The following is a 72,089-nucleotide window of genomic DNA, read 5'->3' as shown; positions in this document are numbered from 1 at the left end:
TGCCTACCTGAATAAATACACAATAATACACTAAAATGCAAAGTCCTACCTAATCAACAATAGAAAATAATGGATTGGATTTATTTAGCGCATTTCTACGTTTCATTTATACTGTAAATTATACTTTACATATTTGCACTTTATATATTTACATATCTGAGTGTTTGGGTCCTATTTTACTTCATTAAAGTGAACTCGTCCCCCACATTCAGCAGAACAGAATGAGATGACAGGAAAAGAGAAGTGGGGGTGGATCTGATAACCCCTCTTCAGCTCACAAGTACAACTCCCACTGTGTTTAATGTTTAATTATTCACCTGACATGTGTCATATACAGCGTTGGCGACATTATAAATACATGTCAGTCTGAAGTAATGAATTATAAACCCTTACACGAAAAAACATCTGTCATGAATTAAGACAAAATAAAGTTACAACTCAATGAGGTGTGGTATTTAGGGCATAACTGCAGTTACCCTAGTCCTGCAGTGTATCTTATTATGTAATAAAAACAATTATTTGATACAGTCCTGTATTGCCTTAAATTTAATAAATGACAGCCATTAGGCACAGGGTCTTCACATCTGTTGCATTCTAGAAGCAATTGTTAGGTTCTTAGACACTAGAGAAGCTTAAACAAGTTGAATTCTTCCCAAAGGGTCAACACAGCTGTAGTCAGACAAAGACATGTTGCCACCATCACAAGTATATATACTCCATCACAAGTATATATACTCCATCACAAGTATATGTACTCCATCACAAGTACATATACTCCACAAGTATATATACTCCATCACAAGTATGTATACACCATCACAAGTATATATACTCCACAAGTATATATACTCCATCACAAATATATGTACTCCATCACAAGTATATATACTCCTCCTTCTCTCCAATCCTTACATCTTATGGTTTGACAGGAAGAGGGTAATAGGATAATAAACCCTTATTTCTCCCTTCAGGGGATCTGATCTGACCTCCTGACCTCAACCCCTTCTTCGCCTTATCCACAGATGTCTAACCGCTTCCCCTATAGCAATCCTGTGACCTCCTCCTGTCCACCCAGCACATTCCAAAGCCATCTGTCCTTCTACAGAGACCCATTACCTTCTGGCATAAAACCCAGTCTCTTTCACTCCTTTATACACAATGTGTCTGATCTATCATGTCTTTAATATCTCAATTCTCAAAGTTTACCCCGTAACCAACACAATGCAACAGATGCTGACCCAACCACACCATTGGTACTCATTCAAAACTGCAGAATCACTTCATCATGATATGTTCTTCAGTTGGTAGAGCATGGTGTTTGCAACGCCAGGGTTGTGGGTTCGATTCCCACGGGGGAACAGTACGGGAAAACATTTTTTTATGAAATGTATGCATTCACTACTGTAAGTCGCTTTGGATAAGAGCGTCTGCTAAATGACTAAAAATGTAAATGTAAAATGTTCCTGAATATAGGTGTTATCACACAGTAATAAAGCAAAATATTCTAAATACCCAACCAATCACTGATGGCAAGGCATTCTACAGTCAACACACACCGTTGCAAAGACCAACAAGGAAGTTAGAGAAAGCTAATGGTTTCACGAACTTCATAATTCAAGAAAGCACATGCAATAGATATACAAAGCATAAACAGGATAAATATTATTTTTTTTTACAAAACTTACCATAGTGGAGGTTGGAGAATAGGAGAAGTAGTATTCCCTGTTTGGAGAAGCAGGAGAAGGGACCACCAGACATCTCTGTAAGGCTTTGACTGTTTCCTCTGGCTGATGTCCTTATCTAGCACTGTCACTGGTAGCTAGCTAGCAGTTGACTAGCCGATACACACCGAGAAGGAATAGTAGAGTAGAGAAAGAGCAGAGACTTCCTTTTGATGAGGGCTGCTGTTCTATAAAATAATTCCTGTATGTTAGTTGAAAAGGAAGTCACATTCTATAGTTGCTCTCTGAAATAACCCTTCACTCAGACTGAGCGTTAGACAATGAGGCGTGGGTGTGTTTGGGGTCTGTCACTGTGTTGATCAGTCTGATGGTGGAAGTTTCAGAGTGTGTGTTTCCTAGCTGCTGCTGGTTGTGTGGTTCATGGTCATGGTGTTTCACAGATTCCGGGTAACTTGTTACTTTATGAGCAAACCACTCAAAGTTGCAGAGAAAGATAGAGGGCTCGGGGGAAGAGAGAGAGAGTGAGACAGAGACAGAGAGAGAAAGAGAGAAAGTGATAGAGAAATAGATACAGAGAAAGAGAGAGAGAACAAAAGAGAACAAAAGAGAGAGAGAGTGGGGGGGTTAGAGAGAGTGAGTGAGTGAGAGAGAGCAAAAATATCAAAGCAGTTTGTGTGCATTTTCATCTAGGCTTCATATGCCTGCAGAAGTGTTTGCATGACTTCTTCTGCCTGCTCCTAGGTCAGTGTGACTGAGGGACATGAAACACCTGACAACTTTTTCTGGAAGGTAATGGGTCCCAGGTTACTGATAGAGGCCCCCTTTCTATGTTTCAGGCAACATCTTGTGGTGATGTCACTTCCTGTGACTTGTGGTCTCCATGGCGACCTGTTTTATAATATCAGGACCAGTGATAATGACCTGGCTGCCGGCTGTCTGTCTGACCACATAGACATAAACACATAGACACAGGAACCCTCTAACTGGAACAGTGACCTTCCAGACCATGCAGGGACACTGAAAATAGCGGTAAGAGTCATACACAACTAATGTCACTAATCGTTATGTCCTGTCTGTAGGATGAGGAGGCAATATGGGAGAACAGGTAGTCATTCATACGTAGGTTACTAGCTCCTCAGAACTCCTGCAGAGTATATGACATCATAAAACTGAGAAGAACTGTTCTCTTCAGGCACAATCTTCCCCAAAAAGTAATTCCGAAAATCTCAATGGTCTTCAGCTGATGGGGTACGACTTTTGAACTTTGCTCATGGGGCAGTTACGTTATTTTCTATAATGGTATTGTACCCCAAAATCAAACTATAGTTTTGTTCCATCATTGATCTCACTGTCTGCTATTTGACCTCATCCCTTCTGTCTTTCTCTTTCAATCCCATAAAAACAGACTTACCTAACACGGTCAATTGTATAGCATTACTTGTCTGGGAGTGTTTTAAGCCATTTATTTTCTGAAGACCTTCACAGGTATATAGACCATTCTTTGCAGGACTGATTCTGTACTCAGGCTCTGTTTTGGAGTAGACTGACTTCTCACTGTTAGAAAAATAATACTCAATCTCCCCCCCTGTATGTCACATCTGAGAGTGACAGTCTCTCCACTGAATATCTGGGGCCAGTTGGGTTGGAGGGTCAGAACAGCCACAGGTCTCTCTGCACAAACAAATATTATCACATTAGGTAACCTAGTGGTTAGAGTGTTGGGCCATAAACCGGGAGATTGCTGGATTGAATCCCTGAGCTGAAAAAGTAGAAATCTGTAATTCTGAGCAATGCAATTGTCACGCCCTGACCTAAGAGAGCTGTTTTTTCTCTGTTTAGTTAGGACAGGGGGTGATAGGGGGTGGGCATTCTATGTGTTTTGTTTCTATGTTTTGGCCGGGTATGGTTTCCAATCAGAGGCAGCTGTCTATCGTTGTCTCTGATTGGAAGCCATACTTAGGCAGCCTTTTCCCACTTGGTTTTTGTGGGTAGTTGTTTTCTGTTTCATTTGTGTAACCTGACTTGGCTGTCGTTTTGTTTATTTGTCTAAGTGTTCGATTTCATTCAAATACAACATGAGCACTCAATACGCTGCGCCTCGGTCCCCTCTATACGACGCCCATTACAGCAATTAATCCAATGTTCCCCCTGTGCCAAAGACCTGGATGTTGATTAAGGCAGCACCCACACCTTGCTGATTTGGAGGGGTTGGGTTAAATGTGGAAGACACATTTCAGTTGAATATATTCAGTTGGACAACCCTTTCCCCAACCTTAAAACCTCTCTGGGACAGAGATTATGAGATTATGTTAGGACAGCGCCTAAACAACGCTAGCGTCCCACCCGCGGTACACACTATCAACAGCCAGTGAAATAGCAGGGCGGCAAATTCTAAACAACAAAAATCTCATAATTCAAATTTCCCAAACATACAAGTATTATACACCATTGTAAAGATAGGATTCTCCTTAATCCAACCACAGTGTCCGATTTCAAAAAGGCTTTACGGCGAAAGCATAAAATTAGATTATGTTAGGACAGCGCCGAGACAAGAAAAACCACACAGCCATTTTCCAAGCAAGGAGAGGCGTCACAAAAACCAGAAATACAGCTACAATTAATCACTAACCTTTGATGATCTTCATCAGATGACACTCCCAGGACTCAATGTTACAAAATACATGTATGTTTTGCTTGATAAAGTTCATATTTATATCCATAAACCCCATTTTACATTGGCGCGTGATGTTCAGAAAATGTATTCCCACTAAAACCACTGGTGAATGAGCACATGAATTTACAAAAATACTCATCACAAACGTTGATAAAATTTACAACAGTTATTGAAAGAATTATAGATACACTTCTCCTTAATGCAACCGCTCTGTCAGATTTTAAAATAACTTTACGGAGAAAGCACATTTTTCAATATTCTGAGTACAGAGTTCAGCCATCAAAGCAAGCTATACAGTTACCCGCCAAGTTCTGGAGTCAACTAAACTCAGAATTAGTATTATAAATCTTCCCTTACCTTTGCTGATCTTCGCCGGAATGCATTCCCAGGACTCCCACTTCCAAAAGAAATGTTATTTTTGTTCGAAAAACTCCATATTTATGTCCAAATACCTCCGTTTTGTTCGCGCGTTCAGATCACTAATCCAAAGGCATAACGCGAGAGCGCAAAACCAGAGACAAAAAGTCTATTAGTTGCATTACCGTTCGTAGAAACATGTCAAACAATGTTTACAATCAATCCTTAGGGTCTTTTTAACATAAAACGTCGATAATATTCCAACCGGACCATAGCGTATTCATTGCAGAGGAAAAAGAAGGAGCGGCGCGCCAGAGTGCCGGCGCAGAAAACAACTCACTGCTCCCAGGCAGTCCACTGATTGACTGAGCTCCTATTCTCTGCCCAGTAACAGTAGACGCATGAAACAAGTTTCTAAAGGCTGTTGACAGCCAATGGAAGCATTACGAAGTGCAAAATGACCCCACAGATACTGTAGTTTGAATAGGGATTAGATATATAAACCACAAGTCACTTCCTGGTTGGATTTTTTCTCAGGTTTTTGCTTGCCATATGAGTTCTGTTATACTCACAGACATCATTCAAACAGTTTTAGAAACTTCAGAGTGTTTTCTATCCAAATCAACTAATAATATGCATATCCTACCTTCTGGGCCGGAGAAGCAGGCAGTTTAATTTGGGCACGCCTTTCATCCGGACGTCAAAATACTGCCCCCTATCCTAGAGAAGTTGTAAAATATTGTTGATCAGAATTCATCACAACATGACCATATCATAAGTTGTCATTTCTGAACATACAGTATGCATTCTGAACTGTCTGACTTACCAAGATCTATATGTATTCATCAGAATACATATACAGTGATGTGTACACACACACACAATTACTCACCTTTCACAGTGATAGTGACAGGATCACTGATGATTGATGATACGGATCTGGACTGGATCTCTCCCTGACACCAGCAGAGACCCTGGTCAGACTCAGCAGCTCTACTTATGGTGAAGGTGGCTCCTGTTGTAGTGTGTCTGCCAGACAAGGTCACTACTTTCTTAGTGTTGTCTTTGTACCATGTATAGCTCCAGCCACTGTCAGACCCCACTGAACACGTCAGAGTTACTGTCTCTCCAGTGTATGCAGGATTTGGATTCACGGTCAGTGTAGTTTCAGGAAGAGCTAAGAAAACAGAGAGCTAATATCAAAACATCTGGATACATGGTTGGTCATTTTAAATCATTTATCTGTTGCACTTAAATTTTGATTGAGGTTGATTTTACATAGGGGTATGTTGACTCCATTCAGTTAGAATTTACATTGTATACAGTATATCTGTAATTAGAATAACCCTCAAAGGCTCAGAATATAGAAAGTCCAGAAGTGATTGAAGATAAATATTGAGCTCACCAGTGATGTTGATGTGGAGAGATGAGCTGAGATATGAATTTTGGGTCCGTCTTGTCCTTGTCCCCTCACAATGGTACTGACCAGCCTGATCAGAGAGATAGATGGTGGTGGTTTTACTGGTCTGCCTGGAAGGCCCTTCTTTATTTATTAACCAGTGGTAAGTCCAGTCTGTGTAGTCTGAAAGTTCACACTGCAGCTTGACTGTGTCTCCAGAGTACAGTGTCTCCTGGGTAGTGACTATCTTCACTGAGGCTGTAGGCAGAGCTGTGGAAACAGTTCAATGAAGACAAATGCAGTTAGCGCACCAATCAGTTAAAAGTATGATCTTAGTACCATACACCATATTTCTTCAATTATTACATGAAATTACATTTAATTAATGGAGGAATCTGAACAGCAATGGTAGGCAGACCTTGAAATAGCGTTCTTAAAATGGGGCCCAATGTCAAGTTATTATGGGCATGGAGGCAGTGATGTGAGTGAGAGATAAGATGATATACCTGTCACCGTCAGTCTGACTGCATCACTCCACTTAGAATCTTTCTTCTGATCAATATGTGTACCCAGACAACTGTAGTCACCACTGTCTGAAATCTTAACCTCACTGATCTCATATTCATGCTTCCTACTGATTGATTCTACATCATCCTTGCGCCATGTGTATTTCCAGTCAGTGACTTCTCCCCTCTGTATGTTTCATCTGAGAGTGACAGATTCTCCACTCAATATGTGGAAGGATTTGGGTTGTATGGTCAGAAAACCCATTGCCTGTCCTGCACAAAATAAAACCAGCAATTGCTTTATTCGGGATCGGTGGCCCTTCCGCGGGACGGTTGAGCTAATGTAGGCTAATGTGATTAGCATGAGGTTGTAAGTTACAAGAACATTTCCAAGGACATAGACATATCTGATATTGGCAGAAAGCTTAAATTATTGTTAATCTAACTGCACTGTCCAATTTTCAGTAGCTATTACAGTGAAAGAATACCATGCTATTGTTTGAGGAGAGTGCACAATTTTGAACATGAAAGTGATTAATAAACAAATTAGACACATTTGGGAAGTCTTGATACATTTCGAACAGAAATGCAATGGTTAATTGGATCAGTCTATTTTGTACAAAAAAAATACAAAATAACTGTTGTATTTTTGTAATATTATCTTTTACCAGATCTATTGTGTTATATTCTCCTAAATTCCTTTCACATTTCCACAAACCTCAAAGTGCTTCCTTTCAAATGGTACCAAGGATATCCATATCCTTGCTTCAGGGCCTGAGCTACAGGCAGTTAGATTTGGGTCTGTCATTTTAGGCGAACATTTTTAAAGGGCTGGATCCTTTTGAGTCACTCAAAACACAAAATATATCTATCCAAAAGCAGCTTTAAAAATTACAAATAAAACATTTGATGAAGCATTAGGAGATCAAGGCTTAATCAAGTGCACAAATATCTACCATCATCGTCTTCAGAGTGTCCAGAGTAGATGTGTGTACTCAGCACTACAACAAAGAAAGTCACATTGCATCAATATAAACTTGAAATAAATAACAACACGCCATATTCATGTTACTGTTTACCAAATCCATCCTGTACTTTATTTTACTGGTGCAATCTGCAATTTCTGCATTGATTTCTTTACTTTTAAATGAATCAGAGCAATTCAAGTCTTATCCCTTCATAACCCAAAATATACGGTTTATTTTATGACAATTATTGTAAATAATGTAGATGAATGAATTTCCTTAGCTCCATCCGTCAGTCGTATATACCACAACAAGAGGAAGGGTGTCATTTTTGTGGTTGTTTGAATAGCGGACTGCAGCTTTAAATGGCCATTGACTTCCCATGTTCTGTACACAGAGAGTGTACAGAGACCAAAATCACTAAAACTCCACTCATTAATCTCTGTAACAGCTGTCGGGAGAGAGAGTTGACCAAGGTGCAGCGGAGTTAGTGTTCAATTTGAATTTTAATGACAGAAAGACCACTAAACAAAACAAGACAAGACAAGACAAGACAAGACAAGACAACTGACAGCCAAACAGTCCTGTCAGGTGCAAAACACTCAACAGAAAAGATTACCCCCAAAACCCAAAGGAAAAACATGCTCCTTATGTGTGACTCCCAATCAGAAACAACGAACCTCAGCTGTGCCTGATTGGGAGCCACACACGGCCCAAAACAAAGAAATACAAAAACATAGAAAAAGGAACATAGAACGCCCACCCAATGTAACACCCTGGCCTTACCAAAATAAAGAACAAAAAACCCCTCTCTATGGCCAGGGCGTTAGAATCTCTTAACACAGTTTACTATAACTGTAGCAAAGTAACCCTCAACCATTTACAATAATCACAACTTGATACTATAACACATCCAACAAATATTGCATTTTATATTCATTGTCATTGAGAGCACATTTTGCAACCATTGAGTTAGCACCACTCTTTAGTTCCTGAGTAATGACTTGGTTAAATGCACACCATCACACTAACCAGGTCGGCATGGCACAAGCTCAGGTTCTTACAGAGGGTGGTCACTTTCTTACTTCATATCTACACCATATTTGCTGCAATTTCTTTTGAATGCCATTTACTAAGCTTTTGCACTGTTTTCTCAATAAGGGATAAAACACCAAAAACAAAGCTAAAGCATGAAACTGTCTTCATTTCCATTTATGTCTTATTCGTTTTTCTCTTAAAGGCTTATTAGATTAGGTAATTAGTCTTCATACACAAACACATGTTGAAATCATGAATCCATTTTTATCAAAAATGTACCTAAAAAAATATCGAAGTGGTTTGTTGTAGAGTGTAGAGTGTGGGACACATGTACAACATGTGTTTAGAAACCAACATGGGGTGAGAAAGGTTACAGGGGAAATCAGTTAAAAACATATTATTATGTTCACTAAGGTAAACATCTGTGGTTTCTTATCGCTCCCTTCAGGACTGTAACTACTCCATATTCTTGTGGATCACAATATAGAAACTAATATGGTCACTGGTCACATAGCAACAACATAACCCCTCAGTCTACTGGGTCTGCATCGTTGGTCCAACAGATGATGACATCAAACCCCTCAACAAACATGGCTCCACATATAGCTGGAATTAGCTTAGCTCATCATATTCAGTACAACCTTCAAAAAAGTATTTTACACACATAATATGCGCCCATTACAATCTATGCAAGAATCGGAATGCATGATTTATCACCGGAACTTGAAAACATGCGAATAAAACAGTAAATATATAAATAATTACCACACAAAACTTTTTCTGATAGTGATTTATTGATACAAGTAGCACGTGCCGGCAGTCAATCACGTAACCTCTTACTCCCACTCTGGGCTATTCAGTGTTGTTGTTTATGTATGTAGCTAGTGTGCTAAGCTGTAGCATTAGCAATGTCTTTCAAAAGAAGACAACTCACAAATGCGGAAATTCTGGCGATTTTTTACAATTCTGACAATGAGTCTGAGTATGAAAGTCAGCAATCAGATTCTGACAGTGACAGTTAGGAGCTGCCCCGCAGCCATTGAGAACCCTGAATCTGAGGACCCCTTGTCCACTGACAAAGTCCCAGGTCCCTTTGAAGATGCTGGTGGTGATGGAGGCAGACCGACAGTGGATGAAGTACAGGAGTTCTGTGGTAGCTGGAAGGCTGCCAGCCATTTCATCCCTCCTGTCCCTGCTGTTTGCTTTGATGAGTCCCAGTCTGGAGTGTAACGTTCCTTGCCATTTCCATCTGAGGCAGAGTGCTTCAAGTTGTTTCTGACAGAGGAGCTGGTGGGAGACATATTAGAGACCAATCGCTATGCCTTTGAGCTACAGGAGAAGACAGAGCCAGGAGGGGGGGGGGACAACCACAATTGGTGAAATGTATACCTTCCTGGTGACAGTCCTTCTCATGGGGATAGTAAAGAAGAACTCCCTAAGAGAAAACTGGAGCACAGATCCTGTTTGCAACTCCCTTCTTTGCCACCCTCTTTTCCCAAGACCGCTTCCTAGTTCTGCTTCGATGCCTACATTTCATCAACAATGTTACTGCCATCCTAAATGACCCGTTATACAAAATAAGAAATGTTCTTACCAGCCTGACAATAGCATTTGGAGCTACCCTGGCCCTAAAGCTAATATGCGCTAATAAATTAGCATAACTTGGCTGTGTTTGGGTATTAGCATACTGCAATAGCATACTGAAAGGCCCTGCTTAATTAGCAACACAGTGATTAAAGGGGATGCTAAAACAGGAGTGAAAACGCTGAGGAGAACTAGCGTTTAGCACGCTAACACAATAGCATTGATGAGTATGAGGGGCTTGGGGTGTCCGGGTCCGTGGTGATGACCATGCTGGCTCCTCATCTCAGCTAGGGACACACTATGTATGTGGACAATTGTTACAGCAGTCCCACACTCTTACAGCATCTGCTCTTCAACCGTAGAGTGGCCTGTTGCACAGTCAGGTCAAACAGGAAGGGGATGCTGGCATTCGGATGCAGGAAGATGCAGAGAAGGGAGGTGGAGTTCAAGGAGAATTGTCAACAGCTGGCAGTATAGTGGCATGACAAACGAGACGTTCATGTCCTCTCCTCTGTCCATACAGCAACCATGTCGGCCACAGGGAAGGTGGACCACCTGACGGGAGAGAGAACAATCAATCCAGACTGCGTGCTTGACTATAACCTCAAAATGTGTGCAGTGGATAAGGCGGACATGATAAACAGCTTTGTGGAATGCACTCGGAAAACAACCAAGTGGTATAAGAAGATATTTTCCCATCTGATCAACACTGCCCTCAATGGCCACATAGTTCACTGCCAACTAACAGGTGAGATGATTACTGAACAAGGTCTTTTTTGTAGTTGGACATACAGTTCACATGCAAATTACATAGAAAATCTATTAACATAATAAGGCACTTACTTAGATAGAAACACAGCCTGGATTTGAACCAGCGTGTCTGTAGTGATGCCTCTAGCACTGAGATGCTCTGCATTAGACCGCTGTGCCACTTGAGAGTCATAAGACCAGTATAGCTTCAAAATACAGCACAAGCTAATACTTCTCTGGCGCAATTAGCATTGTTTTACAGAGCTAATAGAATAATGTTGCTAGCAACATAAGCACCATTGAATATAACACCATAAAGGTTATGAAATGAGTAATGTTACCTCGCGTGTCCACGGTTATAAGGAATATACACAAATATATTATGCTACAGTATAAATGACATAACACAACAAACAGAAACTATTATAATGTAATAAGGCACTTACTTTGATAGAAACGCACACATTTACAAAGTTTTTATTGGTAACGAAAACACCAATGACTGCGATGCAGGCAACAGACGGACATGTGGAACATGTGTGTGCAGGACGGGAGCTGCGCAAATGTCTGCAGACTTGAACTGCACAAACAATTGGGAAGTTCTTGGGGAATTTTGTCCGGATCAGAAATGTCCCAAAAAAATTGGGCCCACATAAGTATAAATGACTACTTTTATGTGAATGAACAAGGAGGCGGAACACACCTCAACTGTTCTTAGAAAATAAAAAACTTGTTAGAAAATCATTTGAAATTGACAAGTTGAAAACAGCCTATAAATAAGAACAGGCTGCGTGCTAGGTTTGAGGGCAGCGTGGATTAAATATACTGTTGTGTAACAATCACATTCTGGAATGGAGAGAATGTTCTAACATCACGTGCATAAACAAACTCACATTGGGGAGACCGTTAGAGATGTTTGGAACTCACACATGAAAAGGGTATCTATGTTTGTGTAGCATAAGATGAATCAACCAATCTAACTAATCCAATCTGTTAGTAGTTCGATTTATTTCACACATTACTGTTATGGCTGTTCCAGTTTATATGATTTAGGCAGTAATCAATAATCAGTAATCAATCTTCCCTACCCCAACAGTCATTCTGAATGCAGGTTGCGTGTGATTAAAAGTTAATTTTGTTAGATATCCTAACTCTGGCTGGATTCCAATAGGAATTAAACATCACTTTGCAAGCCAACATGATGTGACTTGTAGGCTTCATGTGGCCTGTATACCAGGAGTTTCAGACCATTGTGTTAGGGTATAACTAGGCCCTCAGGGGCTTTATGATATATGTAATGGGTTGTCATAATGAGTTCAATTTTGAAGATAACATATCCACTTAGACATTCACTTGGTGAAGGCTACAGTACTGAAAACCATTCAATACAACAATCGTGTCTCTTTCGCTAACAAATACAAGTCATGAGAGTTAATTACAATTCACTCTAAATGCAAGGCACTCAGCGTATTCAAAAAGGTATAAAAAAAAATTGTTCTGTGAACGGCATATTTTTGGGAATTAATTGAATTCCATCTGATCATAGGGACAGACATGAATGCCATTTTGGACATGCGGACAAAAAAAAATAAAAACAACTACAATCCACATGTTTGTAGTCGTATACTCTCTGATTTCAACCTCATCAATGCCTGGCGAGCACATAATCCTAATGCAACAGAGTACACTTTCTATTCACAGGCATAAATCCACCTCACTAATCAATGTCATGCTATTATCTACATATATTTTCTTTAATCTAGAAAATAGAAATTCGACATATGAGCTTGTCTGATCACAACACCTACTACTGCCTATAACAGATTTCAGAATCTTCTAATTGTAACTAGGCCTTCAAAAAAAAGGCCTAAGGCCTTATGACATACTGTATATATGAGAATCATCAAAGGGAGAAGGAAGTAAAAGTAAGCAAATAGACAGTTACATCTAGGCCTATCTTCAGAATAAACACGTGTAAGATGCAGAGCATGCAGAGGGTTCCATATCTATGGAAGGCCCAGCCTATGAACACATCCTGTTCAGCTCACAGTACTTTCTGGTAGGGAGAGGAGGGACCCTTCTGGGCGTCCAACTGCGATCTTGGCATACAGAGTCTGCGGCTACATGTGACAGATAATCAAGAAGAAACTGTTTCAGCATCAAGAAAGGTAGTGATTATTCTCAAAGTAGACTACATGGTCTTCCATTTTACCATTATGACCATTTATATCTTACCTTGTTCAATCTTGGGATAACCAAATCATTGACAGTTTCATAGATGGATATTGGGTTTACATGACTGTTTGATCTTGTCTGGAATCAAAATACAGCCCATTACAATACAGTACATACAGCTTCCACACATTCAGATACATAATAATGGCAATTCATACTTACATCTCTACTTCTTGTTTTGATCATAACATCAGCATATATTGTGTTGTCAGTTAGATCTGCTGTGTTTTATAAGAACAAAATATCAACCAATCAGAAACATTTCATACAGGGACCACCTGAAATGTCCCTTTTAGTATAGTTGAGGCCTCTAAGCTGTACATACCTGTGTTAATTCGGCCCCTGCAGTAGCACACTGCCACTGCTACAGTGAGGATCAGCACCACAGCGCCTCCTACTGATACTCCGATGTAGATGGTAAACCACACCAGTCCTGTCACATATTGTACAACACACATGATTAGACTATACAATATGATAAAGACTAAATGGCTCTATATCATATACATCCAATGTAATCACATGCATTACATATTATATTTGACAACATAAGTGTATAAGCACACTGAAAGTGTATGGAAGGGATTATTATGTTATCCAGGTACCTGGGGCGGTTGTGTCATTACTACACTTTACTGTCGTAGAGGCAGTTTTCCAACTGACTAGGTTGGAGGCGTTGCACTTTACACTGATGTCTCTCTCTGCTGGTGAGAGAGAGAAGTAAATCTGCTGGGCGTCCCCGTAGATCTCATTGTCTCTCTCCCAGGTGTAGGTAATGTTGGAGTAGCAGGACACGTTGCACACCAGCCGTACCGTACAGGAGTGGTTGGCCAATCGCTTGATGTCTGTCTGGATCGCCACCTTGGATATAGGCTCTGACCAACCAGGAGAGAGATAGAGACTCATAATGAGTCTTCTAAATGAATCCTACCATAGCCATACCACCAGGAGAAAGACAACAGAGGATAAAACTTGAAAATGTGATTGAAATGTAACAAAGCATGGTGAGTGAGGTCAGTATAAAACCACATATTGAGATTTATATTGTAAAGATCATCAGATGTGGTCATGTATATAAATAAGAACGATATCAAAATAGGATGCAAAATTATGATAACGCCTACCGTGGACCTTCAGAGTGATGGTCTTACTGTCAATCTGACCTTTGTCCCCTTCGCCTGTCAGTAGAAAATCCCCTGAGTCTTGCAGTGTCAGTTCTCTGACTGTTAAACTGAAGTTTTTGGTGTTCATCTTTAGTCTCCCCTCAAACTGGGATCCAGGTGAATATACAACTTCTGAGTTGAATTCTATAATATCCTTTCCCATATACTTCCACTCCAATGATTTGAAATGTCCTCTCTCTAAGCCTGCCAGCAGCTCCACGGAGTCCCCCACTCTCTTGTTGATGATCAGATGAACACCTAAACCTGAAACACACAAATACACACGTTATTCTGACATCAGTCAATGGTTGCACACTATATTACAATGATCTTATTACTGTGTAATTATTCATGCAGTACGATGTGTCAAGTGTTGTAATTACTCATTGTTACACTGTAATACTTGTTACAGTGTGCCTACCTGAATAAATACACAATAATACACTAAAATGCAAAGTCCTACCTAATCAACAATAGAAAATAATGGATTGGATTTATTTAGCGCATTTCTACGTTTCATTTATACTGTAAATTATACTTTACATATTTGCACTTTATATATTTACATATCTGAGTGTTTGGGTCCTATTTTACTTCATTAAAGTGAACTCGTCCCCCACATTCAGCAGAACAGAATGAGATGACAGGAAAAGAGAAGTGGGGGTGGATCTGATAACCCCTCTTCAGCTCACAAGTACAACTCCCACTGTGTTTAATGTTTAATTATTCACCTGACATGTGTCATATACAGCGTTGGCGACATTATAAATACATGTCAGTCTGAAGTAATGAATTATAAACCCTTACACGAAAAAACATCTGTCATGAATTAAGACAAAATAAAGTTACAACTCAATGAGGTGTGGTATTTAGGGCATAACTGCAGTTACCCTAGTCCTGCAGTGTATCTTATTATGTAATAAAAACAATTATTTGATACAGTCCTGTATTGCCTTAAATTTAATAAATGACAGCCATTAGGCACAGGGTCTTCACATCTGTTGCATTCTAGAAGCAATTGTTAGGTTCTTAGACACTAGAGAAGCTTAAACAAGTTGAATTCTTCCCAAAGGGTCAACACAGCTGTAGTCAGACAAAGACATGTTGCCACCATCACAAGTATATATACTCCATCACAAGTATATATACTCCATCACAAGTATATGTACTCCATCACAAGTACATATACTCCACAAGTATATATACTCCATCACAAGTATGTATACACCATCACAAGTATATATACTCCACAAGTATATATACTCCATCACAAATATATGTACTCCATCACAAGTATATATACTCCTCCTTCTCTCCAATCCTTACATCTTATGGTTTGACAGGAAGAGGGTAATAGGATAATAAACCCTTATTTCTCCCTTCAGGGGATCTGATCTGACCTCCTGACCTCAACCCCTTCTTTGCCTTATCCACAGATGTCTAACCGCTTCCCCTATAGCAATCCTGTGACCTCCTCCTGTCCACCCAGCACATTCCAAAGCCATCTGTCCTTCTACAGAGACCCATTACCTTCTGGCATAAAACCCAGTCTCTTTCACTCCTTTATACACAATGTGTCTGATCTATCATGTCTTTAATATCTCAATTCTCAAAGTTTACCCCGTAACCAACACAATGCAACAGATGCTGACCCAACCACACCATTGGTACTCATTCAAAACTGCAGAATCACTTCATCATGATATGTTCTTCAGTTGGTAGAGCATGGTGTTTGCAACGCCAGGGTTGTGGGTTCGATTCCCACGGGGGAACAGTACGGGAAAACATTTTTTTATGAAATGTATGCATTCACTACTGTAAGTCGCTTTGGATAAGAGCGTCTGCTAAATGACTAAAAATGTAAATGTAAAATGTTCCTGAATATAGGTGTTATCACACAGTAATAAAGCAAAATATTCTAAATACCCAACCAATCACTGATGGCAAGGCATTCTACAGTCAACACACACCGTTGCAAAGACCAACAAGGAAGTTAGAGAAAGCTAATGGTTTCACGAACTTCATAATTCAAGAAAGCACATGCAATAGATATACAAAGCATAAACAGGATAAATATTATTTTTTTTTACAAAACTTACCATAGTGGAGGTTGGAGAATAGGAGAAGTAGTATTCCCTGTTTGGAATTAGCAGGAGAAGGGACCACCAGACATCTCTGTAAGGCTTTGACTGTTTCCTCTGGCTGATGTCCTTATCTAGCACTGTCACTGGTAGCTAGCTAGCAGTTGACTAGCCGATACACACCGAGAAGGAATAGTAGAGTAGAGAAAGAGCAGAGACTTCCTTTTGATGAGGGCTGCTGTTCTATAAAATAATTCCTGTATGTTAGTTGAAAAGGAAGTCACATTCTATAGTTGCTCTCTGAAATAACCCTTCACTCAGACTGAGCGTTAGACAATGAGGCGTGGGTGTGTTTGGGGTCTGTCACTGTGTTGATCAGTCTGATGGTGGAAGTTTCAGAGTGTGTGTTTCCTAGCTGCTGCTGGTTGTGTGGTTCATGGTCATGGTCATGGTGTTTCACAGATTCCGGGTAACTTGTTACTTTATGAGCAAACCACTCAAAGTTGCAGAGAAAGATAGAGGGCTCGGGGGAAGAGAGAGAGAGTGAGACAGAGACAGAGAGAGAAAGAGAGAAAGTGATAGAGAAATAGATACAGAGAAAGAGAGAGAGAACAAAAGAGAACAAAAGAGAGAGAGAGTGGGGGGGTTAGAGAGAGTGAGTGAGTGAGAGAGAGCAAAAATATCAAAGCAGTTTGTGTGCATTTTCATCTAGGCTTCATATGCCTGCAGAAGTGTTTGCATGACTTCTTCTGCCTGCTCCTAGGTCAGTGTGACTGAGGGACATGAAACACCTGCCAACTTTTTCTGGAAGGTAATGGGTCCCAGGTTACTGATAGAGGCCCCCTTTCTATGTTTCAGGCAACATCTTGTGGTGATGTCACTTCCTGTGACTTGTGGTCTCCATGGCGACCTGTTTTATAATATCAGGACCAGTGATAATGACCTGGCTGCCGGCTGTCTGTCTGACCACATAGACATAAACACATAGACACAGGAACCCTCTAACTGGAACAGTGACCTTCCAGACCATGCAGGGACACTGAAAATAGCGGTAAGAGTCATACACAACTAATGTCACTAATCGTTATGTCCTGTCTGTAGGATGAGGAGGCAATATGGGAGAACAGGTAGTCATTCATACGTAGGTTACTAGCTCCTCAGAACTCCTGCAGAGTATATGACATCATAAAACTGAGAAGAACTGTTCTCTTCAGGCACAATCTTCCCCAAAAAGTAATTCCGAAAATCTCAATGGTCTTCAGCTGATGGGGTACGACTTTTGAACTTTGCTCATGGGGCAGTTACGTTATTTTCTATAATGGTATTGTACCCCAAAATCAAACTATAGTTTTGTTCCATCATTGATCTCACTGTCTGCTATTTGACCTCATCCCTTCTGTCTTTCTCTTTCAATCCCATAAAAACAGACTTACCTAACACGGTCAATTGTATAGCATTACTTGTCTGGGAGTGTTTTAAGCCATTTATTTTCTGAAGACCTTCACAGGTATATAGACCATTCTTTGCAGGACTGATTCTGTACTCAGGCTCTGTTTTGGAGTAGACTGACTTCTCACTGTTAGAAAAATAATACTCAATCTCCCCCCCTGTATGTCACATCTGAGAGTGACAGTCTCTCCACTGAATATCTGGGGCCAGTTGGGTTGGAGGGTCAGAACAGCCACAGGTCTCTCTGCACAAACAAATATTATCACATTAGGTAACCTAGTGGTTAGAGTGTTGGGCCATAAACCGGGAGATTGCTGGATTGAATCCCTGAGCTGAAAAAGTAGAAATCTGTAATTCTGAGCAATGCAATTGTCACGCCCTGACCTAAGAGAGCTGTTTTTTCTCTGTTTAGTTAGGACAGGGGGTGATAGGGGGTGGGCATTCTATGTGTTTTGTTTCTATGTTTTGGCCGGGTATGGTTTCCAATCAGAGGCAGCTGTCTATCGTTGTCTCTGATTGGAAGACATACTTAGGCAGCCTTTTCCCACTTGGTTTTTGTGGGTAGTTGTTTTCTGTTTCATTTGTGTAACCTGACAGAACTGTTGGCTGTCGTTTTGTTTATTTGTCTAAGTGTTCGATTTCATTCAAATACAACATGAGCACTCAATACGCTGCGCCTCGGTCCCCTCTATACGACGCCCATTACAGCAATTAATCCAATGTTCCCCCTGTGCCAAAGACCTGGATGTTGATTAAGGCAGCACCCACACCTTGCTGATTTGGAGGGGTTGGGTTAAATGTGGAAGACACATTTCAGTTGAATATATTCAGTTGGACAACCCTTTCCCCAACCTTAAAACCTCTCTGGGACAGAGATTATGAGATTATGTTAGGACAGCGCCTAAACAACGCTAGCGTCCCACCCGCGGTACACACTATCAACAGCCAGTGAAATAGCAGGGCTGCAAATTCTAAACAACAAAAATCTCATAATTCAAATTTCCCAAACATACAAGTATTATACACCATTGTAAAGATAGGATTCTCCTTAATCCAACCACAGTGTCCGATTTCAAAAAGGCTTTACGGCGAAAGCATAAAATTAGATTATGTTAGGACAGCGCCGAGACAAGAAAAACCACACAGCCATTTTCCAAGCAAGGAGAGGCGTCACAAAAACCAGAAATACAGCTACAATTAATCACTAACCTTTGATGATCTTCATCAGATGACACTCCCAGGACTCAATGTTACAAAATACATGTATGTTTTGCTTGATAAAGTTCATATTTATATCCATAAACCCCATTTTACATTGGCGCGTGATGTTCAGAAAATGTATTCCCACTAAAACCACTGGTGAATGAGCACATGAATTTACAAAAATACTCATCACAAACGTTGATAAAATTTACAACAGTTATTGAAAGAATTATAGATACACTTCTCCTTAATGCAACCGCTCTGTCAGATTTTAAAATAACTTTACGGAGAAAGCACATTTTTCAATATTCTGAGTACAGAGTTCAGCCATCAAAGCAAGCTATACAGTTACCCGCCAAGTTCTGGAGTCAACTAAACTCAGAATTAGTATTATAAATCTTCCCTTACCTTTGCTGATCTTCGCCGGAATGCATTCCCAGGACTCCCACTTCCAAAAGAAATGTTATTTTTGTTCGAAAAACTCCATATTTATGTCCAAATACCTCCGTTTTGTTCGCGCGTTCAGATCACTAATCCAAAGGCATAACGCGAGAGCGCAAAACCAGAGACAAAAAGTCTATTAGTTGCATTACCGTTCGTAGAAACATGTCAAACAATGTTTACAATCAATCCTTAGGGTCTTTTTAACATAAAACGTCGATAATATTCCAACCGGACCATAGCGTATTCATTGCAGAGGAAAAAGAAGGAGCGGCGCGCCAGAGTGCCGGCGCAGAAAACAACTCACTGCTCCCAGGCAGTCCACTGATTGACTGAGCTCCTATTCTCTGCCCAGTAACAGTAGACGCATGAAACAAGTTTCTAAAGGCTGTTGACAGCCAATGGAAGCATTACGAAGTGCAAAATGACCCCACAGATACTGTAGTTTGAATAGGGATTAGATATATAAACCACAAGTCACTTCCTGGTTGGATTTTTTCTCAGGTTTTTGCTTGCCATATGAGTTCTGTTATACTCACAGACATCATTCAAACAGTTTTAGAAACTTCAGAGTGTTTTCTATCCAAATCAACTAATAATATGCATATCCTACCTTCTGGGCCGGAGAAGCAGGCAGTTTAATTTGGGCACGCCTTTCATCCGGACGTCAAAATACTGCCCCCTATCCTAGAGAAGTTGTAAAATATTGTTGATCAGAATTCATCACAACATGACCATATCATAAGTTGTCATTTCTGAACATACAGTATGCATTCTGAACTGTCTGACTTACCAAGATCTAGTCATCAGAATACATATACAGTGATGTGTACACACACACAATTACTCACCTTTCACAGTGATAGTGACAGGATCACTGATGATTGATGATACGGATCTGGACTGGATCTCTCCCTGACACCAGCAGAGACCCTGGTCAGACTCAGCAGCTCTACTTATGGTGAAGGTGGCTCCTGTTGTAGTGTGTCTGCCAGACAAGGTCACTACTTTCTTAGTGTTGTCTTTGTACCATGTATAGCTCCAGCCACTGTCAGACCCCACTGAACACGTCAGAGTTACTGTCTCTCCAGTGTATGCAGGATTTGGATTCACGGTCAGTGTAGTTTCAGGAAGAGCTAAGAAAACAGAGAGCTAATATCAAAACATCTGGATACATGGTTGGTCATTTTAAATCATTTATCTGTTGCACTTAAATTTTGATTGAGGTTGATTTTACATAGGGGTATGTTGACTCCATTCAGTTAGAATTTACATTGTATACAGTATATCTGTAATTAGAATAACCCTCAAAGGCTCAGAATATAGAAAGTCCAGAAGTGATTGAAGATAAATATTGAGCTCACCAGTGATGTTGATGTGGAGAGATGAGCTGAGATATGAATTTTGGGTCCGTCTTGTCCTTGTCCCCTCACAATGGTACTGACCAGCCTGATCAGAGAGATAGATGGTGGTGGTTTTACTGGTCTGCCTGGAAGGCCCTTCTTTATTTATTAACCAGTGGTAAGTCCAGTCTGTGTAGTCTGAAAGTTCACACTGCAGCTTGACTGTGTCTCCAGAGTACAGTGTCTCCTGGGTAGTGACTATCTTCACTGAGGCTGTAGGCAGAGCTGTGGAAACAGTTCAATGAAGACAAATGCAGTTAGCGCACCAATCAGTTAAAAGTATGATCTTAGTACCATACACCATATTTCTTCAATTATTACATGAAATTACATTTAATTAATGGAGGAATCTAAACAGCAATGGTAGGCAGACCTTGAAATAGCGTTCTTAAAATGGGGCCCAATGTCAAGTTATTATGGGCATGGAGGCAGTGATGTGAGTGAGAGATAAGATGATATACCTGTCACCGTCAGTCTGACTGCATCACTCCACTTAGAATCTTTCTTCTGATCAATATGTGTACCCAGACAACTGTAGTCACCACTGTCTGAAATCTTAACCTCACTGATCTCATATTCATGCTTCCTACTGATTGATTCTACATCATCCTTGCGCCATGTGTATTTCCAGTCAGTGACTTCTCCCCTCTGTATGTTTCATCTGAGAGTGACAGATTCTCCACTCAATATGTGGAAGGATTTGGGTTGTATGGTCAGAAAACCCATTGCCTGTCCTGCACAAAATAAAACCAGCAATTGCTTAATTCGGGATCGGTGGACCTTCCGCGGGACGGTTGAGCTAATGTAGGCTAATGTGATTAGCATGAGGTTGTAAGTTACAAGAACATTTCCAAGGACATAGACATATCTGATATTGGCAGAAAGCTTAAATTCTTGTTAATCTAACTGCACTGTCCAATTTTCAGTAGCTATTACAGTGAAAGAATACCATGCTATTGTTTGAGGAGAGTGCACAATTTTGAACATGAAAGTGATTAATAAACAAATTTGACACATTTGGGAAGTCTTGATACATTTCGAACAGAAATGCAATGGTTAATTGGATCAGTCTATTTTGTACAAAAAAAATACAAAATAACTGTTGTATTTTTGTAATATTATCTTTTACCAGATCTATTGTGTTATATTCTCCTAAATTCCTTTCACATTTCCACAAACCTCAAAGTGCTTCCTTTCAAATGGTACCAAGGATATCCATATCCTTGCTTCAGGGCCTGAGCTACAGGCAGTTAGATTTGGGTCTGTCATTTTAGGCGAACATTTTTAAAGGGCTGGATCCTTTTGAGTCACTCAAAACACAAAATATATCTATCCAAAAGCAGCTTTAAAAATTACAAATAAAACATTTGATGAAGCATTAGGAGATCAAGGCTTAATCAAGTGCACAAATATCTACCATCATCGTCTTCAGAGTGTCCAGAGTAGATGTGTGTACTCAGCACTACAACAAAGAAAGTCACATTGCATCAATATAAACTTGAAATAAATAACAACACGCCATATTCATGTTACTGTTTACCAAATCCATCCTGTACTTTATTTTACTGGTGCAATCTGCAATTTCTGCATTGATTTCTTTACTTTTAAATGAATCAGAGCAATTCAAGTCTTATCCCTTCATAACCCAAAATATACGGTTTATTTTATGACAATTATTGTAAATAATGTAGATGAATGAATTTCCTTAGCTCCATCCGTCAGTCGTATATACCACAACAAGAGGAAGGGTGTCATTTTTGTGGTTGTTTGAATAGCGGACTGCAGCTTTAAATGGCCATTGACTTCCCATGTTCTGTACACAGAGAGTGTACAGAGACCAAAATCACTAAAACTCCACTCATTAATCTCTGTAACAGCTGTCGGGAGAGAGAGTTGACCAAGGTGCAGCGGAGTTAGTGTTCAATTTGAATTTTAATGACAGAAAGACCACTAAACAAAACAAGACAAGACAAGACAAGACAACTGACAGCCAAACAGTCCTGTCAGGTGCAAAACACTCAACAGAAAAGATTACCCACAAAACCCAAAGGAAAAACATGCTCCTTATGTGTGACTCCCAATCAGAAACAACGAACCTCAGCTGTGCCTGATTGGGAGCCACACACACACGGCCCAAAACAAAGAAATACAAAATCATAGAAAAAGGAACATAGAACGCCCACCCAATGTAACACCCTGGCCTAACCAAAATAAAGAACAAAAAACCCCTCTCTATGGCCAGGGCGTTACAATCTCTTAACACAGTTTACTATAACTGTAGCAAAGTAACCCTCAACCATTTACAATAATCACAACTTGATACTATAACACATCCAACAAATATTGGATTTTATATTCATTGTCATTGAGAGCACATTTTGCAACCAATGAGTTAGCACCACTCTTTAGTTCCTGAGTAATGACTTGGTTAAATGCACACCACCACACTAACCAGGTCTGCATGGCACAAGCTCTGGTTCTTACAGAGGGTGGTCACTTTCTTACTTCATATCTACACCATATTTGCTGCAATTTCCTTTGAGAGCCATTTACTAAGCTTTTGCACTGTTTTCTCAATAAGGGATAAAACACCAAAAACAAAGCTAAAGCATGAAACTGTCTTCAATTCCATTAATGTCTTATTCGTTTTTCTCTTAAAGGCTTATTAGATTAGGTAATTAGTCTTCATACACAAACACATGTTGAAATCATGAATCCATTTTTATCAAAAATGTACCTAAAAAAATATCGAAGTGGTTTGTTGTAGAGTGTAGAGTGTGGGACACATGTACAACATGTGTTTAGAAACCAACATGGGGTGAGAATGGTTACAGGGGAAATCAGTTAAAAACATATTATTATGTTCACTAAGGTAAACATCTGGGGTTTCTTATCGCTCCCTTCAGGACTGTAACTACTCCATATTCTTGTGGATCACAATATAGAAACTAATATGGTCACTGGTCACATAGCAACAACATAACCCCTCAGTCTACTGGGTCTGCATCGTTGGTCCAACAGATGATGACATCAAACCCCTCAACAAACATGGCTCCACATATAGCTGGAATTAGCTTAGCTCATCATATTCAGTACAACCTTCAAAAAAGTATTTTACACACATAATATGCGCCCATTACAATCTATGCAAGAATCGGAATGCATGATTTATCACCGGAACTTGAAAACATGCGAATAAAACAGTAAATATATAAATAATTACCACACAAAACTTTTTCTGATAGTGATTTATTGATACAAGTAGCACGTGCCGGCAGTCAATCACGTAACCTCTTACTCCCACTCTGGGCTATTCAGTGTTGTTGTTTATGTATGTAGCTAGTGTGCTAAGCTGTAGCATTAGCAATGTCTTTCAAAAGAAGACAACTCACAAATGCGGAAATTCTGGCGATTTTTTACAATTCTGACAATGAGTCTGAGTATGAAAGTCAGCAATCAGATTCTGACAGTGACAGTTAGGAGCTGCCCCGCAGCCATTGAGAACCCTGAATCTGAGGACCCCTTGTCCACTGACAAAGTCCCAGGTCCCTTTGAAGATGCTGGTGGTGATGGAGGCAGACCGACAGTGGATGAAGTACAGGAGTTCTGTGGTAGCTGGAAGGCTGCCAGCCATTTCATCCCTCCTGTCCCTGCTGTTTGCTTTGATGAGTCCCAGTCTGGAGTGTAACGTTCCTTGCCATTTCCATCTGAGGCAGAGTGCTTCAAGTTGTTTCTGACAGAGGAGCTGGTGGGAGACATATTAGAGACCAATCGCTATGCCTTTGAGCTACAGGAGAAGACAGAGCCAGGAGGGGGGGGGACAACCACAATTGGTGAAATGTATACCTTCCTGGTGACAGTCCTTCTCATGGGGATAGTAAAGAAGAACTCCCTAAGAGAAAACTGGAGCACAGATCCTGTTTGCAACTCCCTTCTTTGCCACCCTCTTTTCCCAAGACCGCTTCCTAGTTCTGCTTCGATGCCTACATTTCATCAACAATGTTACTGCCATCCTAAATGGCCCGTTATACAAAATAAGAAATGTTCTTACCAGCCTGACAATAGCATTTGGAGCTACCCTGGCCCTAAAGCTAATATGCGCTAATAAATTAGCATAACTTGGCTGTGTTTGGGTATTAGCATACTGCAATAGCATACTGAAAGGCCCTGCTTAATTAGCAACACAGTGATTAAAGGGGATGCTAAAACAGGAGTGAAAACGCTGAGGAGAACTAGCGTTTAGCACGCTAACACAATAGCATTGATGAGTATGAGGGGCTTGGGGTGTCCGGGTCCGTGGTGATGACCATGCTGGCTCCTCATCTCAGCTAGGGACACACTATGTATGTGGACAATTGTTACAGCAGTCCCACACTCTTCCAGCATCTGCTCTTCAACCGTAGAGTGGCCTGTTGCACAGTCAGGTCAAACAGGAAGGGGATGCTGGCATTCGGATGCAGGAAGATGCAGAGAAGGGAGGTGGAGTTCAAGGAGAATTGTCAACAGCTGGCAGTATAGTGGCATGACAAACGAGACGTTCATGTCCTCTCCTCTGTCCATACAGCAACCATGTCGGCCACAGGGAAGGTGGACCACCTGACGGGAGAGAGAACAATCAATCCAGACTGCGTGCTTGACTATAACCTCAAAATGTGTGCAGTGGATAAGGCGGACATGATAAACAGCTTTGTGGAATGCACTCGGAAAACAACCAAGTGGTATAAGAAGATATTTTCCCATCTGATCAACACTGCCCTCAATGGCCACATAGTTCACTGCCAACTAACAGGTGAGATGATTACTGAACAAGGTCTTTTTTGTAGTTGGACATACAGTTCACATGCAAATTACATAGAAAATCTATTAACATAATAAGGCACTTACTTAGATAGAAACACAGCCTGGATTTGAACCAGCGTGTCTGTAGTGATGCCTCTAGCACTGAGATGCTCTGCATTAGACCGCTGTGCCACTTGAGAGTCATAAGACCAGTATAGCTTCAAAATACAGCACAAGCTAATACTTCTCTGGCGCAATTAGCATTGTTTTACAGAGCTAATAGAATAATGTTGCTAGCAACATAAGCACCATTGAATATAACACCATAAAGGTTATGAAATGAGTAATGTTACCTCGCGTGTCCACGGTTATAAGGAATATACACAAATATATTATGCTACAGTATAAATGACATAACACAACAAACAGAAACTATTATAATGTAATAAGGCACTTACTTTGATAGAAACGCACACATTTACAAAGTTTTTATTGGTAACGAAAACACCAATGACTGCGATGCAGGCAACAGACGGGACATGTGGAACATGTGTGTGCAGGACGGGAGCTGCGCAAATGTCTGCAGACTTGAACTGCACAAACAATTGGGAAGTTCTTGGGGAATTTTGTCCGGATCAGAAATGTCCCAAAAAAATTGGGCCCACATAAGTATAAATGACTACTTTTATGTGAATGAACAAGGAGGCGGAACACACCTCAACTGTTCTTAGAAAATAAAAAACTTGTTAGAAAATCATTTGAAATTGACAAGTTGAAAACAGCCTATAAATAAGAACAGGCTGCGTGCTAGGTTTGAGGGCAGCGTGGATTAAATATACTGTTGTGTAACAATCACATTCTGGAATGGAGAGAATGTTCTAACATCACGTGCATAAACAAACTCACATTGGGGAGACCGTTAGAGATGTTTGGAACTCACACATGAAAAGGGTATCTATGTTTGTGTAGCATAAGATGAATCAACCAATCTAACTAATCCAATCTGTTAGTAGTTCGATTTATTTCACACATTACTGTTATGGCTGTTCCAGTTTATATGATTTAGGCAGTAATCAATAATCAGTAATCAATCTTCCCTACCCCAACAGTCATTCTGAATGCAGGTTGCGTGTGATTAAAAGTTAATTTTGTTAGATATCCTAACTCTGGCTGGATTCCAATAGGAATTAAACATCACTTTGCAAGCCAACATGATGTGACTTGTAGGCTTCATGTGGCCTGTATACCAGGAGTTTCAGACCATTGTGTTAGGGTATAACTAGGCCCTCAGGGGCTTTATGATATATGTAATGGGTTGTCATAATGAGTTCAATTTTGAAGATAACATATCCACTTAGACATTCACTTGGTGAAGGCTACAGTACTGAAAACCATTCAATACAACAATCGTGTCTCTTTCGCTAACAAATACAAGTCATGAGAGTTAATTACAATTCACTCTAAATGCAAGGCACTCAGCGTATTCAAAAAGGTATAAAAAAAAATTGTTCTGTGAACGGCATATTTTTGGGAATTAATTGAATTCCATCTGATCATAGGGACAGACATGAATGCCATTTTGGACATGCGGACAAAAAAAAATAAAAACAACTACAATCCACATGTTTGTAGTCGTATACTCTCTGATTTCAACCTCATCAATGCCTGGCGAGCACATAATCCTAATGCAACAGAGTACACTTTCTATTCACAGGCATAAATCCACCTCACTAATCAATGTCATGCTATTATCTACATATATTTTCTTTAATCTAGAAAATAGAAATTCGACATATGAGCTTGTCTGATCACAACACCTACTACTGCCTATAACAGATTTCAGAATCTTCTAATTGTAACTAGGCCTTCAAAGAAAGGCCTAAGGCCTTATGACATACTGTATATATGAGAATCATCAAAGGGAGAAGGAAGTAAAAGTAAGCAAATAGACAGTTACATCTAGGCCTATCTTCAGAATAAACACGTGTAAGATGCAGAGCATGCAGAGGGTTCCATATCTATGGAAGGCCCAGCCTATGAACACATCCTGTTCAGCTCACAGTACTTTCTGGTAGGGAGAGGAGGGACCCTTCTGGGCGTCCAACTGCGATCTTGGCATACAGAGTCTGCGGCTACATGTGACAGATAATCAAGAAGAAACTGTTTCAGCATCAAGAAAGGTAGTGATTATTCTCAAAGTAGACTACATGGTCTTCCATTTTACCATTATGACCATTTATATCTTACCTTGTTCAATCTTGGGATAACCAGATCATTGACAGTTTCATAGATGGATATTGGGTTTACATGACTGTTTGATCTTGTCTGGAATCAAAATACAGCCCATTACAATACAGTACATACAGCTTCCACACATTCAGATACATAATAATGGCAATTCATACTTACATCTCTACTTCTTGTTTTGATCATAACATCAGCATATATTGTGTTGTCAGTTAGATCTGCTGTGTTTTATAAGAACAAAATATCAACCAATCAGAAACATTTCATACAGGCACCACCTGAAATGTCCCTTTTAGTATAGTTGAGGCCTCTAAGCTGTACATACCTGTGTTAATTCGGCCCCTGCAGTAGCACACTGCCACTGCTACAGTGAGGATCAGCACCACAGCGCCTCCTACTGATACTCCGATGTAGATGGTAAACCACACCAGTCCTGTCACATATTGTACAACACACATGATTAGACTATACAATATGATAAAGACTAAATGGCTCTATATCATATACATCCAATGTAATCACATGCATTACATATTATATTTGACAACATAAGTGTATAAGCACACTGAAAGTGTATGGAAGGGATTATTATGTTATCCAGGTACCTGGGGCGGTTGTGTCATTACTACACTTTACTGTCGTAGAGGCAGTTTTCCAACTGACTAGGTTGGAGGCGTTGCACTTTACACTGATGTCTCTCTCTGCTGGTGAGAGAGAGAAGTAAATCTGCTGGGCGTCCCCGTAGATCTCATTGTCTCTCTCCCAGGTGTAGGTAATGTTGGAGTAGCAGGACACGTTGCACACCAGCCGTACCGTACAGGAGTGGTTGGCCAATCGCTTGATGTCTGTCTGGATCGCCACCTTGGATATAGGCTCTGACCAACCAGGAGAGAGATAGAGACTCATAATGAGTCTTCTAAATGAATCCTACCATAGCCATACCACCAGGAGAAAGACAACAGAGGATAAAACTTGAAAATGTGATTGAAATGTAACAAAGCATGGTGAGTGAGGTCAGTATAAAACCACAAATTCAGATTTATATTGTAAAGATCATCAGATGTGGTCATGTATATAAATAAAAACGATATCAAAATAGGATGCAAAATTATGATAACGCCTACCGTGGACCTTCAGAGTGATGGTCTTACTGCCAATCTGACCTTTGTCCCCTTCACCTGTAAGTATAAAATCCCCTGAGTCTTGCAGTGTCAGTTCTCTGACTGTTAAACTGATGTTTTTGGTGTTCATCTTTAGTCTCCCCTCAAACTGGGATCCAGGTGAATATACAACTTCTGAGTTGAATTCTATAATATCCTTTCCCATATACTTCCACTCCAATGATTTGAAATGTCCTCTCTCTAAGCCTGCCAGCAGCTCCACGGAGTCCCCCACTCTCTTGTTGATGATCAGATGAACACCTAAACCTGAAACACACAAATACACACGTTATTCTGACATCAGTCAATGGTTGCACACTATATTACAATGATCTTATTACTGTGTAATTATTCATGCAGTACGAGGTGTCAAGTGTTGTAATTACTCATTGTTACACTGTAATACTTGTTACAGTGTGCCTACCTGAATAAATACACAATAATACACTAAAATGCAAAGTCCTACCTAATCAACAATAGAAAATAATGGATTGGATTTATTTAGCGCATTTCTACGTTTCATTTATACTGTAAATTATACTTTACATATTTGCACTTTATATATTTACATATGTGAGTGTTTGGGTCCTATTTTACTTCATTAAAGTGAACTCATCCCCCACATTCAGCAGAACAGAATGAGATGACAGGAAAAGAGAAGTGGGGGTGGATCTGATAACCCCTCTTCAGCTCACAAGTACAACTCCCACTGTGTTTAATGTTTAATTATTCACCTGACATGTGTCATATACAGCGTTGGCGACATTATAAATACATGTCAGTCTGAAGTAACAAATTATAAACCCTTACACGAAAAAACATCTGTCTTCAATTAAGACTAAATAAAGTGACAGCTCAATGAAGTGTGATATTTAGGGCATAACTGCAGTTACCCTAGTCCTGCAGTGTATCTTATTATGTAATAAAAACAATTATTTGATACAGTCCTGTATTGCCTTAAATTTAATAAATGACAGCCATTAGGCACAGGGTCTTCACATCTGTTGCATTCTAGAAGCAATTGTTAGGTTCTTAGACACTAGAGAAGCTTAAACAAGTTGAATTCTTCCCAAAGGGTCAACACAGCTGTAGTCAGACAAAGACATGTTGCCACCATCACAAGTATATATACTCCATCACAAGTATATATACTCCATCACAAGTATATGTACTCCATCACAAGTACATATACTCCACAAGTATATATACTCCATCACAAGTATATATACACCATCACAAGTATATATACTCCATCACAAATATATGTACTCCATCACAAGTATATATACTCCTCCTTCTCTCCAATCCTTACATCTTATGGTTTGACAGGAAGAGGGTAATAGGATAATAAACCCTTATTTCTCCCTTCAGGGGATCTGATCTGACCTCCTGACCTCAACCCCTTCTTCGCCTTATCCACAGATGTCTATCCGCTTCCCCTATAGCAATCCTGTGACCTCCTCCTGTCCACCCAGCACATTCCAAAGCCATCTGTCCTTCTACAGAGACCCATTACCTTCTGGCATAAAACCCAGTCTCTTTCACTCCTTTATACACAATGTGTCTGATCTATCATGTCTTTAATATCTCAATTCTCAAAGTTTACCCCGTAACCAACACAATGCAACAGATGCTGACCCAACCACACCATTGGTACTCATTCAAAACTGCAGAATCACTTCATCATGATATGTTCTTCAGTTGGTAGAGCATGGTGTTTGCAACGCCAGGGTTGTGGGTTCGATTCCCACGGGGGAACAGTACGGGAAAACATTTTTTTATGAAATGTATGCATTCACTACTGTAAGTCGCTCTGGATAAGAGCGTCTGCTAAATGACTAAAAATGTAAATGTAAAATGTTCCTGAATATAGGTGTTATCACACAGTAATAAAGCAAAATATTCTAAATACCCAACCAATCACTGATGGCAAGGCATTCTACAGTCAACACACACCGTTGCAAAGACCAACAAGGAAGTTAGAGAAAGCTAATGGTTTCACGAACTTCATAATTCAAGAAAGCACATGCAATAGATATACAAAGCATAAACAGGATAAATATTTTTTTTTTTTACAAAACTTACCATAGTGGAGGTTGGAGAATAGGAGAAGTAGTATTCCCTGTTTGGAGAAGCAGGAGAAGGGACCACCAGACATCTCTGTAAGGCTTTGACTGTTTCCTCTGGCTGATGTCCTTATCTAGCACTGTCACTGGTAGCTAGCTAGCAGTTGACTAACCGATACACACCGAGAAGGAATAGTAGAGTAGAGAAAGAGCAGAGACTTCCTTTTGATGAGGGCTGCTGTTCTATAAAATAATTCCTGTATGTTAGTTGAAAAGGAAGTCACATTCTATAGTTGCTCTCTGAAATAACCCTTCACTCAGACTGAGCGTTAGACAATGAGGCGTGGGTGTGTTTGGGGTCTGTCACTGTGTTGATCAGTCTGATGGTGGAAGTTTCAGAGTGTGTGTTTCCTAGCTGCTGCTGGTTGTGTGGTTCATGGTCATGGTCATGGTGTTTCACAGATTCCGGGTAACTTGTTACTTTATGAGCAAACCACTCAAAGTTGCAGAGAAAGATAGAGGGCTCGGGGGAAGAGAGAGAGAGTGAGACAGAGACAGAGAGAGAAAGAGAGAAAGTGATAGAGAAATAGATACAGAGAAAGAGAGAGAGAACAAAAGAGAACAAAAGAGAGAGAGAGTGGGGGGGTTAGAGAGAGTGAGTGAGTGAGAGAGAGCAAAAATATCAAAGCAGTTTGTGTGCATTTTCATCTAGGCTTCATATGCCTGCAGAAGTGTTTGCATGACTTCTTCTGCCTGCTCCTAGGTCAGTGTGACTGAGGGACATGAAACACCTGCCAACTTTTTCTGGAAGGTAATGGGTCCCAGGTTACTGATAGAGGCCCCCTTTCTATGTTTCAGGCAACATCTTGTGGTGATGTCACTTCCTGTGACTTGTGGTCTCCATGGCGACCTGTTTTATAATATCAGGACCAGTGATAATGACCTGGCTGCCGGCTGTCTGTCTGACCACATAGACATAAACACATAGACACAGGAACCCTCTAACTGGAACAGTGACCTTCCAGACCATGCAGGGACACTGAAAATAGCGGTAAGAGTCATACACAACTAATGTCACTAATCGTTATGTCCTGTCTGTAGGATGAGGAGGCAATATGGGAGAACAGGTAGTCATTCATACGTAGGTTACTAGCTCCTCAGAACTCCTGCAGAGTATATGACATCATAAAACTGAGAAGAACTGTTCTCTTCAGGCACAATCTTCCCCAAAAAGTAATTCCGAAAATCTCAATGGTCTTCAGCTGATGGGGTACGACTTTTGAACTTTGCTCATGGGGCAGTTACGTTATTTTCTATAATGGTATTGTACCCCAAAATCAAACTATAGTTTTGTTCCATCATTGATCTCACTGTCTGCTATTTGACCTCATCCCTTCTGTCTTTCTCTTTCAATCCCATAAAAACAGACTTACCTAACACGGTCAATTGTATAGCATTACTTGTCTGGGAGTGTTTTAAGCCATTTATTTTCTGAAGACCTTCACAGGTATATAGACCATTCTTTGCAGGACTGATTCTGTACTCAGGCTCTGTTTTGGAGTAGACTGACTTCTCACTGTTAGAAAAATAATACTCAATCTCCCCCCCTGTATGTCACATCTGAGAGTGACAGTCTCTCCACTGAATATCTGGGGCCAGTTGGGTTGGAGGGTCAGAACAGCCACAGGTCTCTCTGCACAAACAAATATTATCACATTAGGTAACCTAGTGGTTAGAGTGTTGGGCCATAAACCGGGAGATTGCTGGATTGAATCCCTGAGCTGAAAAAGTAGAAATCTGTAATTCTGAGCAATGCAATTGTCACGCCCTGACCTAAGAGAGCTGTTTTTTCTCTGTTTAGTTAGGACAGGGGGTGATAGGGGGTGGGCATTCTATGTGTTTTGTTTCTATGTTTTGGCCGGGTATGGTTTCCAATCAGAGGCAGCTGTCTATCGTTGTCTCTGATTGGAAGACATACTTAGGCAGCCTTTTCCCACTTGGTTTTTGTGGGTAGTTGTTTTCTGTTTCATTTGTGTAACCTGACAGAACTGTTGGCTGTCGTTTTGTTTATTTGTCTAAGTGTTCGATTTCATTCAAATACAACATGAGCACTCAATACGCTGCGCCTCGGTCCCCTCTATACGACGCCCATTACAGCAATTAATCCAATGTTCCCCCTGTGCCAAAGACCTGGATGTTGATTAAGGCAGCACCCACACCTTGCTGATTTGGAGGGGTTGGGTTAAATGTGGAAGACACATTTCAGTTGAATATATTCAGTTGGACAACCCTTTCCCCAACCTTAAAACCTCTCTGGGACAGAGATTATGAGATTATGTTAGGACAGCGCCTAAACAACGCTAGCGTCCCACCCGCGGTACACACTATCAACAGCCAGTGAAATAGCAGGGCTGCAAATTCTAAACAACAAAAATCTCATAATTCAAATTTCCCAAACATACAAGTATTATACACCATTGTAAAGATAGGATTCTCCTTAATCCAACCACAGTGTCCGATTTCAAAAAGGCTTTACGGCGAAAGCATAAAATTTGATTATGTTAGGACAGCGCCGAGACAAGAAAAACCACACAGCCATTTTCCAAGCAAGGAGAGGCGTCACAAAAACCAGAAATACAGCTACAATTAATCACTAACCTTTGATGAACTTCATCAGATGACACTCCCAGGACTCAATGTTACAAAATACATGTATGTTTTGCTTGATAAAGTTCATATTTATATCCATAAACCCCATTTTACATTGGCGCGTGATGTTCAGAAAATGTATTCCCACTAAAACCACTGGTGAATGAGCACATGAATTTACAAAAATACTCATCACAAACGTTGATAAAATTTACAACAGTTATTGAAAGAATTATAGATACACTTCTCCTTAATGCAACCGCTCTGTCAGATTTTAAAATAACTTTACGGAGAAAGCACATTTTTCAATATTCTGAGTACAGAGTTCAGCCATCAAAGCAAGCTATACAGTTACCCGCCAAGTTCTGGAGTCAACTAAACTCAGAATTAGTATTATAAATCTTCCCTTACCTTTGCTGATCTTCGCCGGAATGCATTCCCAGGACTCCCACTTCCAAAAGAAATGTTATTTTTGTTAGAAAAACTCCATATTTATGTCCAAATACCTCCGTTTTGTTCGCGCGTTCAGATCACTAATCCAAAGGCATAACGCGAGAGCGCAAAACCAGAGACAAAAAGTCTATTAGTTGCATTACCGTTCGTAGAAACATGTCAAACAATGTTTACAATCAATCCTTAGGGTCTTTTTAACATAAAACGTCGATAATATTCCAACCGGACCATAGCGTATTCATTGCAGAGGAAAAAGAAGGAGCGGCGCGCCAGAGTGCCGGCGCAGAAAACAACTCACTGCTCCCAGGCAGTCCACTGATTGACTGAGCTCCTATTCTCTGCCCAGTAACAGTAGACGCATGAAACAAGTTTCTAAAGGCTGTTGACAGCCAATGGAAGCATTACGAAGTGCAAAATGACCCCACAGATACTGTAGTTTGAATAGGGATTAGATATATAAACCACAAGTCACTTCCTGGTTGGATTTTTTCTCAGGTTTTTGCTTGCCATATGAGTTCTGTTATACTCACAGACATCATTCAAACAGTTTTAGAAACTTCAGAGTGTTTTCTATCCAAATCAACTAATAATATGCATATCCTACCTTCTGGGCCGGAGAAGCAGGCAGTTTAATTTGGGCACGCCTTTCATCCGGACGTCAAAATACTGCCCCCTATCCTAGAGAAGTTGTAAAATATTGTTGATCAGAATTCATCACAACATGACCATATCATAAGTTGTCATTTCTGAACATACAGTATGCATTCTGAACTGTCTGACTTACCAAGATCTAGTCATCAGAATACATATACAGTGATGTGTACACACACACAATTACTCACCTTTCACAGTGATAGTGACAGGATCACTGATGATTGATGATACGGATCTGGACTGGATCTCTCCCTGACACCAGCAGAGACCCTGGTCAGACTCAGCAGCTCTACTTATGGTGAAGGTGGCTCCTGTTGTAGTGTGTCTGCCAGACAAGGTCACTACTTTCTTAGTGTTGTCTTTGTACCATGTATAGCTCCAGCCACTGTCAGACCCCACTGAACACGTCAGAGTTACTGTCTCTCCAGTGTATGCAGGATTTGGATTCACGGTCAGTGTAGTTTCAGGAAGAGCTAAGAAAACAGAGAGCTAATATCAAAACATCTGGATACATGGTTGGTCATTTTAAATCATTTATCTGTTGCACTTAAATTTTGATTGAGGTTGATTTTACATAGGGGTATGTTGACTCCATTCAGTTAGAATTTACATTGTATACAGTATATCTGTAATTAGAATAACCCTCAAAGGCTCAGAATATAGAAAGTCCAGAAGTGATTGAAGATAAATATTGAGCTCACCAGTGATGTTGATGTGGAGAGATGAGCTGAGATATGAATTTTGGGTCCGTCTTGTCCTTGTCCCCTCACAATGGTACTGACCAGCCTGATCAGAGAGATAGATGGTGGTGGTTTTACTGGTCTGCCTGGAAGGCCCTTCTTTATTTATTAACCAGTGGTAAGTCCAGTCTGTGTAGTCTGAAAGTTCACACTGCAGCTTGACTGTGTCTCCAGAGTACAGTGTCTCCTGGGTAGTGACTATCTTCACTGAGGCTGTAGGCAGAGCTGTGGAAACAGTTCAATGAAGACAAATGCAGTTAGCGCACCAATCAGTTAAAAGTATGATCTTAGTACCATACACCATATTTCTTCAATTATTACATGAAATTACATTTAATTAATGGAGGAATCTAAACAGCAATGGTAGGCAGACCTTGAAATAGCGTTCTTAAAATGGGGCCCAATGTCAAGTTATTATGGGCATGGAGGCAGTGATGTGAGTGAGAGATAAGATGATATACCTGTCACCGTCAGTCTGACTGCATCACTCCACTTAGAATCTTTCTTCTGATCAATATGTGTACCCAGACAACTGTAGTCACCACTGTCTGAAATCTTAACCTCACTGATCTCATATTCATGCTTCCTACTGATTGATTCTACATCATCCTTGCGCCATGTGTATTTCCAGTCAGTGACTTCTCCCCTCTGTATGTTTCATCTGAGAGTGACAGATTCTCCACTCAATATGTGGAAGGATTTGGGTTGTATGGTCAGAAAACCCATTGCCTGTCCTGCACAAAATAAAACCAGCAATTGCTTAATTCGGGATCGGTGGACCTTCCGCGGGACGGTTGAGCTAATGTAGGCTAATGTGATTAGCATGAGGTTGTAAGTTACAAGAACATTTCCAAGGACATAGACATATCTGATATTGGCAGAAAGCTTAAATTCTTGTTAATCTAACTGCACTGTCCAATTTTCAGTAGCTATTACAGTGAAAGAATACCATGCTATTGTTTGAGGAGAGTGCACAATTTTGAACATGAAAGTGATTAATAAACAAATTTGACACATTTGGGAAGTCTTGATACATTTCGAACAGAAATGCAATGGTTAATTGGATCAGTCTATTTTGTACAAAAAAAATACAAAATAACTGTTGTATTTTTGTAATATTATCTTTTACCAGATCTATTGTGTTATATTCTCCTAAATTCCTTTCACATTTCCACAAACCTCAAAGTGCTTCCTTTCAAATGGTACCAAGGATATCCATATCCTTGCTTCAGGGCCTGAGCTACAGGCAGTTAGATTTGGGTCTGTCATTTTAGGCGAACATTTTTAAAGGGCTGGATCCTTTTGAGTCACTCAAAACACAAAATATATCTATCCAAAAGCAGCTTTAAAAATTACAAATAAAACATTTGATGAAGCATTAGGAGATCAAGGCTTAATCAAGTGCACAAATATCTACCATCATCGTCTTCAGAGTGTCCAGAGTAGATGTGTGTACTCAGCACTACAACAAAGAAAGTCACATTGCATCAATATAAACTTGAAATAAATAACAACACGCCATATTCATGTTACTGTTTACCAAATCCATCCTGTACTTTATTTTACTGGTGCAATCTGCAATTTCTGCATTGATTTCTTTACTTTTAAATGAATCAGAGCAATTCAAGTCTTATCCCTTCATAACCCAAAATATACGGTTTATTTTATGACAATTATTGTAAATAATGTAGATGAATGAATTTCCTTAGCTCCATCCGTCAGTCGTATATACCACAACAAGAGGAAGGGTGTCATTTTTGTGGTTGTTTGAATAGCGGACTGCAGCTTTAAATGGCCATTGACTTCCCATGTTCTGTACACAGAGAGTGTACAGAGACCAAAATCACTAAAACTCCACTCATTAATCTCTGTAACAGCTGTCGGGAGAGAGAGTTGACCAAGGTGCAGCGGAGTTAGTGTTCAATTTGAATTTTAATGACAGAAAGACCACTAAACAAAACAAGACAAGACAAGACAAGACAAGACAAGACAACTGACAGCCAAACAGTCCTGTCAGGTGCAAAACACTCAACAGAAAAGATTACCCACAAAACCCAAAGGAAAAACATGCTCCTTATGTGTGACTCCCAATCAGAAACAACGAACCTCAGCTGTGCCTGATTGGGAGCCACACACACACGGCCCAAAACAAAGAAATACAAAATCATAGAAAAAGGAACATAGAACGCCCACCCAATGTAACACCCTGGCCTAACCAAAATAAAGAACAAAAAACCCCTCTCTATGGCCAGGGCGTTACAATCTCTTAACACAGTTTACTATAACTGTAGCAAAGTAACCCTCAACCATTTACAATAATCACAACTTGATACTATAACACATCCAACAAATATTGGATTTTATATTCATTGTCATTGAGAGCACATTTTGCAACCAATGAGTTAGCACCACTCTTTAGTTCCTGAGTAATGACTTGGTTAAATGCACACCACCACACTAACCAGGTCTGCATGGCACAAGCTCTGGTTCTTACAGAGGGTGGTCACTTTCTTACTTCATATCTACACCATATTTGCTGCAATTTCCTTTGAGAGCCATTTACTAAGCTTTTGCACTGTTTTCTCAATAAGGGATAAAACACCAAAAACAAAGCTAAAGCATGAAACTGTCTTCAATTCCATTAATGTCTTATTCGTTTTTCTCTTAAAGGCTTATTAGATTAGGTAATTAGTCTTCATACACAAACACATGTTGAAATCATGAATCCATTTTTATCAAAAATGTACCTAAAAAAATATCGAAGTGGTTTGTTGTAGAGTGTAGAGTGTGGGACACATGTACAACATGTGTTTAGAAACCAACATGGGGTGAGAATGGTTACAGGGGAAATCAGTTAAAAACATATTATTATGTTCACTAAGGTAAACATCTGGGGTTTCTTATCGCTCCCTTCAGGACTGTAACTACTCCATATTCTTGTGGATCACAATATAGAAACTAATATGGTCACTGGTCACATAGCAACAACATAACCCCTCAGTCTACTGGGTCTGCATCGTTGGTCCAACAGATGATGACATCAAACCCCTCAACAAACATGGCTCCACATATAGCTGGAATTAGCTTAGCTCATCATATTCAGTACAACCTTCAAAAAAGTATTTTACACACATAATATGCGCCCATTACAATCTATGCAAGAATCGGAATGCATGATTTATCACCGGAACTTGAAAACATGCGAATAAAACAGTAAATATATAAATAATTACCACACAAAACTTTTTCTGATAGTGATTTATTGATACAAGTAGCACGTGCCGGCAGTCAATCACGTAACCTCTTACTCCCACTCTGGGCTATTCAGTGTTGTTGTTTATGTATGTAGCTAGTGTGCTAAGCTGTAGCATTAGCAATGTCTTTCAAAAGAAGACAACTCACAAATGCGGAAATTCTGGCGATTTTTTACAATTCTGACAATGAGTCTGAGTATGAAAGTCAGCAATCAGATTCTGACAGTGACAGTTAGGAGCTGCCCCGCAGCCATTGAGAACCCTGAATCTGAGGACCCCTTGTCCACTGACAAAGTCCCAGGTCCCTTTGAAGATGCTGGTGGTGATGGAGGCAGACCGACAGTGGATGAAGTACAGGAGTTCTGTGGTAGCTGGAAGGCTGCCAGCCATTTCATCCCTCCTGTCCCTGCTGTTTGCTTTGATGAGTCCCAGTCTGGAGTGTAACGTTCCTTGCCATTTCCATCTGAGGCAGAGTGCTTCAAGTTGTTTCTGACAGAGGAGCTGGTGGGAGACATATTAGAGACCAATCGCTATGCCTTTGAGCTACAGGAGAAGACAGAGCCAGGAGGGGGGGGGACAACCACAATTGGTGAAATGTATACCTTCCTGGTGACAGTCCTTCTCATGGGGATAGTAAAGAAGAACTCCCTAAGAGAAAACTGGAGCACAGATCCTGTTTGCAACTCCCTTCTTTGCCACCCTCTTTTCCCAAGACCGCTTCCTAGTTCTGCTTCGATGCCTACATTTCATCAACAATGTTACTGCCATCCTAAATGACCCGTTATACAAAATAAGAAATGTTCTTACCAGCCTGACAATAGCATTTGGAGCTACCCTGGCCCTAAAGCTAATATGCGCTAATAAATTAGCATAACTTGGCTGTGTTTGGGTATTAGCATACTGCAATAGCATACTGAAAGGCCCTGCTTAATTAGCAACACAGTGATTAAAGGGGATGCTAAAACAGGAGTGAAAACGCTGAGGAGAACTAGCGTTTAGCACGCTAACACAATAGCATTGATGAGTATGAGGGGCTTGGGGTGTCCGGGTCCGTGGTGATGACCATGCTGGCTCCTCATCTCAGCTAGGGACACACTATGTATGTGGACAATTGTTACAGCAGTCCCACACTCTTACAGCATCTGCTCTTCAACCGTAGAGTGGCCTGTTGCACAGTCAGGTCAAACAGGAAGGGGATGCTGGCATTCGGATGCAGGAAGATGCAGAGAAGGGAGGTGGAGTTCAAGGAGAATTGTCAACAGCTGGCAGTATAGTGGCATGACAAACGAGACGTTCATGTCCTCTCCTCTGTCCATACAGCAACCATGTCGGCCACAGGGAAGGTGGACCACCTGACGGGAGAGAGAACAATCAATCCAGACTGCGTGCTTGACTATAACCTCAAAATGTGTGCAGTGGATAAGGCGGACATGATAAACAGCTTTGTGGAATGCACTCGGAAAACAACCAAGTGGTATAAGAAGATATTTTCCCATCTGATCAACACTGCCCTCAATGGCCACATAGTTCACTGCCAACTAACAGGTGAGATGATTACTGAACAAGGTCTTTTTTGTAGTTGGACATACAGTTCACATGCAAATTACATAGAAAATCTATTAACATAATAAGGCACTTACTTAGATAGAAACACAGCCTGGATTTGAACCAGCGTGTCTGTAGTGATGCCTCTAGCACTGAGATGCTCTGCATTAGACCGCTGTGCCACTTGAGAGTCATAAGACCAGTATAGCTTCAAAATACAGCACAAGCTAATACTTCTCTGGCGCAATTAGCATTGTTTTACAGAGCTAATAGAATAATGTTGCTAGCAACATAAGCACCATTGAATATAACACCATAAAGGTTATGAAATGAGTAATGTTACCTCGCGTGTCCACGGTTATAAGGAATATACACAAATATATTATGCTACAGTATAAATGACATAACACAACAAACAGAAACTATTATAATGTAATAAGGCACTTACTTTGATAGAAACGCACACATTTACAAAGTTTTTATTGGTAACGAAAACACCAATGACTGCGATGCAGGCAACAGACGGGACATGTGGAACATGTGTGTGCAGGACGGGAGCTGCGCAAATGTCTGCAGACTTGAACTGCACAAACAATTGGGAAGTTCTTGGGGAATTTTGTCCGGATCAGAAATGTCCCAAAAAAATTGGGCCCACATAAGTATAAATGACTACTTTTATGTGAATGAACAAGGAGGCGGAACACACCTCAACTGTTCTTAGAAAATAAAAAACTTGTTAGAAAATCATTTGAAATTGACAAGTTGAAAACAGCCTATAAATAAGAACAGGCTGCGTGCTAGGTTTGAGGGCAGCGTGGATTAAATATACTGTTGTGTAACAATCACATTCTGGAATGGAGAGAATGTTCTAACATCACGTGCATAAACAAACTCACATTGGGGAGACCGTTAGAGATGTTTGGAACTCACACATGAAAAGGGTATCTATGTTTGTGTAGCATAAGATGAATCAACCAATCTAACTAATCCAATCTGTTAGTAGTTCGATTTATTTCACACATTACTGTTATGGCTGTTCCAGTTTATATGATTTAGGCAGTAATCAATAATCAGTAATCAATCTTCCCTACCCCAACAGTCATTCTGAATGCAGGTTGCGTGTGATTAAAAGTTAATTTTGTTAGATATCCTAACTCTGGCTGGATTCCAATAGGAATTAAACATCACTTTGCAAGCCAACATGATGTGACTTGTAGGCTTCATGTGGCCTGTATACCAGGAGTTTCAGACCATTGTGTTAGGGTATAACTAGGCCCTCAGGGGCTTTATGATATATGTAATGGGTTGTCATAATGAGTTCAATTTTGAAGATAACATATCCACTTAGACATTCACTTGGTGAAGGCTACAGTACTGAAAACCATTCAATACAACAATCGTGTCTCTTTCGCTAACAAATACAAGTCATGAGAGTTAATTACAATTCACTCTAAATGCAAGGCACTCAGCGTATTCAAAAAGGTATAAAAAAAAATTGTTCTGTGAACGGCATATTTTTGGGAATTAATTGAATTCCATCTGATCATAGGGACAGACATGAATGCCATTTTGGACATGCGGACAAAAAAAAATAAAAACAACTACAATCCACATGTTTGTAGTCGTATACTCTCTGATTTCAACCTCATCAATGCCTGGCGAGCACATAATCCTAATGCAACAGAGTACACTTTCTATTCACAGGCATAAATCCACCTCACTAATCAATGTCATGCTATTATCTACATATATTTTCTTTAATCTAGAAAATAGAAATTCGACATATGAGCTTGTCTGATCACAACACCTACTACTGCCTATAACAGATTTCAGAATCTTCTAATTGTAACTAGGCCTTCAAAAAAAAGGCCTAAGGCCTTATGACATACTGTATATATGAGAATCATCAAAGGGAGAAGGAAGTAAAAGTAAGCAAATAGACAGTTACATCTAGGCCTATCTTCAGAATAAACACGTGTAAGATGCAGAGCATGCAGAGGGTTCCATATCTATGGAAGGCCCAGCCTATGAACACATCCTGTTCAGCTCACAGTACTTTCTGGTAGGGAGAGGAGGGACCCTTCTGGGCGTCCAACTGCGATCTTGGCATACAGAGTCTGCGGCTACATGTGACAGATAATCAAGAAGAAACTGTTTCAGCATCAAGAAAGGTAGTGATTATTCTCAAAGTAGACTACATGGTCTTCCATTTTACCATTATGACCATTTATATCTTACCTTGTTCAATCTTGGGATAACCAGATCATTGACAGTTTCATAGATGGATATTGGGTTTACATGACTGTTTGATCTTGTCTGGAATCAAAATACAGCCCATTACAATACAGTACATACAGCTTCCACACATTCAGATACATAATAATGGCAATTCATACTTACATCTCTACTTCTTGTTTTGATCATAACATCAGCATATATTGTGTTGTCAGTTAGATCTGCTGTGTTTTATAAGAACAAAATATCAACCAATCAGAAACATTTCATACAGGGACCACCTGAAATGTCCCTTTTAGTATAGTTGAGGCCTCTAAGCTGTACATACCTGTGTTAATTCGGCCCCTGCAGTAGCACACTGCCACTGCTACAGTGAGGATCAGCACCACAGCGCCTCCTACTGATACTCCGATGTAGATGGTAAACCACACCAGTCCTGTCACATATTGTACAACACACATGATTAGACTATACAATATGATAAAGACTAAATGGCTCTATATCATATACATCCAATGTAATCACATGCATTACATATTATATTTGACAACATAAGTGTATAAGCACACTGAAAGTGTATGGAAGGGATTATTATGTTATCCAGGTACCTGGGGCGGTTGTGTCATTACTACACTTTACTGTCGTAGAGGCAGTTTTCCAACTGACTAGGTTGGAGGCGTTGCACTTTACACTGATGTCTCTCTCTGCTGGTGAGAGAGAGAAGTAAATCTGCTGGGCGTCCCCGTAGATCTCATTGTCTCTCTCCCAGGTGTAGGTAATGTTGGAGTAGCAGGACACGTTGCACACCAGCCGTACCGTACAGGAGTGGTTGGCCAATCGCTTGATGTCTGTCTGGATCGCCACCTTGGATATAGGCTCTGACCAACCAGGAGAGAGATAGAGACTCATAATGAGTCTTCTAAATGAATCCTACCATAGCCATACCACCAGGAGAAAGACAACAGAGGATAAAACTTGAAAATGTGATTGAAATGTAACAAAGCATGGTGAGTGAGGTCAGTATAAAACCACATATTGAGATTTATATTGTAAAGATCATCAGATGTGGTCATGTATATAAATAAGAACGATATCAAAATAGGATGCAAAATTATGATAACGCCTACCGTGGACCTTCAGAGTGATGGTCTTACTGTCAATCTGACCTTTGTCCCCTTCGCCTGTCAGTAGAAAATCCCCTGAGTCTTGCAGTGTCAGTTCTCTGACTGTTAAACTGAAGTTTTTGGTGTTCATCTTTAGTCTCCCCTCAAACTGGGATCCAGGTGAATATACAACTTCTGAGTTGAATTCTATAATATCCTTTCCCATATACTTCCACTCCAATGATTTGAAATGTCCTCTCTCTAAGCCTGCCAGCAGCTCCACGGAGTCCCCCACTCTCTTGTTGATGATCAGATGAACACCTAAACCTGAAACACACAAATACACACGTTATTCTGACATCAGTCAATGGTTGCACACTATATTACAATGATCTTATTACTGTGTAATTATTCATGCAGTACGATGTGTCAAGTGTTGTAATTACTCATTGTTACACTGTAATACTTGTTACAGTGTGCCTACCTGAATAAATACACAATAATACACTAAAATGCAAAGTCCTACCTAATCAACAATAGAAAATAATGGATTGGATTTATTTAGCGCATTTCTACGTTTCATTTATACTGTAAATTATACTTTACATATTTGCACTTTATATATTTACATATCTGAGTGTTTGGGTCCTATTTTACTTCATTAAAGTGAACTCGTCCCCCACATTCAGCAGAACAGAATGAGATGACAGGAAAAGAGAAGTGGGGGTGGATCTGATAACCCCTCTTCAGCTCACAAGTACAACTCCCACTGTGTTTAATGTTTAATTATTCACCTGACATGTGTCATATACAGCGTTGGCGACATTATAAATACATGTCAGTCTGAAGTAATGAATTATAAACCCTTACACGAAAAAACATCTGTCATGAATTAAGACAAAATAAAGTTACAACTCAATGAGGTGTGGTATTTAGGGCATAACTGCAGTTACCCTAGTCCTGCAGTGTATCTTATTATGTAATAAAAACAATTATTTGATACAGTCCTGTATTGCCTTAAATTTAATAAATGACAGCCATTAGGCACAGGGTCTTCACATCTGTTGCATTCTAGAAGCAATTGTTAGGTTCTTAGACACTAGAGAAGCTTAAACAAGTTGAATTCTTCCCAAAGGGTCAACACAGCTGTAGTCAGACAAAGACATGTTGCCACCATCACAAGTATATATACTCCATCACAAGTATATATACTCCATCACAAGTATATGTACTCCATCACAAGTACATATACTCCACAAGTATATATACTCCATCACAAGTATATATACACCATCACAAGTATATATACTCCATCACAAATATATGTACTCCATCACAAGTATATATACTCCTCCTTCTCTCCAATCCTTACATCTTATGGTTTGACAGGAAGAGGGTAATAGGATAATAAACCCTTATTTCTCCCTTCAGGGGATCTGATCTGACCTCCTGACCTCAACCCCTTCTTCGCCTTATCCACAGATGTCTATCCGCTTCCCCTATAGCAATCCTGTGACCTCCTCCTGTCCACCCAGCACATTCCAAAGCCATCTGTCCTTCTACAGAGACCCATTACCTTCTGGCATAAAACCCAGTCTCTTTCACTCCTTTATACACAATGTGTCTGATCTATCATGTCTTTAATATCTCAATTCTCAAAGTTTACCCCGTAACCAACACAATGCAACAGATGCTGACCCAACCACACCATTGGTACTCATTCAAAACTGCAGAATCACTTCATCATGATATGTTCTTCAGTTGGTAGAGCATGGTGTTTGCAACGCCAGGGTTGTGGGTTCGATTCCCACGGGGGAACAGTACGGGAAAACATTTTTTTATGAAATGTATGCATTCACTACTGTAAGTCGCTCTGGATAAGAGCGTCTGCTAAATGACTAAAAATGTAAATGTAAAATGTTCCTGAATATAGGTGTTATCACACAGTAATAAAGCAAAATATTCTAAATACCCAACCAATCACTGATGGCAAGGCATTCTACAGTCAACACACACCGTTGCAAAGACCAACAAGGAAGTTAGAGAAAGCTAATGGTTTCACGAACTTCATAATTCAAGAAAGCACATGCAATAGATATACAAAGCATAAACAGGATAAATATTATTTTTTTTTACAAAACTTACCATAGTGGAGGTTGGAGAATAGGAGAAGTAGTATTCCCTGTTTGGAGAAGCAGGAGAAGGGACCACCAGACATCTCTGTAAGGCTTTGACTGTTTCCTCTGGCTGATGTCCTTATCTAGCACTGTCACTGGTAGCTAGCTAGCAGTTGACTAGCCGATACACACCGAGAAGGAATAGTAGAGTAGAGAAAGAGCAGAGACTTCCTTTTGATGAGGGCTGCTGTTCTATAAAATAATTCCTGTATGTTAGTTGAAAAGGAAGTCACATTCTATAGTTGCTCTCTGAAATAACCCTTCACTCAGACTGAGCGTTAGACAATGAGGCGTGGGTGTGTTTGGGGTCTGTCACTGTGTTGATCAGTCTGATGGTGGAAGTTTCAGAGTGTGTGTTTCCTAGCTGCTGCTGGTTGTGTGGTTCATGGTCATGGTGTTTCACAGATTCCGGGTAACTTGTTACTTTATGAGCAAACCACTCAAAGTTGCAGAGAAAGATAGAGGGCTCGGGGGAAGAGAGAGAGAGTGAGACAGAGACAGAGAGAGAAAGAGAGAAAGTGATAGAGAAATAGATACAGAGAAAGAGAGAGAGAACAAAAGAGAACAAAAGAGAGAGAGAGTGGGGGGGTTAGAGAGAGTGAGTGAGTGAGAGAGAGCAAAAATATCAAAGCAGTTTGTGTGCATTTTCATCTAGGCTTCATATGCCTGCAGAAGTGTTTGCATGACTTCTTCTGCCTGCTCCTAGGTCAGTGTGACTGAGGGACATGAAACACCTGCCAACTTTTTCTGGAAGGTAATGGGTCCCAGGTTACTGATAGAGGCCCCCTTTCTATGTTTCAGGCAACATCTTGTGGTGATGTCACTTCCTGTGACTTGTGGTCTCCATGGCGACCTGTTTTATAATATCAGGACCAGTGATAATGACCTGGCTGCCGGCTGTCTGTCTGACCACATAGACATAAACACATAGACACAGGAACCCTCTAACTGGAACAGTGACCTTCCAGACCATGCAGGGACACTGAAAATAGCGGTAAGAGTCATACACAACTAATGTCACTAATCGTTATGTCCTGTCTGTAGGATGAGGAGGCAATATGGGAGAACAGGTAGTCATTCATACGTAGGTTACTAGCTCCTCAGAACTCCTGCAGAGTATATGACATCATAAAACTGAGAAGAACTGTTCTCTTCAGGCACAATCTTCCCCAAAAAGTAATTCCGAAAATCTCAATGGTCTTCAGCTGATGGGGTACGACTTTTGAACTTTGCTCATGGGGCAGTTACGTTATTTTCTATAATGGTATTGTACCCCAAAATCAAACTATAGTTTTGTTCCATCATTGATCTCACTGTCTGCTATTTGACCTCATCCCTTCTGTCTTTCTCTTTCAATCCCATAAAAACAGACTTACCTAACACGGGCAATTGTATAGCATTACTTGTCTGGGAGTGTTTTAAGCCATTTATTTTCTGAAGACCTTCACAGGTATATAGACCATTCTTTGCAGGACTGATTCTGTACTCAGGCTCTGTTTTGGAGTAGACTGACTTCTCACTGTTAGAAAAATAATACTCAATCTCCCCCCCTGTATGTCACATCTGAGAGTGACAGTCTCTCCACTGAATATCTGGGGCCAGTTGGGTTGGAGGGTCAGAACAGCCACAGGTCTCTCTGCACAAACAAATATTATCACATTAGGTAACCTAGTGGTTAGAGTGTTGGGCCATAAACCGGGAGATTGCTGGATTGAATCCCTGAGCTGAAAAAGTAGAAATCTGTAATTCTGAGCAATGCAATTGTCACGCCCTGACCTAAGAGAGCTGTTTTTTCTCTGTTTAGTTAGGACAGGGGGTGATAGGGGGTGGGCATTCTATGTGTTTTGTTTCTATGTTTTGGCCGGGTATGGTTTCCAATCAGAGGCAGCTGTCTATCGTTGTCTCTGATTGGAAGCCATACTTAGGCAGCCTTTTCCCACTTGGTTTTTGTGGGTAGTTGTTTTCTGTTTCATTTGTGTAACCTGACAGAACTGTTGGCTGTCGTTTTGTTTATTTGTCTAAGTGTTCGATTTCATTCAAATACAACATGAGCACTCAATACGCTGCGCCTCGGTCCCCTCTATACGACGCCCATTACAGCAATTAATCCAATGTTCCCCCTGTGCCAAAGACCTGGATGTTGATTAAGGCAGCACCCACACCTTGCTGATTTGGAGGGGTTGGGTTAAATGTGGAAGACACATTTCAGTTGAATATATTCAGTTGGACAACCCTTTCCCCAACCTTAAAACCTCTCTGGGACAGAGATTATGAGATTATGTTAGGACAGCGCCTAAACAACGCTAGCGTCCCACCCGCGGTACACACTATCAACAGCCAGTGAAATAGCAGGGCGGCAAATTCTAAACAACAAAAATCTCATAATTCAAATTTCCCAAACATACAAGTATTATACACCATTGTAAAGATAGGATTCTCCTTAATCCAACCACAGTGTCCGATTTCAAAAAGGCTTTACGGCGAAAGCATAAAATTAGATTATGTTAGGACAGCGCCGAGACAAGAAAAACCACACAGCCATTTTCCAAGCAAGGAGAGGCGTCACAAAAACCAGAAATACAGCTACAATTAATCACTAACCTTTGATGATCTTCATCAGATGACACTCCCAGGACTCAATGTTACAAAATACATGTATGTTTTGCTTGATAAAGTTCATATTTATATCCATAAACCCCATTTTACATTGGCGCGTGATGTTCAGAAAATGTATTCCCACTAAAACCACTGGTGAATGAGCACATGAATTTACAAAAATACTCATCACAAACGTTGATAAAATTTACAACAGTTATTGAAAGAATTATAGATACACTTCTCCTTAATGCAACCGCTCTGTCAGATTTTAAAATAACTTTACGGAGAAAGCACATTTTTCAATATTCTGAGTACAGAGTTCAGCCATCAAAGCAAGCTATACAGTTACCCGCCAAGTTCTGGAGTCAACTAAACTCAGAATTAGTATTATAAATCTTCCCTTACCTTTGCTGATCTTCGCCGGAATGCATTCCCAGGACTCCCACTTCCAAAAGAAATGTTATTTTTGTTCGAAAAACTCCATATTTATGTCCAAATACCTCCGTTTTGTTCGCGCGTTCAGATCACTAATCCAAAGGCATAACGCGAGAGCGCAAAACCAGAGACAAAAAGTCTATTAGTTGCATTACCGTTCGTAGAAACATGTCAAACAATGTTTACAATCAATCCTTAGGGTCTTTTTAACATAAAACGTCGATAATATTCCAACCGGACCATAGCGTATTCATTGCAGAGGAAAAAGAAGGAGCGGCGCGCCAGAGTGCCGGCGCAGAAAACAACTCACTGCTCCCAGGCAGTCCACTGATTGACTGAGCTCCTATTCTCTGCCCAGTAACAGTAGACGCATGAAACAAGTTTCTAAAGGCTGTTGACAGCCAATGGAAGCATTACGAAGTGCAAAATGACCCCACAGATACTGTAGTTTGAATAGGGATTAGATATATAAACCACAAGTCACTTCCTGGTTGGATTTTTTCTCAGGTTTTTGCTTGCCATATGAGTTCTGTTATACTCACAGACATCATTCAAACAGTTTTAGAAACTTCAGAGTGTTTTCTATCCAAATCAACTAATAATATGCATATCCTACCTTCTGGGCCGGAGAAGCAGGCAGTTTAATTTGGGCACGCCTTTCATCCGGACGTCAAAATACTGCCCCCTATCCTAGAGAAGTTGTAAAATATTGTTGATCAGAATTCATCACAACATGACCATATCATAAGTTGTCATTTCTGAACATACAGTATGCATTCTGAACTGTCTGACTTACCAAGATCTAGTCATCAGAATACATATACAGTGATGTGTACACACACACACAATTACTCACCTTTCACAGTGATAGTGACAGGATCACTGATGATTGATGATACGGATCTGGACTGGATCTCTCCCTGACACCAGCAGAGACCCTGGTCAGACTCAGCAGCTCTACTTATGGTGAAGGTGGCTCCTGTTGTAGTGTGTCTGCCAGACAAGGTCACTACTTTCTTAGTGTTGTCTTTGTACCATGTATAGCTCCAGCCACTGTCAGACCCCACTGAACACGTCAGAGTTACTGTCTCTCCAATGTATGCAGGATTTGGATTCACGGTCAGTGTAGTTTCAGGAAGAGCTAAGAAAACAGAGAGCTAATATCAAAACATCTGGATACATGGTTGGTCATTTTAAATCATTTATCTGTTGCACTTAAATTTTGATTGAGGTTGATTTTACATAGGGGTATGTTGACTCCATTCAGTTAGAATTTACATTGTATACAGTATATCTGTAATTAGAATAACCCTCAAAGGCTCAGAATATAGAAAGTCCAGAAGTGATTGAAGATAAATATTGAGCTCACCAGTGATGTTGATGTGGAGAGATGAGCTGAGATATGAATTTTGGGTCCGTCTTGTCCTTGTCCCCTCACAATGGTACTGACCAGCCTGATCAGAGAGATAGATGGTGGTGGTTTTACTGGTCTGCCTGGAAGGCCCTTCTTTATTTATTAACCAGTGGTAAGTCCAGTCTGTGTAGTCTGAAAGTTCACACTGCAGCTTGACTGTGTCTCCAGAGTACAGTGTCTCCTGGGTAGTGACTATCTTCACTGAGGCTGTAGGCAGAGCTGTGGAAACAGTTCAATGAAGACAAATGCAGTTAGCGCACCAATCAGTTAAAAGTATGATCTTAGTACCATACACCATATTTCTTCAATTATTACATGAAATTACATTTAATTAATGGAGGAATCTGAACAGCAATGGTAGGCAGACCTTGAAATAGCGTTCTTAAAATGGGGCCCAATGTCAAGTTATTATGGGCATGGAGGCAGTGATGTGAGTGAGAGATAAGATGATATACCTGTCACCGTCAGTCTGACTGCATCACTCCACTTAGAATCTTTCTTCTGATCAATATGTGTACCCAGACAACTGTAGTCACCACTGTCTGAAATCTTAACCTCACTGATCTCATATTCATGCTTCCTACTGATTGATTCTACATCATCCTTGCGCCATGTGTATTTCCAGTCAGTGACTTCTCCCCTCTGTATGTTTCATCTGAGAGTGACAGATACTCCACTCAATATGTGGAAGGATTTGGGTTGTATGGTCAGAAAACCCATTGCCTGTCCTGCACAAAATAAAACCAGCAATTGCTTTATTCGGGATCGGTGGCCCTTCCGCGGGACGGTTGAGCTAATGTAGGCTAATGTGATTAGCATGAGGTTGTAAGTTACAAGAACATTTCCAAGGACATAGACATATCTGATATTGGCAGAAAGCTTAAATTCTTGTTAATCTAACTGCACTGTCCAATTTTCAGTAGCTATTACAGTGAAAGAATACCATGCTATTGTTTGAGGAGAGTGCACAATTTTGAACATGAAAGTGATTAATAAACAAATTAGACACATTTGGGAAGTCTTGATACATTTCGAACAGAAATGCAATGGTTAATTGGATCAGTCTATTTTGTACAAAAAAAATACAAAATAACTGTTGTATTTTTGTAATATTATCTTTTACCAGATCTATTGTGTTATATTCTCCTAAATTCCTTTCACATTTCCACAAACCTCAAAGTGCTTCCTTTCAAATGGTACCAAGGATATCCATATCCTTGCTTCAGGGCCTGAGCTACAGGCAGTTAGATTTGGGTCTGTCATTTTAGGCGAACATTTTTAAAGGGCTGGATCCTTTTGAGTCACTCAAAACACAAAATATATCTATCCAAAAGCAGCTTTAAAAATTACAAATAAAACATTTGATGAAGCATTAGGAGATCAAGGCTTAATCAAGTGCACAAATATCTACCATCATCGTCTTCAGAGTGTCCAGAGTAGATGTGTGTACTCAGCACTACAACAAAGAAAGTCACATTGCATCAATATAAACTTGAAATAAATAACAACACGCCCTATTCATGTTACTGTTTACCAAATCCATCCTGTACTTTATTTTACTGGTGCAATCTGCAATTTCTGCATTGATTTCTTTACTTTTAAATGAATCAGAGCAATTCAAGTCTTATCCCTTCATAACCCAAAATATACGGTTTATTTTATGACAATTATTGTAAATAATGTAGATGAATGAATTTCCTTAGCTCCATCCGTCAGTCGTATATACCACAACAAGAGGAAGGGTGTCATTTTTGTGGTTGTTTGAATAGCGGACTGCAGCTTTAAATGGCCATTGACTTCCCATGTTCTGTACACAGAGAGTGTACAGAGACCAAAATCACTAAAACTCCACTCATTAATCTCTGTAACAGCTGTCGGGAGAGAGAGTTGACCAAGGTGCAGCGGAGTTAGTGTTCAATTTGAATTTTAATGACAGAAAGACCACTAAACAAAACAAGACAAGACAAGACAAGACAAGACAACTGACAGCCAAACAGTCCTGTCAGGTGCAAAACACTCAACAGAAAAGATTACCCACAAAACCCAAAGGAAAAACATGCTCCTTATGTGTGACTCCCAATCAGAAACAACGAACCTCAGCTGTGCCTGATTGGGAGCCACACACGGCCCAAAACAAAGAAATACAAAAACATAGAAAAAGGAACATAGAACGCCCACCCAATGTAACACCCTGGCCTAACCAAAATAAAGAACAAAAAACCCCTCTCTATGGCCAGGGCGTTAGAATCTCTTAACACAGTTTACTATAACTGTAGCAAAGTAACCCTCAACCATTTACAATAATCACAACTTGATACTATAACACATCCAACAAATATTGCATTTTATATTCATTGTCATTGAGAGCACATTTTGCAACCATTGAGTTAGCACCACTCTTTAGTTCCTGAGTAATGACTTGGTTAAATGCACACCACCACACTAACCAGGTCTGCATGGCACAAGCTCTGGTTCTTACAGAGGGTGGTCACTTTCTTACTTCATATCTACACCATATTTGCTGCAATTTCCTTTGAGAGCCATTTACTAAGCTTTTGCACTGTTTTCTCAATAAGGGATAAAACACCAAAAACAAAGCTAAAGCATGAAACTGTCTTCATTTCCATTAACGTCTTATTCGTTTTTCTCTTAAAGGCTTATTAGATTAGGTAATTAGTCTTCATACACAAACACATGTTGAAATCATGAATCCATTTTTATCAAAAATGTACCTAAAAAAATATCGAAGTGGTTTGTTGTAGAGTGTAGAGTGTGGGACACATGTACAACATGTGTTTAGAAACCAACATGGGGTGAGAAAGGTTACAGGGGAAATCAGTTAAAAACATATTATTATGTTCACTAAGGTAAACATCTGGGGTTTCTTATCGCTCCCTTCAGGACTGTAACTACTCCATATTCTTGTGGATCACAATATAGAAACTAATATGGTCACTGGTCACATAGCAACAACATAACCCCTCAGTCTACTGGGTCTGCATCGTTGGTCCAACAGATGATGACATCAAACCCCTCAACAAACATGGCTCCACATATAGCTGGAATTAGCTTAGCTCATCATATTCAGTACAACCTTCAAAAAAGTATTTTACACACATAATATGCGCCCATTACAATCTATGCAAGAATCGGAATGCATGATTTATCACCGGAACTTGAAAACATGCGAATAAAACAGTAAATATATAAATAATTACCACACAAAACTTTTTCTGATAGTGATTTATTGATACAAGTAGCACGTGCCGGCAGTCAATCACGTAACCTCTTACTCCCACTCTGGGCTATTCAGTGTTGTTGTTTATGTATGTAGCTAGTGTGCTAAGCTGTAGCATTAGCAATGTCTTTCAAAAGAAGACAACTCACAAATGCGGAAATTCTGGCGATTTTTTACAATTCTGACAATGAGTCTGAGTATGAAAGTCAGCAATCAGATTCTGACAGTGACAGTTAGGAGCTGCCCCGCAGCCATTGAGAACCCTGAATCTGAGGACCCCTTGTCCACTGACAAAGTCCCAGGTCCCTTTGAAGATGCTGGTGGTGATGGAGGCAGACCGACAGTGGATGAAGTACAGGAGTTCTGTGGTAGCTGGAAGGCTGCCAGCCATTTCATCCCTCCTGTCCCTGCTGTTTGCTTTGATGAGTCCCAGTCTGGAGTGTAACGTTCCTTGCCATTTCCATCTGAGGCAGAGTGCTTCAAGTTGTTTCTGACAGAGGAGCTGGTGGGAGACATATTAGAGACCAATCGCTATGCCTTTGAGCTACAGGAGAAGACAGAGCCAGGAGGGGGGGGGGGACAACCACAATTGGTGAAATGTATACCTTCCTGGTGACAGTCCTTCTCATGGGGATAGTAAAGAAGAACTCCCTAAGAGAAAACTGGAGCACAGATCCTGTTTGCAACTCCCTTCTTTGCCACCCTCTTTTCCCAAGACCGCTTCCTAGTTCTGCTTCGATGCCTACATTTCATCAACAATGTTACTGCCATCCTAAATGACCCGTTATACAAAATAAGAAATGTTCTTACCAGCCTGACAATAGCATTTGGAGCTACCCTGGCCCTAAAGCTAATATGCGCTAATAAATTAGCATAACTTGGCTGTGTTTGGGTATTAGCATACTGCAATAGCATACTGAAAGGCCCTGCTTAATTAGCAACACAGTGATTAAAGGGGATGCTAAAACAGGAGTGAAAACGCTGAGGAGAACTAGCGTTTAGCACGCTAACACAATAGCATTGATGAGTATGAGGGGCTTGGGGTGTCCGGGTCCGTGGTGATGACCATGCTGGCTCCTCATCTCAGCTAGGGACACACTATGTATGTGGACAATTGTTACAGCAGTCCCACACTCTTACAGCATCTGCTCTTCAACCGTAGAGTGGCCTGTTGCACAGTCAGGTCAAACAGGAAGGGGATGCTGGCATTCGGATGCAGGAAGATGCAGAGAAGGGAGGTGGAGTTCAAGGAGAATTGTCAACAGCTGGCAGTATAGTGGCATGACAAACGAGACGTTCATGTCCTCTCCTCTGTCCATACAGCAACCATGTCGGCCACAGGGAAGGTGGACCACCTGACGGGAGAGAGAACAATCAATCCAGACTGCGTGCTTGACTATAACCTCAAAATGTGTGCAGTGGATAAGGCGGACATGATAAACAGCTTTGTGGAATGCACTCGGAAAACAACCAAGTGGTATAAGAAGATATTTTCCCATCTGATCAACACTGCCCTCAATGGCCACATAGTTCACTGCCAACTAACAGGTGAGATGATTACTGAACAAGGTCTTTTTTGTAGTTGGACATACAGTTCACATGCAAATTACATAGAAAATCTATTAACATAATAAGGCACTTACTTAGATAGAAACACAGCCTGGATTTGAACCAGCGTGTCTGTAGTGATGCCTCTAGCACTGAGATGCTCTGCATTAGACCGCTGTGCCACTTGAGAGTCATAAGACCAGTATAGCTTCAAAATACAGCACAAGCTAATACTTCTCTGGCGCAATTAGCATTGTTTTACAGAGCTAATAGAATAATGTTGCTAGCAACATAAGCACCATTGAATATAACACCATAAAGGTTATGAAATGAGTAATGTTACCTCGCGTGTCCACGGTTATAAGGAATATACACAAATATATTATGCTACAGTATAAATGACATAACACAACAAACAGAAACTATTATAATGTAATAAGGCACTTACTTTGATAGAAACGCACACATTTACAAAGTTTTTATTGGTAACGAAAACACCAATGACTGCGATGCAGGCAACAGACGGGACATGTGGAACATGTGTGTGCAGGACGGGAGCTGCGCAAATGTCTGCAGACTTGAACTGCACAAACAATTGGGAAGTTCTTGGGGAATTTTGTCCGGATCAGAAATGTCCCAAAAAAATTGGGCCCACATAAGTATAAATGACTACTTTTATGTGAATGAACAAGGAGGCGGAACACACCTCAACTGTTCTTAGAAAATAAAAAACTTGTTAGAAAATCATTTGAAATTGACAAGTTGAAAACAGCCTATAAATAAGAACAGGCTGCGTGCTAGGTTTGAGGGCAGCGTGGATTAAATATACTGTTGTGTAACAATCACATTCTGGAATGGAGAGAATGTTCTAACATCACGTGCATAAACAAACTCACATTGGGGAGACCGTTAGAGATGTTTGGAACTCACACATGAAAAGGGTATCTATGTTTGTGTAGCATAAGATGAATCAACCAATCTAACTAATCCAATCTGTTAGTAGTTCGATTTATTTCACACATTACTGTTATGGCTGTTCCAGTTTATATGATTTAGGCAGTAATCAATAATCAGTAATCAATCTTCCCTACCCCAACAGTCATTCTGAATGCAGGTTGCGTGTGATTAAAAGTTAATTTTGTTAGATATCCTAACTCTGGCTGGATTCCAATAGGAATTAAACATCACTTTGCAAGCCAACATGATGTGACTTGTAGGCTTCATGTGGCCTGTATACCAGGAGTTTCAGACCATTGTGTTAGGGTATAACTAGGCCCTCAGGGGCTTTATGATATATGTAATGGGTTGTCATAATGAGTTCAATTTTGAAGATAACATATCCACTTAGACATTCACTTGGTGAAGGCTACAGTACTGAAAACCATTCAATACAACAATCGTGTCTCTTTCGCTAACAAATACAAGTCATGAGAGTTAATTACAATTCACTCTAAATGCAAGGCACTCAGCGTATTCAAAAAGGTATAAAAAAAAATTGTTCTGTGAACGGCATATTTTTGGGAATTAATTGAATTCCATCTGATCATAGGGACAGACATGAATGCCATTTTGGACATGCGGACAAAAAAAAATAAAAACAACTACAATCCACATGTTTGTAGTCGTATACTCTCTGATTTCAACCTCATCAATGCCTGGCGAGCACATAATCCTAATGCAACAGAGTACACTTTCTATTCACAGGCATAAATCCACCTCACTAATCAATGTCATGCTATTATCTACATATATTTTCTTTAATCTAGAAAATAGAAATTCGACATATGAGCTTGTCTGATCACAACACCTACTACTGCCTATAACAGATTTCAGAATCTTCTAATTGTAACTAGGCCTTCAAAAAAAAGGCCTAAGGCCTTATGACATACTGTATATATGAGAATCATCAAAGGGAGAAGGAAGTAAAAGTAAGCAAATAGACAGTTACATCTAGGCCTATCTTCAGAATAAACACGTGTAAGATGCAGAGCATGCAGAGGGTTCCATATCTATGGAAGGCCCAGCCTATGAACACATCCTGTTCAGCTCACAGTACTTTCTGGTAGGGAGAGGAGGGACCCTTCTGGGCGTCCAACTGCAATCTTGGCATACAGAGTCTGCGGCTACATGTGACAGATAATCAAGAAGAAACTGTTTCAGCATCAAGAAAGGTAGTGATTATTCTCAAAGTAGACTACATGGTCTTCCATTTTACCATTATGACCATTTATATCTTACCTTGTTCAATCTTGGGATAACCAAATCATTGACAGTTTCATAGATGGATATTGGGTTTACATGACTGTTTGATCTTGTCTGGAATCAAAATACAGCCCATTACAATACAGTACATACAGCTTCCACACATTCAGATACATAATAATGGCAATTCATACTTACATCTCTACTTCTTGTTTTGATCATAACATCAGCATATATTGTGTTGTCAGTTAGATCTGCTGTGTTTTATAAGAACAAAATATCAACCAATCAGAAACATTTCATACAGGGACCACCTGAAATGTCCCTTTTAGTATAGTTGAGGCCTCTAAGCTGTACATACCTGTGTTAATTCGGCCCCTGCAGTAGCACACTGCCACTGCTACAGTGAGGATCAGCACCACAGCGCCTCCTACTGATACTCCGATGTAGATGGTAAACCACACCAGTCCTGTCACATATTGTACAACACACATGATTAGACTATACAATATGATAAAGACTAAATGGCTCTATATCATATACATCCAATGTAATCACATGCATTACATATTATATTTGACAACATAAGTGTATAAGCACACTGAAAGTGTATGGAAGGGATTATTATGTTATCCAGGTACCTGGGGCGGTTGTGTCATTACTACACTTTACTGTCGTAGAGGCAGTTTTCCAACTGACTAGGTTGGAGGCGTTGCACTTTACACTGATGTCTCTCTCTGCTGGTGAGAGAGAGAAGTAAATCTGCTGGGCGTCCCCGTAGATCTCATTGTCTCTCTCCCAGGTGTAGGTAATGTTGGAGTAGCAGGACACGTTGCACACCAGCCGTACCGTACAGGAGTGGTTGGCCAATCGCTTGATGTCTGTCTGGATCGCCACCTTGGATATAGGCTCTGACCAACCAGGAGAGAGATAGAGACTCATAATGAGTCTTCTAAATGAATCCTACCATAGCCATACCACCAGGAGAAAGACAACAGAGGATAAAACTTGAAAATGTGATTGAAATGTAACAAAGCATGGTGAGTGAGGTCAGTATAAAACCACATATTGAGATTTATATTGTAAAGATCATCAGATGTGGTCATGTATATAAATAAGAATGATATCAAAATAGGATGCAAAATTATGATAACGCCTACCGTGGACCTTCAGAGTGATGGTCTTACTGTCAATCTGACCTTTGTCCCCTTCGCCTGTCAGTAGAAAATCCCCTGAGTCTTGCAGTGTCAGTTCTCTGACTGTTAAACTGAAGTTTTTGGTGTTCATCTTTAGTCTCCCCTCAAACTGGGATCCAGGTGAATATACAACTTCTGAGTTGAATTCTATAATATCCTTTCCCATATACTTCCACTCCAATGATTTGAAATGTCCTCTCTCTAAGCCTGCCAGCAGCTCCACGGAGTCCCCCACTCTCTTGTTGATGATCAGATGAACACCTAAACCTGAAACACACAAATACACACGTTATTCTGACATCAGTCAATGGTTGCACACTATATTACAATGATCTTATTACTGTGTAATTATTCATGCAGTACGATGTGTCAAGTGTTGTAATTACTCATTGTTACACTGTAATACTTGTTACAGTGTGCCTACCTGAATAAATACACAATAATACACTAAAATGCAAAGTCCTACCTAATCAACAATAGAAAATAATGGATTGGATTTATTTAGCGCATTTCTACGTTTCATTTATACTGTAAATTATACTTTACATATTTGCACTTTATATATTTACATATCTGAGTGTTTGGGTCCTATTTTACTTCATTAAAGTGAACTCGTCCCCCACATTCAGCAGAACAGAATGAGATGACAGGAAAAGAGAAGTGGGGGTGGATCTGATAACCCCTCTTCAGCTCACAAGTACAACTCCCACTGTGTTTAATGTTTAATTATTCACCTGACATGTGTCATATACAGCGTTGGCGACATTATAAATACATGTCAGTCTGAAGTAATGAATTATAAACCCTTACACGAAAAAACATCTGTCATGAATTAAGACAAAATAAAGTTACAACTCAATGAGGTGTGGTATTTAGGGCATAACTGCAGTTACCCTAGTCCTGCAGTGTATCTTATTATGTAATAAAAACAATTATTTGATACAGTCCTGTATTGCCTTAAATTTAATAAATGACAGCCATTAGGCACAGGGTCTTCACATCTGTTGCATTCTAGAAGCAATTGTTAGGTTCTTAGACACTAGAGAAGCTTAAACAAGTTGAATTCTTCCCAAAGGGTCAACACAGCTGTAGTCAGACAAAGACATGTTGCCACCATCACAAGTATATATACTCCATCACAAGTATATATACTCCATCACAAGTATATGTACTCCATCACAAGTACATATACTCCACAAGTATATATACTCCATCACAAGTATGTATACACCATCACAAGTATATATACTCCACAAGTATATATACTCCATCACAAATATATGTACTCCATCACAAGTATATATACTCCTCCTTCTCTCCAATCCTTACATCTTATGGTTTGACAGGAAGAGGGTAATAGGATAATAAACCCTTATTTCTCCCTTCAGGGGATCTGATCTGACCTCCTGACCTCAACCCCTTCTTCGCCTTATCCACAGATGTCTAACCGCTTCCCCTATAGCAATCCTGTGACCTCCTCCTGTCCACCCAGCACATTCCAAAGCCATCTGTCCTTCTACAGAGACCCATTACCTTCTGGCATAAAACCCAGTCTCTTTCACTCCTTTATACACAATGTGTCTGATCTATCATGTCTTTAATATCTCAATTCTCAAAGTTTACCCCGTAACCAACACAATGCAACAGATGCTGACCCAACCACACCATTGGTACTCATTCAAAACTGCAGAATCACTTCATCATGATATGTTCTTCAGTTGGTAGAGCATGGTGTTTGCAACGCCAGGGTTGTGGGTTCGATTCCCACGGGGGAACAGTACGGGAAAACATTTTTTTATGAAATGTATGCATTCACTACTGTAAGTCGCTTTGGATAAGAGCGTCTGCTAAATGACTAAAAATGTAAATGTAAAATGTTCCTGAATATAGGTGTTATCACACAGTAATAAAGCAAAATATTCTAAATACCCAACCAATCACTGATGGCAAGGCATTCTACAGTCAACACACACCGTTGCAAAGACCAACAAGGAAGTTAGAGAAAGCTAATGGTTTCACGAACTTCATAATTCAAGAAAGCACATGCAATAGATATACAAAGCATAAACAGGATAAATATTATTTTTTTTTACAAAACTTACCATAGTGGAGGTTGGAGAATAGGAGAAGTAGTATTCCCTGTTTGGAGAAGCAGGAGAAGGGACCACCAGACATCTCTGTAAGGCTTTGACTGTTTCCTCTGGCTGATGTCCTTATCTAGCACTGTCACTGGTAGCTAGCTAGCAGTTGACTAGCCGATACACACCGAGAAGGAATAGTAGAGTAGAGAAAGAGCAGAGACTTCCTTTTGATGAGGGCTGCTGTTCTATAAAATAATTCCTGTATGTTAGTTGAAAAGGAAGTCACATTCTATAGTTGCTCTCTGAAATAACCCTTCACTCAGACTGAGCGTTAGACAATGAGGCGTGGGTGTGTTTGGGGTCTGTCACTGTGTTGATCAGTCTGATGGTGGAAGTTTCAGAGTGTGTGTTTCCTAGCTGCTGCTGGTTGTGTGGTTCATGGTCATGGTGTTTCACAGATTCCGGGTAACTTGTTACTTTATGAGCAAACCACTCAAAGTTGCAGAGAAAGATAGAGGGCTCGGGGGAAGAGAGAGAGAGTGAGACAGAGACAGAGAGAGAAAGAGAGAAAGTGATAGAGAAATAGATACAGAGAAAGAGAGAGAGAACAAAAGAGAACAAAAGAGAGAGAGAGTGGGGGGGTTAGAGAGAGTGAGTGAGTGAGAGAGAGCAAAAATATCAAAGCAGTTTGTGTGCATTTTCATCTAGGCTTCATATGCCTGCAGAAGTGTTTGCATGACTTCTTCTGCCTGCTCCTAGGTCAGTGTGACTGAGGGACATGAAACACCTGCCAACTTTTTCTGGAAGGTAATGGGTCCCAGGTTACTGATAGAGGCCCCCTTTCTATGTTTCAGGCAACATCTTGTGGTGATGTCACTTCCTGTGACTTGTGGTCTCCATGGCGACCTGTTTTATAATATCAGGACCAGTGATAATGACCTGGCTGCCGGCTGTCTGTCTGACCACATAGACATAAACACATAGACACAGGAACCCTCTAACTGGAACAGTGACCTTCCAGACCATGCAGGGACACTGAAAATAGCGGTAAGAGTCATACACAACTAATGTCACTAATCGTTATGTCCTGTCTGTAGGATGAGGAGGCAATATGGGAGAACAGGTAGTCATTCATACGTAGGTTACTAGCTCCTCAGAACTCCTGCAGAGTATATGACATCATAAAACTGAGAAGAACTGTTCTCTTCAGGCACAATCTTCCCCAAAAAGTAATTCCGAAAATCTCAATGGTCTTCAGCTGATGGGGTACGACTTTTGAACTTTGCTCATGGGGCAGTTACGTTATTTTCTATAATGGTATTGTACCCCAAAATCAAACTATAGTTTTGTTCCATCATTGATCTCACTGTCTGCTATTTGACCTCATCCCTTCTGTCTTTCTCTTTCAATCCCATAAAAACAGACTTACCTAACACGGTCAATTGTATAGCATTACTTGTCTGGGAGTGTTTTAAGCCATTTATTTTCTGAAGACCTTCACAGGTATATAGACCATTCTTTGCAGGACTGATTCTGTACTCAGGCTCTGTTTTGGAGTAGACTGACTTCTCACTGTTAGAAAAATAATACTCAATCTCCCCCCCTGTATGTCACATCTGAGAGTGACAGTCTCTCCACTGAATATCTGGGGCCAGTTGGGTTGGAGGGTCAGAACAGCCACAGGTCTCTCTGCACAAACAAATATTATCACATTAGGTAACCTAGTGGTTAGAGTGTTGGGCCATAAACCGGGAGATTGCTGGATTGAATCCCTGAGCTGAAAAAGTAGAAATCTGTAATTCTGAGCAATGCAATTGTCACGCCCTGACCTAAGAGAGCTGTTTTTTCTCTGTTTAGTTAGGACAGGGGGTGATAGGGGGTGGGCATTCTATGTGTTTTGTTTCTATGTTTTGGCCGGGTATGGTTTCCAATCAGAGGCAGCTGTCTATCGTTGTCTCTGATTGGAAGCCATACTTAGGCAGCCTTTTCCCACTTGGTTTTTGTGGGTAGTTGTTTTCTGTTTCATTTGTGTAACCTGACAGAACTGTTGGCTGTCGTTTTGTTTATTTGTCTAAGTGTTCGATTTCATTCAAATACAACATGAGCACTCAATACGCTGCGCCTCGGTCCCCTCTATACGACGCCCATTACAGCAATTAATCCAATGTTCCCCCTGTGCCAAAGACCTGGATGTTGATTAAGGCAGCACCCACACCTTGCTGATTTGGAGGGGTTGGGTTAAATGTGGAAGACACATTTCAGTTGAATATATTCAGTTGGACAACCCTTTCCCCAACCTTAAAACCTCTCTGGGACAGAGATTATGAGATTATGTTAGGACAGCGCCTAAACAACGCTAGCGTCCCACCCGCGGTACACACTATCAACAGCCAGTGAAATAGCAGGGCGGCAAATTCTAAACAACAAAAATCTCATAATTCAAATTTCCCAAACATACAAGTATTATACACCATTGTAAAGATATGATTCTCCTTAATCCAACCACAGTGTCCGATTTCAAAAAGGCTTTACGGCGAAAGCATAAAATTAGATTATGTTAGGACAGCGCCGAGACAAGAAAAACCACACAGCCATTTTCCAAGCAAGGAGAGGCGTCACAAAAACCAGAAATACAGCTACAATTAATCACTAACCTTTGATGATCTTCATCAGATGACACTCCCAGGACTCAATGTTACAAAATACATGTATGTTTTGCTTGATAAAGTTCATATTTATATCCATAAACCCCATTTTACATTGGCGCGTGATGTTCAGAAAATGTATTCCCACTAAAACCACTGGTGAATGAGCACATGAATTTACAAAAATACTCATCACAAACGTTGATAAAATTTACAACAGTTATTGAAAGAATTATAGATACACTTCTCCTTAATGCAACCGCTCTGTCAGATTTTAAAATAACTTTACGGAGAAAGCACATTTTTCAATATTCTGAGTACAGAGTTCAGCCATCAAAGCAAGCTATACAGTTACCCGCCAAGTTCTGGAGTCAACTAAACTCAGAATTAGTATTATAAATCTTCCCTTACCTTTGCTGATCTTCGCCGGAATGCATTCCCAGGACTCCCACTTCCAAAATAAATGTTATTTTTGTTCGAAAAACTCCATATTTATGTCCAAATACCTCCGTTTTGTTCGCGCGTTCAGATCACTAATCCAAAGGCATAACGCGAGAGCTCAAAACCAGAGACAAAAAGTCTATTAGTTGCATTACCGTTCGTAGAAACATGTCAAAAAATGTTTACAATCAATCCTTAGGGTCTTTTTAACATAAAACGTCGATAATATTCCAACCGGACCATAGCGTATTCATTGCAGAGGAAAAAGAAGGAGCGGCGCGCCAGAGTGCCGGCGCAGAAAACAACTCACTGCTCCCAGGCAGTCCACTGATTGACTGAGCTCCTATTCTCTGCCCAGTAACAGTAGACGCATGAAACAAGTTTCTAAAGGCTGTTGACAGCCAATGGAAGCATTACGAAGTGCAAAATGACCCCACAGATACTGTAGTTTGAATAGGGATTAGATATATAAACCACAAGTCACTTCCTGGTTGGATTTTTTCTCAGGTTTTTGCTTGCCATATGAGTTCTGTTATACTCACAGACATCATTCAAACAGTTTTAGAAACTTCAGAGTGTTTTCTATCCAAATCAACTAATAATATGCATATCCTACCTTCTGGGCCGGAGAAGCAGGCAGTTTAATTTGGGCACGCCTTTCATCCGGACGTCAAAATACTGCCCCCTATCCTAGAGAAGTTGTAAAATATTGTTGATCAGAATTCATCACAACATGACCATATCATAAGTTGTCATTTCTGAACATACAGTATGCATTCTGAACTGTCTGACTTACCAAGATCTAGTCATCAGAATACATATACAGTCAGGTGTACAAAAACACACAATTACTCACCTTTCACAGTGATAGTGACAGGATCACTGATGATTGATGATACGGGTCTGGACTGGATCTCTCCCTGACACCAGCAGAGACCCTGGTCAGACTCAGCAGCTCTACTTATGGTGAAGGTGGCTCCTGTTGTAGTGTGTCTGCCAGACAAGGTCACTACTTTCTTAGTGTTGTCTTTGTACCATGTATAGCTCCAGCCACTGTCAGACCCCACTGAACACGTCAGAGTTACTGTCTCTCCAGTGTATGCAGGATTTGGATTCACGGTCAGTGTAGTTTCAGGAAGAGCTAAGAAAACAGAGAGCTAATATCAAAACATCTGGATACATGGTTGGTCATTTTAAATCATTTATCTGTTGCACTTAAATTTTGATTGAGGTTGATTTTACATAGGGGTATGTTGACTCCATTCAGTTAGAATTTACATTGTATACAGTATATCTGTAATTAGAATAACCCTCAAAGGCTCAGAATATAGAAAGTCCAGAAGTGATTGAAGATAAATATTGAGCTCACCAGTGATGTTGATGTGGAGAGATGAGCTGAGATATGAATTTTGGGTCCGTCTTGTCCTTGTCCCCTCACAATGGTACTGACCAGCCTGATCAGAGAGATAGATGGTGGTGGTTTTACTGGTCTGCCTGGAAGGCCCTTCTTTATTTATTAACCAGTGGTAAGTCCAGTCTGTGTAGTCTGAAAGTTCACACTGCAGCTTGACTGTGTCTCCAGAGTACAGTGTCTCCTGGGTAGTGACTATCTTCACTGAGGCTGTAGGCAGAGCTGTGGAAACAGTTCAATGAAGACAAATGCAGTTAGCGCACCAATCAGTTAAAAGTATGATCTTAGTACCATACACCATATTTCTTCAATTATTACATGAAATTACATTTAATTAATGGAGGAATCTGAACAGCAATGGTAGGCAGACCTTGAAATAGCGTTCTTAAAATGGGGCACAATGTCAAGTTATTATGGGCATGGAGGTAGTGATGTGAGTGAGAGATAAGATGATATACCTGTCACCGTCAGTCTGACTGCATCACTCCACTTAGAATCTTTCTTCTGATCAATATGTGTACCCAGATAACTGTAGTCACCACTGTCTGAAATCTTAACCTCACTGATCTCATATTCATGCTTCCTACTGATTGATTCTACATCATCCTTGCGCCATGTGTATTTCCAGTCAGTGACTTCTCCCCTCTGTATGTTACATCTGAGAGTGACAGACTCTCCACTCAATATGTGGGAGGATTTGGGTTGTATGGTCAGAAAACCCATTGCCTGTCCTGCACAAAATAAAACCAGCAATTGCTTAATTCGGGATCGGTGGCCCTTCCGCGGGACGGTTGAGCTAATATAGGCTAATGTGATTAGCATGAGGCTGTAAGTTACAAGAACATTTCCAAGGACATAGACATATCTGATATTGGCAGAAAGCTTAAATTCTTGTTAATCTAACTGCACTGTCCAATTTTCAGTAGCTATTACAGTGAAAGAATACCATGCTATTGTTTGAGGAGAGTGCACAATTTTGAACATGAAAGTGATTAATAAAGAAATTAGACACATTTGGGAAGTCTTGATACATTTCGAACAGAAATGCAATGGTTAATTGGATCAGTCTATTTTGTACAAAAAAAAATACAAAATAACTGTTGTATTTTTGTAATATTATCTTTTACCAGATCTATTGTGTTATATTCTCCTAAATTCCTTTCACATTTCCACAAACCTCAAAGTGCTTCCTTTCAAATGGTACCAAGGATATCCATATCCTTGCTTCAGGGCCTGAGCTACAGGCAGTTAGATTTGGGTCTGTCATTTTAGGCCAACATTTTTAAAGGGCTGGATCCTTTTGAGTCACTCAAAACACAAAATATATCTATCCAAAAGCAGCTTTAAAAATTACAAATAAAACATTTGATGAAGCATTAGGAGATCAAGGCTTAATCAAGTGCACAAATATCTACCATCATCGTCTTCAGAGTGTCCAGAGTAGATGTGTGTACTCAGCACTACAACAAAGAAAGTCACATTGCATCAATATAAACCTGAAATAAATAACAACACGCCATATTCATGTTACTGTTTACCAAATCCATCCTGTACTTTATTTTACTGGTGCAATCTGCAATTTCTGCATTGATTTCTTTACTTTTAAATGAATCAGAGCAATTCAAGTCTTATCCCTTCATAACCCAAAATATACGGTTTATTTTATGACAATTATTGTAAATAATGTAGATGAATGAATTTCCTTAGCTCCATCCGTCAGTCGTATATACCACAACAAGAGGAAGGGTGTCATTTTTGTGGTTGTTTGAATAGCGGACTGCAGCTTTAAATGGCCATTGACTTCCCATGTTCTGTACACAGAGAGTGTACAGAGACCAAAATCACTAAAACTCCACTCATTAATCTCTGTAACAGCTGTCGGGAGAGAGAGTTGACCAAGGTGCAGCGGAGTTAGTGTTCAATTTGAATTTTAATGACAGAAAGAACACTATACAAAACAAAACAAGAAAACTGACAGCCAAACAGTCCTGTCAGGTGCAAAACACTCAACAGAAACAATTACCCACAAAACCCAAAGGAAAAACATGCTCCTTATGTGTGACTCCCAATCAGAAACAACGAACCTCAGCTGTGCCTGATTGGGAGCCACACACACACGGCCCAAAACAAAGAAATACAAAAACATAGAAAAAGGAACATAGAACGCCCACCCAATGTAACACCCTGGCCTAACCAAAATAAAGAACAAAAAACCCCTCTCTATGGCCAGGGCGTTACAATCTCTTAACACAGTTTACTATAACTGTAGCAAAGTAACCCTCAACCATTTACAATAATCACAACTTGATACTATAACACATCCAACAAATATTGCATTTTATATTCATTGTCATTGAGAGCACATTTTGCAACCAATGAGTTAGCACCACTCTTTAGTTCCTGAGTAATGACTTGGTTAAATGCACACCACCACACTAACCAGGTCTGCATGGCACAAGCTCAGGTTCTTACAGAGGGTGGTCACTTTCTTACTTCATATCTACACCATATTTGCTGCAATTTCCTTTGAGAGCCATTTACTAAGCTTTTGCACTGTTTTCTCAATAAGGGATAAAACACCAAAAACAAAGCTAAAGCATGAAACTGTCTTCAATTCCATTAATGTCTTATTCGTTTTTCTCTTAAAGGCTTATTAGATTAGGTAATTAGTCTTCATACACAAACACATGTTGAAATCATGAATCCATTTTTATCAAAAATGTACCTAAAAAAATATCGAAGTGGTTTGTTGTAGAGTGTAGAGTGTGGGACACATGTACAACATGTGTTTAGAAACCAACATGGGGTGAGAAAGGTTACAGGGGAAATCAGTTAAAAACATATTATTATGTTCACTAAGGTAAACATCTGGGGTTTCTTATCGCTCCCTTCAGGACTGTAACTACTCCATATTCTTGTGGATCACAATATAGAAACTAATATGGTCACTGGTCACATAGCAACAACATAACCCCTCAGTCTACTGGGTCTGCATCGTTGGTCCAACAGACGATGACATCAAACCCCTCAACAAACATGGCTCCACATATAGCTGGAATTAGCTTAGCTCATCATATTCAGTACAACCTTCAAAAAAGTATTTTACACACATAATATGCGCCCATTACAATCTATGCAAGAATCGGAATGCATGATTTATCACCGGAACTTGAAAACATGTGAATAAAACAGTAAATATATAAATAATTACCAAAAAAATACAAAAAATACAAAAAATAAGACCAACTACAATCCACATCTTTGTAGTCGTATACTCTCTGATTACAACCTCATCAATGCCTGGCGAGCACATAATCCTGATGCAACAGAGTACACTTTCTATTCACAGGCATAAATCCACCTCACTAATCAATGTCATGCTATTATCTACATATATTTTCTTTAATCTAGAAAATAGAAATTCGACATATGAGCTTGTCTATATCACCACTCCTTCTACTGCCTATTACACATTTCAGAATCTCCGAATTGTAACTAGGCCTTCAAAGAAAGGCATAAGGCCTTATGACATACTGTATATATGAGAATCATCAAGGGGAGAAGGAAATAAAAGAAAATAGACAGTTACATCTAGGCTTATCTTCAGAATATACACGTGTAAGATGCAGAGCATGCAGAGGGTTCTATATCTATGGAAGGCCCAGCCTATGACCACATCCTGTTCAGCTCACAGTACTTTCTGGTGGGGAGATGAGGGTGCCTTCTGGGCGTCCAAATGCGATCTTGTCATACAGAGTCTGCGGCTACATGTGACAGACAGTCAAGAAGAAACTGTTTCAGCATCAAGAAGGTATAGACTACTCTCAAAGTGGACTACATAGTCTTCCATTCAACCACAGACATTTTACCATTATGACCATTTATATCTTACCTTGTTCAATCCTGGGATAACCAGATCATTGACAGTTTCATAGATGGATATTGGGTTTACATGACTGTTTGATCTTGTCTGGAATCAAAATACAGCCCATTACAATACAGTACATACAGCTTCCACACATTCAGATACATAATAACGGCAATGCATACTTACATCTCTACTTCTTGTTTTGATCATAACATCAGCATATATTGTGTTGTCAGTTAGTCCTGCTGTGTATTATAAGAACAAAATATCAACCAATCAGAGAAACATTTTATACAGGATATCAACAAACATACCCAGGAATTAATGAGGGGTCTCACTCTTTTTCTAAGTTCTACCAAATCCCCCCCAAAAATCATATCAGCTGAAGAATACTTATAGAACAACCTGAAATGTCACTTTAAGTATAGTAGAGGCCCCTAAGCTGTACATACCTGTGTTACTTCGGCCCCTGCAGTAGCACACTGCCACTGCTACAGTGAGGATCAGCACCACAGCGCCTCCCACTGTTACTCCGATGTAGATGGTAAACCACACCAGTCCTGTCACATATTGTACAACACACACGATTAGACTATACAATATGATAAAGACTAAATGGCTCTATATCATATACTTCCAATGTAATCACATGCATTACATATTATATTTGACAACATAAGCGTATAAGCACACTGAAAGTGTATGGAAGGGATTATTATGATATCTAGGTACCTGGGGCGGTTGTGTCATTACTACACTTTACTGTCGTAGAGGCAGTTTTCCAACTGACTAGGTTGGAGGCGTTGCACTTTACACTGATGTCTCCCTCTGCTGGTGAGAGAGAGAAGTGAATCTGCTGGGCGTCCCCGTAGATCTCATTGTCTCTCTCCCAGGTGTAGATAATGTTGGAGTAGCAGGACACGTTGCACACCAGCCGTACCGTACAGGAGTGGTTGGCCAATAGCTTGATGTCTGTCTGGATCGCCACCTTGGATATAGGCTCTGACCAACCAGGAGAGAGATAGAGACTCATAATCAGTCTTCTAAATTAATCCTACCATTGCCATACCACCAGGAGATAGATGACCTGAAAATGTGATTGAAATGTAACAAAGCATGGTGAGTGAGGTCAGTATAAAACCACAAATTCAGTGTTATAGTGTAAAGACCATCAGCTGTGGTCATGTATATAAATAAGAATGATATCAAAATAGGATGCAAAAATGATGAAAACAGCCTACCGTGGACCTTCAGAGTGATGGTCTTACTGTCAATCTGACCTTTGTCCTCTTCTCCTGTAAGTATAAAATCCCCTGAGTCTTGCAGTGTCAGTTCTCTGACTGTTAAACTGAAGTTTTTGGTGTTCATCTTTAGTCTCCCCTCAAACTGGGATCCAGGTGAATATACAACTTCTGAGTTGAATTCTGCAATATCCTTTCCCATGTACTTCCACTCCAAGGATTTGAAATGTTCCCTCTCTAAGCCTGCCAGCAGCTCCACGGAGTCCCCCACTCTCTTGTTGATGATCAGAGTAACACCTACACCTGAAACACCCAAATACACACATTATTCTGACATCAATCAATGGCTGCACACTATATTACAATAATCTTATTACTGTGTAATTATTCATGTAGTATGATGTAGCAAGTGTTGTAATTACTCATTGTTACACTGTAATACTTGTTACAGTGTGGGGCCAGTGCCCCTGTGACAACAATTTTGGACCCCCTGTGGCCCCCCTAAATGTGGAGTATGAAATCATTTTTACATAACTAATTTTTGCAATCGTTCTTTTTTTACATCCGTTATTAGACAGTGGCAACACTAATGATAATGAACAAGGTATTTTGCCTGCAAATGCCTGCAATGCAATGAAGAAAATGATATGACAACAATCACGTCTAATGTAACTGGCCCCTCTAACAGTACCATTGGCCCCAGCTTGGCCCCCCCAGTTGAAATGTTCTAGAACCGCCACTGGTCCTTCTACAGAGACCCATTACCTTCTGACATAAAACCCAGTCTCTTTCACTCCTTTATAAACAATGCGTCTGATCTATCATGTCTTTAATATCTCAATTTTCAAAGTCTACCCCGAAACAAACACAATGCAACAGCTGCTGACCCAACCACACCATTGGCACTCATTCAAAACTGCAGAATCACTTCATCATGATATGTTCCTGAATATAGGTATTATGTAGGTGTTATCAAACAGTAATAAAGCAAAAGATTCTATATACCCACCAATCACTGATGGCAAGGCATTCTACAGTCAATACACATCGTTGCAAAGACCAACAAGGAAGTTAGAGAAAGCTAACGGTTTAACTAACTTCATAATTCAAGAAAGCACATGCAATAGATATACAAAGCATAAACAGGATAAATATATTTATTTTTTTACAAAACTTACCATATTGGAGGTTGGAGAGTAGGAGAAGTAGTATTCCCTGTTTGGAGAAGCAGGAGAAGGGACCACCAGACATCTCTGTAAGGCTTTGACTGTTTCCTCTGGCTGTATGTCCTTATCTATCACTGTCACTGGTAGCTAGCAGTTGACTAACCGATACACACCGAGAAGGAATAGTAGAGTAGAAAAAGAGCAGAGACTTCCTTTTGATGAGGGCTGCTGTTCTATAAAATAATTCCTGTATGTTAGTTGAAAAGGAAGTCACATTCTATAGTTGCTCTCTGAAAATACCCCTTCACTCAGATTGAGCGTTAGACAATGAGGCGTGGGTGTGTTTGGGGTCTGTCACTGTGTTGATCAGTCTGATCGTGGTGGTTTTGGAGCATGTGTTTCCTATCTGCTGCTGGTTGTGTGCTTCATGGTCTTGGTCATGGTGTTTCACAGATACCGGTAACTTGTTACTTTATGAGCAAACCACTCAAAGTTGCAGAGAAAGATAGAGGGCTCGGGGGGAGAGAGTGAGACAGAGACAGAGAAAGAAAGGAAGAAAGTGATAGAGAAATAGATATAGAGATAGAGAGAGAGAGAGAGAGAGAGAGAGAAC

At 40.1% G+C, this 72,089-nt stretch overlaps 3 protein-coding genes and 4 pseudogenes across 3 annotated transcripts; all 7 read right to left on the bottom strand.

Annotated features, from left to right (window-relative positions):
- LOC145880018 (SLAM family member 8-like) overlaps window positions 1-2,255 on the bottom strand; it is a 4,205-nt pseudogene extending 1,950 nt beyond the window's left edge.
- Window positions 2,256-12,817: 10,562 nt separating this feature from the next.
- LOC145880017 (SLAM family member 8-like) lies at window positions 12,818-17,022 on the bottom strand (annotated as a pseudogene).
- Window positions 17,023-26,182: 9,160 nt separating this feature from the next.
- Window positions 26,183-31,766, bottom strand: LOC123733365 (SLAM family member 8-like; annotated as a pseudogene).
- Window positions 31,496-53,484, bottom strand: LOC123733364 (uncharacterized). Its single transcript, XM_082977284.1, has 6 exons — window positions 53,431-53,484; window positions 47,468-47,827; window positions 46,879-46,897; window positions 35,721-35,903; window positions 35,127-35,411; window positions 31,496-31,662 (listed from the first exon to the last, which is right to left on the bottom strand). The coding sequence occupies exons 1-6, from the start codon at window positions 53,482-53,484 to the stop codon at window positions 31,496-31,498; spliced, it is 1,068 nt and encodes a 355-aa protein (XP_082833410.1).
- LOC145880016 (SLAM family member 8-like) lies at window positions 40,941-47,251 on the bottom strand (annotated as a pseudogene).
- Window positions 53,485-57,342: 3,858 nt separating the features above from the next.
- LOC145880015 (SLAM family member 8-like) lies at window positions 57,343-62,188 on the bottom strand. The gene is made up of 6 exons (XM_082977521.1): window positions 60,726-62,188; window positions 58,588-58,890; window positions 58,069-58,338; window positions 57,789-57,896; window positions 57,626-57,684; window positions 57,343-57,541 (listed from the first exon to the last, which is right to left on the bottom strand). Exons 1-6 carry the CDS (start codon window positions 60,796-60,798, stop codon window positions 57,443-57,445), a joined length of 912 nt encoding a protein of 303 aa, XP_082833647.1. The 5' UTR covers window positions 60,799-62,188; the 3' UTR covers window positions 57,343-57,442.
- A 4,924-nt stretch (window positions 62,189-67,112) lies between these two features.
- Window positions 67,113-71,816, bottom strand: LOC106609011 (SLAM family member 8). The gene is made up of 7 exons (XM_014207332.3): window positions 71,489-71,816; window positions 70,311-70,613; window positions 69,802-70,071; window positions 69,522-69,629; window positions 69,256-69,314; window positions 69,094-69,171; window positions 67,113-68,965 (listed from the first exon to the last, which is right to left on the bottom strand). The coding sequence occupies exons 1-7, from the start codon at window positions 71,559-71,561 to the stop codon at window positions 68,885-68,887; spliced, it is 972 nt and encodes a 323-aa protein (XP_014062807.3). The 5' UTR covers window positions 71,562-71,816; the 3' UTR covers window positions 67,113-68,884.
- Between the last annotated feature and the right edge of the window lie 273 nt (window positions 71,817-72,089).

This window comes from Salmo salar, chromosome 07 (genome assembly GCF_965601325.2).
Source record: "Salmo salar chromosome 07, fSalSal1, whole genome shotgun sequence".
In the NCBI taxonomy this organism is placed as follows: Eukaryota; Metazoa; Chordata; class Actinopteri; order Salmoniformes; family Salmonidae; genus Salmo; species Salmo salar.
This window is presented reverse-complemented; position numbering and strand designations above follow the sequence as displayed.

What these genes read in the sequence shown, in the direction of transcription:
- LOC123733364 (XM_082977284.1), bottom strand. Translation starts at nt 53,484, where the DNA reads ATGTTTGTTGAGGGGTTTGATGTCATCATCTGTTGGACCAACGATGCA. An exon ending in CTATCTCTCTGATCAGGCTG is followed by an intron (nt 35,412 to 35,720) that starts GTCAGTACCATT and finishes CTGTTTTCTTAG; the next exon opens with CTCTTCCTGAAACTACACTG. An exon ending in TGTCACTATCACTGTGAAAG is followed by an intron (nt 31,663 to 35,126) that starts GTGAGTAATTGT and finishes TTGCTCATAAAG; the next exon opens with TAACAAGTTACCCGGAATCT.
- LOC106609011 (XM_014207332.3), bottom strand. Translation starts at nt 71,561, where the DNA reads ATGTCTGGTGGTCCCTTCTCCTGCTTCTCCAAACAGGGAATACTACTT. An exon ending in ACTCTCCAACCTCCAATATG is followed by an intron (nt 70,614 to 71,488) that starts GTAAGTTTTGTA and finishes TGGGTGTTTCAG; the next exon opens with GTGTAGGTGTTACTCTGATC. An exon ending in TAATGACACAACCGCCCCAG is followed by an intron (nt 69,630 to 69,801) that starts GTACCTAGATAT and finishes AATATGTGACAG; the next exon opens with GACTGGTGTGGTTTACCATC.
- LOC145880015 (XM_082977521.1), bottom strand. Translation starts at nt 60,798, where the DNA reads ATGTCTGGTGGTCCCTTCTCCTGCTTCTCCAAACAGGGAATACTACTT. An exon ending in TAATGACACAACCGCCCCAG is followed by an intron (nt 57,897 to 58,068) that starts GTACCTGGATAA and finishes AATATGTGACAG; the next exon opens with GACTGGTGTGGTTTACCATC. An exon ending in TCAAAACAAGAAGTAGAGAT is followed by an intron (nt 57,542 to 57,625) that starts GTAAGTATGAAT and finishes TTTTGATTCCAG; the next exon opens with ACAAGATCAAACAGTCATGT.